Source organism: Miscanthus floridulus, chromosome 7 (assembly GCF_019320115.1).
Source record: "Miscanthus floridulus cultivar M001 chromosome 7, ASM1932011v1, whole genome shotgun sequence".
NCBI lineage: Eukaryota > Viridiplantae > Streptophyta > Magnoliopsida > Poales > Poaceae > Miscanthus > Miscanthus floridulus.
The window spans coordinates 67740552-67811930 of record NC_089586.1 but is presented as its reverse complement, the minus strand read 5'-3'; the positions used below and the strand labels follow the sequence as shown (position 1 = coordinate 67811930).

General features: G+C 44.3%; 4 protein-coding genes across 6 annotated transcripts; 1 reads left to right on the top strand and 3 right to left on the bottom strand.

Annotated features, from left to right (window-relative positions):
* The first annotated feature begins 46291 nt into the window (after positions 1-46291).
* On the top strand, positions 46292-53453 carry LOC136467057 (3-oxoacyl-[acyl-carrier-protein] reductase 4-like). Of its 2 annotated transcripts, XM_066465609.1 has the most exons (11): positions 46292-46555; positions 46948-47090; positions 47307-47360; positions 50794-50874; positions 50984-51029; positions 51111-51205; positions 51299-51331; positions 51439-51573; positions 51657-51750; positions 53027-53109; positions 53185-53453. In XM_066465609.1, exons 1-11 carry the CDS (start codon positions 46417-46419, stop codon positions 53215-53217), a joined length of 936 nt encoding a protein of 311 aa, XP_066321706.1. In that variant the 5' UTR covers positions 46292-46416; the 3' UTR covers positions 53218-53453. The 2 variants fall into 2 exon arrangements, 1 of the variants encoding a protein (XP_066321706.1); XR_010761530.1 differs by lacking the exon at positions 53185-53453 and having other exon boundaries at positions 51691-51750; positions 53027-53111.
* A 555-nt stretch (positions 53454-54008) lies between these two features.
* Positions 54009-55914, bottom strand: LOC136463362 (large ribosomal subunit protein uL29w-like). The gene is made up of 4 exons (XM_066462366.1): positions 55756-55914; positions 55528-55663; positions 55278-55431; positions 54009-54313 (listed from the first exon to the last, which is right to left on the bottom strand). The coding sequence occupies exons 1-4, from the start codon at positions 55757-55759 to the stop codon at positions 54239-54241; spliced, it is 369 nt and encodes a 122-aa protein (XP_066318463.1). The 5' UTR covers positions 55760-55914; the 3' UTR covers positions 54009-54238.
* Positions 55915-59740: 3826 nt separating this feature from the next.
* On the bottom strand, positions 59741-62978 carry LOC136463361 (PLASMODESMATA CALLOSE-BINDING PROTEIN 2-like). Of its 2 annotated transcripts, none has more exons than XM_066462365.1 (3): positions 62516-62978; positions 61115-61148; positions 59741-60099 (listed from the first exon to the last, which is right to left on the bottom strand). In XM_066462365.1, exons 1-3 carry the CDS (start codon positions 62854-62856, stop codon positions 60001-60003), a joined length of 474 nt encoding a protein of 157 aa, XP_066318462.1. In that variant the 5' UTR covers positions 62857-62978; the 3' UTR covers positions 59741-60000. The 2 variants fall into 2 exon arrangements, with proteins under 2 accessions (XP_066318462.1, XP_066318461.1); XM_066462364.1 differs by having other exon boundaries at positions 62520-62978.
* Positions 62979-65871: 2893 nt separating this feature from the next.
* On the bottom strand, positions 65872-66228 carry LOC136465608 (cytochrome P450 76T24-like). Its single transcript, XM_066464275.1, has one exon. It carries the CDS (start codon positions 66226-66228, stop codon positions 65872-65874), a length of 357 nt encoding a protein of 118 aa, XP_066320372.1.
* Between the last annotated feature and the right edge of the window lie 5151 nt (positions 66229-71379).

Genomic DNA, 71379 nt, shown 5'->3' with positions numbered 1-71379 from the left:
TAAAACACTTGCAACATATATCTGAAACATTTAAAACACTTAAAACATATGCTTGCAACACGCGCTTTCAAGTGCAACATCTACTTGTTATTTAGACGAAATGGAGGCTCTACGACATGTGGAGTTCATCAGAGGTAGTGCCCCGACGGTGCTTGTAGGCGGTAGTTGAGTGACGCAATAGGGAGGCAGTGGCCGAACGACTAGGACAAGGGAGCTAGATCTTCCAGGGAGCCACTCGTGCCAGCCCTGCCGTGCTGGTCCGTTCATGACCGGGATCATTGGTGCCGTTGTGCCGCCGTGTCTAGGACCGCTCGGGCCTCCGCGTCGTGGCCCGCTCGTGATGAGGCCACACTGACGCGCTACGCGTGCCACACCGGGATGCTCACTCGCACCACTAAGAGAGAGGGGGAGGGAGGAGAGCTGGAGGCACATGGGAGAGAGAAAAGTGGAGGCAGGGAGGAGCCGCCCGCATCGAGATGCTCGCCCGCACTAGAGAGAGACTAAGAGAGGGAGGGAGGAGCGCTGGAGGCACGTGAGAGAGAAAAGCGGAGCCAGGGAGGCAAGAGAGAGAGAGAGAGAGAGAGGTCGCTAATATTTTCCAAGTACGAACCAATAGACAAGCGAGCGACGCAAGGTGAATCGGGGTACGGAGAGACGGACACCCTGTAGGTGTCATTAAACACAAAGGTTTGTGAAATAAATGATGTTAGCTTTGTAATTTTACTATTCACTTCCTCCGTCTAAAAAAATACAATTATAGGATTTGGACAAGTTAAACTAGCAGGAAAAAGTCTACTTAACCCCCCACCTATTAACCATGGTCTACTTCACACCCCAAACTATGAAAATGTCTATTTTACCCCCTGAACTTTTTAAAACCATCTATTTTACCCCCTGGCGGTTTTTGACGGTGGTTTTGCTACAATAACGGTGGTTTTGCTATAGTGATGGTGGTTTTGTCTTTTTCTTTTTTATTTATTTCTGGTGAATCTTTAAAAAATCATAGTAAATCACAGAAAAATTATAAAATGGAAAATCTAATTTTGTTGGACTCCACATGAGTAGATCTACACAATAAACATATAATATGATATGCTTTAGTACAAAATTTTTGCTGTAGTTTTAGATTAATTGGAAAATCCATTTTTGTCTGTAATTAATTGGAACAATTCATAGCTGCAGCTTCTGTGGTCCAATTATAGTGAAATTTTTATGGTAGGCTAATTATTGTATGCTTGAACTATAGTAAAAATTTCGTACTTATTGGACCATGTATAACTTAGTTATAGATAAATTCCAATTAATTACGGACAAAATTAGATTTTCCAATTAATCTAAAGGTACAGTAAAACCTTTGTACTAAAGCATACCACATTATATGTTAACTATGTAGATCTACTCATGTGGAGTCCAACAAAATTGGATTTTCCATTTTATGATTTTTCTATGATTTACTATGATTTTTCAAAGATTCAGCGAAAATAAATAAAAAAAGAAAAAGGTGAAACCACAGGTAGCGTAGCAAACCACTGTTACTGTAGCAAAAGCACCGTCGAAAACCGTCCGGGGGAATAGACGGCTTTGAAAAGTTCAGGGGATAAAATAGATGATTTTATAGTTTGGAGGGTGAAGTAGACCATGATTGATAGGTGGGGGATAAGTAGACTTTTTCCTAAACTAGCATAACTTTGATCAAATTTATAGTGAATAATATTATCATTTATGTTTGTGACTAGGTTTACTAAAAAACATATTTCATAATAATTTAATGGTACTTATTTTGTATCATAAATATTAGTATTTTTATATAATTTTAGTCAAACTTTAGATCATTTGATTTTTTAAAAAATGATAATTGTATTCTTTTGTAGATAGAGGGAGTATTAACTACGTAGTTTTGTGTTTTGTTAACTAGATTTGTGTCCTTTTTATCAAAATATGTGTATTTTTGTAAAGTTTCACTAGTGTAACCAGATTTTTTACAATTACATAGTACAACGTAGATACTCACAACGCACACTCACCTCTATAAACGCACGCATGTAAGGCTACCTCTGTTAGCATCTTCAAAAACTGGGCTAGAAAATCATCGAAATTGACGAAGTCATCATAAGCATCTCGTTGTCGATAGGAAGATTGCCTACCACTAAAAACACAGCGCCGTTAAATTCTAAAATATTTACGTCCACGGAAAGTTGAACCAGGACATTATTGGCTACTGAGACTCTTGTTACGTGGCCATCCTGTTTTAGACTGGGGCGCTAAAGGCCCCTGGCCGGATGCATATCTGGCCTGTTTTGTCAAAAAAACACCCCAAGCATACATGCATTTCGATTTTTTTTGACAGGCATCATGCGGTAAATGATACATCTATTGTGCTTATACCAAAGGCAGGTCGATTAGTCTATATAATGTCATATATAAAAAGTCACCTCAAGTTCCTCGTTAATGAAAGGGTCCTCTTGGGTTGGTCTTTCTAACCTTGCAGATGTTGATGCTATATCAAAAATAGGTCCCCATTGGAATGGAGGATTAGTTCTTGCGACAACATTTGGTTTATAGGAATAAATTTGGTTTATAGGAATAGGTCACAGTAAAACTAAGGGTCCTTTCGAACGCAAGAATTTCATAAGAATCAGTATATTTTTCGTAGAAAAACACAAAAGCATAATAAAAATTTGTATTCCAAAGGGGGCCGAAAGGAAAATTTCTTTTCCCCCTGATTCCATAGGAAATCACATGAAAAAAATCCACTTATACCTCATGAATTTTTTGTGCACAAGGAACAAGGACAAGCAAGGGGTTAATAACTGTAGTTGGTGTCTAATTAAGAGATAGATACCCCGTTCGCTTGTCTTAAATTTGGCTTGTTCGGCTTGTTTTTTCAGCCAGAACAGTGTTTTTCTCTCACAACAATTCAGCCGGAACAGTATTTTTCAGCCAGTTTCAGCCAAAGTTCAGACCAGCGAACGGGGCCATATTGTATTATGGTGTCTAATCAAGAGGTATATCGTATCTTTACATATGAAACCTGCACCCAAAAGCTGGCCGACGAGCATGCCACATCGCCTGCTTTTCCTGGCCGTTCGATCGGGCACGCGGACAACCCAGATCGGGCGAGCCGCGATCTTTTTTAAAAAAACCCTCGAATTTAGTCGAATCAACCCACAGTCCAGGCCTCCTCTCATATTTTTTTTTTCAAAAAAGCCCTCGAACTTTACCAAAATTAGGCCCGTATATCGCCGGCCCCTCTCTATCCCGACGCAACCACGGAGACGGGCGTGACCGGGGTGCGGCGGCGTCGGCCACCCTCCTCCTCCAGCGCTGCTCTCCCTCGCCTGCCTCTCACCTCCATCTCACTCTCCCCTTCCTCTCTCTCTCTCTAGAGGCACCGCCCGCTCCATGATCCCTCACCGCAAGCGGCGCAGCCCCACGAGGTGATGGCTGATGGGCGCCGCGCCGGGGGAGCAGTTGCTCGTGGAGCTGCGCTCCGCCGAGGTCCCATCAAGCTTGCGCCGTCGGAGTCGCGTGCGCTTGGGGGACGACCGTGCATGCGCCGCCTGCGCCATGGCCGCCCACCGAGGGCCCACCGAGCTTGACCCTCGGCCATCGGCCGCTCCTCTCCATCCCCCTCCCCAACTTGACACAGCCCCTCGCCCCCTCCCATCGCTTCACGCTCGAGCTTGGCGTGGGAGGCTCCACGGCCTCCGCGACGGCATGTCCCTCCACGAAAATGAAACACCGTCTCCGCGCGCGGTCTCTTGCAGCCCCATGTGCCTGACAAGACTCCGCGTCACCCCTTTGCTCCAGCTGCAACCACTACCTCAATCAGCCCTCCGGCAAACTGCATCTCTGCGGCGGTTGTGGCTGCTCGTGGCTGCCTTGGAAGGGGATGTTAGGTGCCAGCTTGCAGATCCATGCGGAGGCAGGCATTCTCCGAGCAATCAGCCATGGCGCCCAGGCACTATCCGAGAAGCAGAGCTAAAGCGACCAGCCAAGCTCTCTGCGTGCTTTTTTATGAAATAGGTAAATGGTAGAAGTTAGATAATTTAATTATCCATGTAAGAACTCATCAAATCCAAACTCCTTTTGAAAAAAACTGAGATTCTACACATAGATAAAATGGTGTATTTAATTGTAATTTCTTAATATGAGCTCGCCACTATCTTTTCCTCCTATGTATATTGTTAACCTGTATCATCACTTTGAATACTACATCTCCAACTGCACAATTGCAAAAACAAATATTATATGATAATTATCTCTCAAGACTCATAAGGTATAGGCTTATATTTAGAATTGATACTGTTGCTTATATATTACAAAATCTATGACATCAAGTAATTTCTATTTTGCAACACATCTTAACGTGTTATTCATTCAGAGTATGCATAATTCATATCAGATTATCAGATTTAATGGAAGATAAATTCCTCAATCTTTAGAGATTATAAGACCAACAGGGTTACGATGCCATAGCATTGTACTTCCAGTAGTCTGAAATCAGAAGTTAAGATTTGTCCTTAGATGGAATACGCACATGTTAGGCATGCAGACTCACTAGGCATTACTTTGCCATTTGGTGCAGCAACCTGAACTCCAGGATTTTATGATACTTGGCAACCTGTTTTCAGAGAAAACATTACTGATATGACGCTGTTTCGCGCCATTCTCCCAGTTTGACGGAGTTGTGGAAATGCGGACCATGATGCTTCCTCGCCAACCAGTGAAACACGCTATTTAGAAGCATGAGCATTTTCTATATATCATATCTATTTGGCAATTCCACAAGCAAACACTATTGATTCTGTGTAGTGAACCCTTGTTTACAACAATTATGTGAAACTCATCAATGCTGGAAGGATACTAGATAATAGGAAAACTCTTTCTGAGTCTTTAGTCTTAATTAGAGAGATTGTCATGCCTAATGTGTTTTATCTCTGTGGGCTAAGCTTCACGGACAAACATTACTAGCTTTTGTATACTCAAAAGTCACCTTGGACTGAGATTCTGCCATCGCTGTCGAGGTGATCTATTTTGCAATACAAATTTGACCTTCTGCTCCTTTAGCAACACTACAGGCAAGAGAAACCTTCTCATAGCCTATGTTCTAAACTTCTAATAGATATTTCGTCTGCTACTGTTTTTTTAAATATCAAATGCATATTCTGAAATGAGATTTCCCCTTCAAGTTATATTAGTTCTTTGTGAATTGCTTAATATTTTATAGCCATCCAGAGTTTTTTGCATTAGTAATTTAGTTTTTTTAATATAGAATAGCATTTCTCAAATATTATTAGAGCATGACATTTGAATATCTTCTATCAAATTAGCAAAAATATCCTACTATACCTTCATTTAGGATTCTGGCATATCGAGATTAGTTGGGCCCATACCACTAGAAATTGGAAGGTTAAATCAGTTGCAAATGAGATCATTTAAGTGACTCTTATTCTTCTGATATGTGATGACATTATTTAAGTGGATACATCCTTTTAGAATTTTACGATTTGGTGGAAGTGACATTGTAAGCTCAGAAGGGCATTTCTAAATTTCATTTGATTAGTTATAGACTTTTATATCATTGTTGGTTTCAACCCCACTCCCTATGAGATAGATCTGATTAGATCTCTCCAATTAGATTAATTGAAGCTGTCAGATATGTAACACCCTAGGTGTTAGGCTTGCATAATTGCACTTGCATTTCATGGACATGAGCATCATTCATCCATTCATGAGCTTATATCACATGAAACATGTTTTCGAAACATTGCAACATATTGTATATTTCATGTGTATTGTTTTCATGGAATGAATAGTGGGCAACACCCAAGTGCAACATGTGTAACTCACTTAGTGAAACATAGTTAGTTGTACTATGCAATAGGATCATGAAACATGTGAAACATGACTAGGAAACAAATGCAACATTTCTTTGGTTTTTCATTGTTTCAGTACGTGCAATGCTTGATTCTGGTGTGACCAATGTGTGGTGTGGCTAATAATTTTCTTAAACAACTTAGTGATGTTTAGAATGTCTTTAGCAATAATGTTCATGTTGACCATCTTACCTAATTACACTTCTAAGTAATAGTTGGACTTGTGTTGACCCTAGAGCTCTTATCTTTGACTGTTTAAAAAGTACAACCTAGAGTGTTTGCATGTCTGAGCAACCTAAAGCAAAGTTATAGCAAATTTTATATGGAACAAACTTTGTTTAGAGGTCAAGTCATGAAAATGTGTGGAATAGTCTCAAACATGGCCCACAAGTCAGAATTGGGGCTGATTCTACACTTAGAAATTTTCTAAGTCTAAGGGCTGATTTCCAGTTTTGCAGGCTCGACTTTGGCTTGATTTTACTCTCTATCCATTGTGAATTAGACTTTGATCTCTAAAGGAGTTTTGTAGCTGGTACATAGTACTTCAACTTTCGTTTTGGAGGTTTGCGCTCATTACCAAAGGATTTGGAGAGCCATCGACTCCAAATCGTGCTGTCAGTCGTTGAGGTTCGACTGAATCGGAGCTACAGGGTTTTGGGTTCAGGTCAGTCATGGCCGACCAGTTCAGAATCCGTTGGCCGCATGGCGCCACTCGTCGCCGCTTGCCTAAGCGCGCTGGACACGCGCCGTGGATGCCCTGGCACGGCCAACCGCGTCTTGAAGCCGCTCCGCGCATGCCCGATCGAGTCGCCAGCCCCAGTTCGCTTTTCTCGCCTCCCACAGCGCAGCCCGAAGCCGTTCGCCATTGCCGCCGGAGCTTCGCCCTTGCCTAGCTCCCGTGTTTTGGCAAAAACGCGTTGCCCAGCTTACCCAAAGCCCCGCCGTGATCCCCTCTTCCTTTTCCACCGTGTTCGCGAGTTGATCGTGCATCGGTATGGGTCAATCGCCGATCTTTTCCCCACCACCGCCTTGTCGGACCTCGCCGGAGTAGCGCTTCTCGCAGCCAGTGCTCCTCGCGTCCTCCCATTCCCTCCTCTGGCTCGCTTTATGTCATAGGAGTACCACCGGAGCCCGTAGGATCACCATTAGGACCCTTGACGCCGTAGCATCGTCGGAGCCGGCCCTACCGCGGCCGTGCGCCGCCATTGCTCGTCGCCGGCCCTGTAGCCACGCCAAAAGCTTCAATCAAGGGCACGGCTAGTTGCGCATTGCTTTAGTGAGCACCGTAACGCCGTTGGTATCGCCGGAGAAGCCACCGACGGCGAGTCCCGCCGTCGTCTTCTTCCTTCCCCTGCTTCTCTCTCTGTCACGTGGGTCCGCCGTGTCAGCTGCCGTGGCTGAGGCGGGAGCCCAGCGTGGGCCGCTCCTTTGTCTGGGCCGCGCCAGCGTCGCTCGCGGGCCTCCGTGTCCTTCTGGCCGGTCCAACAGCAGTAGGCTGTCTTCTTATTTGTTTTGTTTTTATTATTTCACAGATTGGTATATAGTTTCAAAAATGTATATCTCCTAGTTGGTAGATCCAATTGCTATGGCTCCAATTTTGTTGTGTTCCTAGTAATGTCTAGTATTTAATAAAAATATTATATGAGCACATGTTTTAGAAATTCTGGATAAATTAAATAGGACTTTGAAATGTGTTTTTGGATACATGCAAACTTGTTTGAATTTTATCTTGAGTTTCTGTGGTCCAAAAATTATGAAAGTTTGTGGGTGAGCTCTTCTTGATGAGTAGAATCTCTGGTAAAAGTTTGAGGGCCAGTGCATGTATAGTTTTTAAGTTATAGAATTTCTTTTTATCAATAGATGGATCTTGTGTGAATTTTTATAATTTTTCTATAGATCCAGTATAGGTAAAATTTGGTGAGTAAGGTTCTTAGGTTAGAGTGATGCTAGGAAAAATGTGAAATCTGTTGCTTGACACTTTTCATTAGGGTTTCCTAATTATGCTAAAAATGGACATACCACTTGTTATTTTAGGAACAGCAAGTTCTGCTTGCTCAATGGCTTTGAAAATTTTATGGTAGTCTATGTGAAGCATGAGATAGCCACTGTAATTTTTGTAGATTTTTGTGAGCAGTTTTACTATATATTGCTTTAATCACCTAATTAATCAAATAAATTAAAAAAAAAGATATCAAATAATTTATTTAGAAGTTAGCACTATACCTTCTAGTGTTCCTCTGGTATGTGCAATAAGTTGGTAAGCTTGGTTTGGTCAAATTACGCTTTTGCATCGTCGTTAAATAAATAAGTTAGTAACCCTGCCGTTCTGGATAAATTCTAGGTTACTGGAATTCATTGTGGTTAACGTAAGTATCATGCTATGATGTTTACAATTGTTTTGTAGAGAATTTCATAAGCTTTCCAGAATGTCCTCATACAAGTCGTTTGGAATTGTAGAACTCTGGTAGTGATTGAATTAAGGGACTACTTGTATGCATACGAAGCTTTAAATGTTAAATTGTGTATACCTTTACTATTTCTAAGTGTATGGTAATGATTCTTAGGTGTTAGGCCTTTAACTGAAGATGAGCAGCTTTACCTTAGGTTATGCAAGTTAGGTAAGTTGATCTTGTTCTTCAAGTTAAGTTTAGATACTTGTTTTAAAGTGATTTGAATAGGGCTATTCTTAATCGGTAAACGAGTGTCCAGTGATGTTTCGTTAAACACTTACTGTGATTCATTCATCATGAGCATCATATCATTCCTTATGCATCCATGATATTTATCTTGTGCATCGGCATGCAATAGGTGTTCCGGAGGGAGTTACGCTTCTGGAATTTGAGCCAGTACTTCCGGAGGAGCAGCAGCAAGCTCAGGAGCTGGAGGTGCAAGCCCCCGAAGAAGGAGTCAGCGAAGAAGTTCTTGAGTGCCCCAATCACCAACCTTCATCTTTTCTAAAAGGCAAGCCCCGGAGCATTCTAAGACTCCTATGTTTTCAAAATGGTTACTTTGAGTATTTTTTTTATTGATGCATTAAGTGATAGGAATTGGATGCGAACCCTTGTTGCATATATATCTATTCCTTGACCAGTATACGTACCCTGAATCCTATTTAGGTCCAGAAGCGAATCAAAGCTTAGCCATGCTTAGACCGGTAAAAGTCAGGTGATTTCCTGTCACCTGCATATTAGAAAAATGTCTGGTCACGGTTGGCTATAATTGCTATCGTGGAGAATAACCATGTGTTAATAATGAATTGTGACCGGGCGGGAGGTCGATAGAGAAGCGACAAGGCAAGGAGGTCTTGGTTGTGGATCTATCCCCGTCTGTGTCGGTTAAGGACCGATTCGCTGTACGTCCTCATGTCATGTTGAACGCATGCCTATCACTTAGTTGGCCGGATAACTCGTTCCGACCGCGAAGCCGAGTAGCTCAACTCAGGCCGGAAGACCGAGAAGTGAAAGTGCGCACCCTGGCGGTAGTAAGGATGTGCGGGGAGCTATTGGCGTAAGTCCGAGGTGAGATTGACCACCTGGCAGAGTGGACTCCCTGAGGGTGCGGCGCTGCTCGGAGCCGCGATTCCTGAGATGTACCAAAGGTGACCTAAGGCTGCCTTCGCGAGGTATGTCTGGGTTTGTGTTAGGAATACCCCTCCAGCTGGATAGGAATCGATTCGAATCGCCGTCTCTCTCGGATAGTGAGAACTTGACTAAGCAGCGGCAACATAGATACACTTAATTGAACTTGATGGTTAAATTGATGATGATGATACCACATTATACCGGATATGGTTACTAATGTTTGGAGTTAATCAATTGCTTGCTCTAGTACAGGTGCTAATCTAGTTGATAGGTTAATATTGTTAAATTGCTGCTTACTCATAAATTAAATTATGCTCTCATATCACTAAAGCATTTTTGCAAAATGATTGTCAAGCTAGATCCACCGATAAAGCCTTGCATAATCCTTGGTGTCATTTCTTTCTGGTTTACGACGGGTAAGTCTAGCTGAGTACCTTCTCGTACTCAGGGTTTATTTCCCCCTTGTTGCAGATGACGTGCTATATAACGGCTACTGCAAGTATTGTCTCCACCCTGTGGGGGATGAAGACTAGATCATGGGCATGATCATCTATGTTATCTCATCTTACTGCTTTTGCTGGATATGACTATGGTACTGGCTTGTATTTGAACTAAGTGTGTGCGATGGTGTTAAACTACTTTGCTTCCGCTAATTGTGAACTCATTTTGTAATAACTATGTGTACTCTGATGTATGTGGTACTTATGAACTACTTGTGAAATGGATGTAACATGTGGCTTGTTATGTTGAATTACTGTGATCTTGGTTGTACGCAAGTTGGTTTGAAATCCTTCGTGGTTTCAGTTGACTACCGGGTTTATATGGGTTCAAGTATGACGGTTTGATCACTCCGGTGATTGCTTTTGTACTTGTGCTCTTATAAATTGGTCGGTTCTGTTACAGCTGGTATCGGAGCTAGATTCAACATTAAACATGTCATATGTGTATTTAAAACAAAAGCTTTTGTTTGCAAAAATCAGTTTTGACAAAATTATAGTTATCGTTATATAGGTGATCAAATCTGAAATTTTATCTAAGTGCCAGTTGTCATATCCTCTATGCCCAAATAAGGACTTTCAGGTGGCTTATTTAAGTAATAACTTTTGGGGGATAATTGCTTTCATTTTATTTCGTCGTCCATACGGCGTGCTATTGTATGGATGCCATCCGCTTGGATGGTAATGTATGGATCAATTGCCTCTACGCCCAGGTAAAGTGAGTTGTGAGAGCATGACCGTCCAACTGTCGGTCTAGGGGAGAGTTAGCTATGGTTACCGGAATGTTTATATGTTGCACACATGTACATATGAAGGTACTTAATTGTGGGTGTATCAATCGGGTAGCTTTGGATACCGAAGTATATATATCCGGGGATGTATATATGGAGAGTATCTTAGTTTACTGCTTTCATTGCATACTTATTTCTTTTGTTGGGATGGGCTGCAATGAAATTTTCTGCAGGTACACTAACAACGCAATGCGTAGCTCGACTAGATACGTATATGAGAGAACATATGTATGCCACCATCTATGTCGCTAGAATGTTAAATTTTCTTAAGATTCGTGAGGACGTATGGAACGTGCATGCATCATGTTTACTCATGCCATTACATTTTTGCATCACTCCCTCCCTTATCTAATTATTCCATTATAGTTTCTCATCCTATAAGGCAATCCTCTCGCACCCAAGTTGCCATGCTACTACTGATGGCCGCACTACCACTACCGCCCTGGAGCAGTCTCGTTATACTTAGATGAAATTTCTGAAACTTGAAGTTGGTCAAAAATTTGGCATTTGAGCGGCTGCATCGCATGAATGTGCGGAGTAAAGTTATGGCGATGTTATGAGGATGAATTATTGTGCCTCTATTTATTGTATGAAATTAATCTCTCCAATAAGTTCAGTTTGGCATAATTCTACAATCCATCTGCATTATATCTGACATCGTCCATCATTACTCACAAATGCGCTTCTGTAGATGTCGCGCAATCTACGTTCAGGCCATGGTGGGGGTAGTGGCGATGATGATCTTCCACCGCCACCTTCGCCCATGCCCTCTGATCTGTTGGCCATGCTCGTGGAAGGTCAGCGTGCGTTGGGTGATGCTATGCGTACCATGGCTCAGCATCAAGCCCAAGGCCGCAATCAACGTTAGGGGCCAGAGCCCAACCAGTTTAGTGATTTCAAGGAATTCCAAGATACCAAGCCACCCGTCTTCAAGGAAGCTGAAGAGCCGCTCCAAGCAGAAGAGTGGCTAAACACGCTTGAGCACAAGTTCCGTTTGCTCAGGGTGACAGAGCAGATGAAGGCGGAATATGCTTCGCATCAGCTACAAGGACCAGCAGGTATATGGTGGCGACATTATCGGTCCACACTACCAGAAAATGCCCAGATCACTTGGAATCGATTTCAGGAGGCTTTCAAGAGTCATTATATTCCTCCTGGGTTGATGGCCATCAAGCATAATGAGTTTATGAAGTTGGTGCAGGGCACCAAGACACTCACTGAATATCTTCATGCCTTCAACCATCTGGCAAGGTATGCTCTAGAATTCGTTGATTCAGAAGCTAAGAAAATCGCCAGCTTTAAGAGAGGGCTTAGTCCCAAACTGATGAAGTCCATGGGGAACAACAAAAGTGTCACTTTCAATGAGTTCGTAAGTGATGCTCTTACTCAAGAGAATAACGATAATGTCTATGCTGCTTCCAAAAGTTGCAAGAGGGTCTTTGAGGCAGGTGTCTCTCAGGCTAGAGCTCTAGTAGCGAAGACTCAGTTTCGCCCACCCACTACAGTCGTTCGGTACTGGCCGCCACAAAAGAAGAATCAGGCAAAGACTGGGTTCAAGAAGGCATTCACTGTACCTCTTCCAAAGGGTACCACAGGACCTAGAAATTCTTTTGTTCCGCCAGCTAATAGGCCCTGCTGGAATTGTGGCAGGACAGGTCATTGGTCCAAGAATTGTCCGTATCCTCAGAAGAACAATCAGAAGCAAGGGAATTCTGGTGCTCGTCAAGGGCATGTTAACTACACCAACGTGACCGAGATACCCTCAGGAGAGGTAGTCACCGCGGGTAAGTTTCTTGTGAATCACCATCCGGCAGTTGTACTATTTGATTCTGGTGCTTCGCATTCATTTATGAGTCCAGCCTTTGCATCAAAATACAATCAGAAGGTAATTACAGTATCCACGGGTAGTTATTGCATTAGTGCAGTCGGAAGTAATATTTCGACCAATCAAATAGTGCTGGGGGTAAGGATTGAAATAGAGGGCCGAGTGTTTATGGCCGATGTGGTAGTCCTACCGGGATTAGGGATAGATGTAATCTTGGGAATGAAGTGGATGAGCGGTCATGGAGTGCTCATTGATACTTCTGCTAGGGTCATTATGTTGAGGGATCCTATCAGCAATGAAGCCTTCCTTGTGCCACTTCCCAGAGAGCTAGAACTCCACAACACTGCTAATGCTATCCAGACCCCGAGAATCGAGGAAGTCCCAGTAGTGTGTGAATTTCCAGATGTATTTCCTGATGATCTACCTGGTTTACCGCCGGATCGAGATATTGAATTCAAGATCGAGTTAGTACCGGGCACTGCACCTATTTCTAGAAGGCCTTATAGGATGCCACCCAATGAGTTAGCAGAGCTTAAAGTACAGTTACAAGATCTGTTAGAGAAAGGTCTTATCCGACCTAGTGCTTCTCCCTGGAGTTGTCCTGCTATATTTGTGAAGAAGAAGGACAAGTCATTGCGCATGTGCGTGGATTATCGCCCACTCAATGCGGTGACCATCAAGAACAAGTACCCATTGCCCCGCATTGATATTTTGTTTGATCAGTTGGCTAAGGCAAAGGTATTCTCTAAAATTGATCTGAGATCTGGTTATCATCAGATAAAGATTAGATCGGAGGATGTGCCTAAGACCGCTTTCTCCACCAGATACGGGTTGTATGAGTATCTGGTTATGTCTTTCGGCCTGACCAATGCTCCGGCATACTTCGTATATCTGATGAATTCGGTGTTCATGGAAGAACTGGACAAATTTGTAGTTGTCTTCATTGATGACATCTTAATCTTTTCTGTAAATGCTGAAGAACATGCCGAGCATCTGAGAGTTGTTTTATCCAGGCTACGGGAACATAAGCTTTATGCCAAGTTCAGTAAATGTGAGTTTTGGCTTAAGAAAGTACCTTTCTTGGGTCATGTGTTGTCCGAGGAAGGGATTTCGGTTGATCCGTCTAAGGTGCAAGAAGTCATGAATTGGAAAGCACCAACTTCAGTACATGAGATCAGAAGTTTCCTTGGTTTGGCTGGGTATTATCGTCGATTCATCCCAGATTTCTCTAAGGTAGCCAAGCCCATGACCAGGTTGCTCCAAAAAGATGTGAAGTTTGTTTGGACTCCAGAGTGTGAGACTGCTTTTTGCACTTTGAGGACCTTGTTGACATCAGCTCCTGTGTTGGCACAACCTGACATCGAGAAACCTTTTGATGTGTTTTGTGATGCATCAGGTACCGGTTTAGGATGTGTCCTTATGCAGGAAGGTCGAGTTATCGCCTATGCCTCACGTCAGCTAAGGAAGCATGAAGCTAATTATCCAACTCATGATCTTGAGTTAGCTGCGGTTGTGCATGCTTTGAAGATTTGGAGGCATTACTTGCTCGGTAATGTGTGTCATATTTATACCAATCATAAAAGTCTCAAGTATATATTCACTCAACCAGAATTGAACATGAGACAAAGAAGATGGCTAGAGTTAATTAAAGATTATAACTTAGAAGTTCACTATCATCCGGGTAAAGCAAATGTTGTTGCCGATGCTTTGAGTAGGAAATCTCACTGTAATTCTCTCTTGGAGGCAGATTATCATTTGGCGCATCTGTTACATCCTACTGTGTTGCACAGTATTACCCTTAGTTGCTCTCTAGAAAGTAAGATCATCGAGCTTTAGAAAACCGATGTGGGTGTGTTCCACATCAAAAGAAAGATGGAGGAACAAGAGACAAAACACTTTCGTATTGATGAGAAGGGTGTTCTATGGTTTAAGGATAGACTGGTAGTGCCGAAGGACAAAGAGCTTAGAAACCAAATTTTAGGAGAAGCTCACTCATCCAAGTTATCTATCCACCCGGGAAGTAGTAAAATGTATCAAGATTTGAAATCTCGCTTTTGGTGGACTAAAATGAAGAAAGAAATCGCAGCTTATGTTGCAAGGTGCGACAATTGTTGTAGAGTCAAAGCAATTCACATGAAGCCTGCTGGACTTCTCCAACCATTGTCTATACCAGGATGGAAGTGGGAAGAGATTAGTATGGATTTTATTGTGGGACTTCCCCCTACCCAAAAGAATTTTAATTCCATATGGGTGATTGTGGATCGTTTAACAAAGTCTGCTCATTTCATACCAGTTAGGGTTGACTATCGGCCAAGTGACTATGCTGAGCTATATTTTAACCAGATAGTACGTCTTCATGGTGTTCCTAGGACCATTGTATCTGACAGAGGACCTCAGTTCACCGCTCGTTTTTGGGAACAACTGCATAAGATGATAGGGACCAACTTAGTTAGAAGTTCTGCTTATCATCCCCAAACCTCCGGACAGACGGAGCGGGTAAATCAAATATTGGAAGACATGTTAAGAGCTTGTGTCATATCATCCAAAGGCTCATGGGATAAGTGGTTACCCTTGGCTGAATTTTCCTATAATAATAGTTATCAAGAAAGCATCAAGATGGCCCCTTTCGAGGCGTTGTATGGTCGCAAGTGTAGAACTCCTTTGAACTGGGTTGAATCTGGAGAAAGGAGATACTACGGCATTGATTTTGTCGAAGAAGCTGAACAACAAGTTCGCACTATCCAAAAACATATGAAAGCCGCTCAAGCTAGGCAGAAAAGCTATGCAGATAAAAGAAGGAAGCCCATTGAGTTTGAAGTGGGTGATCAAGTTTATCTGAAGGTATCCCCGATGAAAGGGGTGCAGCGATTCGGAGTAAAGAGAAAGCTTGCACCTAGGTATGTAGGTCCATATCCGATCATAGAGAAGAGTGGGAATGTAGCTTACAAGATAGAGTTACCTTACGAGATGAGGGCTATATTCAATGTTTTTCATGTATCTCAATTGAAGAAATGTCTCCGTGTTCCCGAGGAAAGAGTTTCACTTCGAGATGTCAAGTTGAAATCAGATTTATCCTATGAAGAAAGACCAGTGCGGGTTATCAACACAAGAGAAAGAGTAACCCGGAATCGTGTGGTCAGGTTCCACAAGGTTATGTGGAGTAACCAGGGTAGTGAGAGCGATGCAACGTGGGAGAGGGAAGATTATTTGAAGGATGTATACCCTACCTTTTATTCAAAATGGTACGCTTTTCAAATCTCGGGGCGAGATTTTTTATAAGGGGGGAGGGCTGTAACACCCTAGGTGTTAGGCTTGCATAATTGCACTTGCATTTCATGGACATGAGCATCATTCATCCATTCATGAGCTTATATCACATGAAACATGTTTTCGAAACATTGCAACATATTGTATATTTCATGTGTATTGTTTTCATGGAATGAATAGTGGGCAACACCCAAGTGCAACGTGTGTAACTCACTTAGTGAAACATAGTTAGTTGTACTATGCAATAGGATCATGAAACATGTGAAACATGACTAGGAAACAAATGCAACATTTCTTTGGTTTTTCATTGTTTCAGTACGTGCAATGCTTGATTCTGGTGTGACCAATGTGTGGTGTGGCTAATAATTTTCTTAAACAACTTAGTGATGTTTAGAATGTCTTTAGCAACAATGTTCATGTTGACCATCTTACCTAATTACACTTCTAAGTAATAGTTGGACTTGTGTTGACCCTAGAGCTCTTATCTTTGACTGTTTAAAAAGTACAACCTAGAGTGTTTGCATGTCTGAGCAACCTAAAGCAAAGTTGTAGCAAATTTTATATGGAACAAACTTTGTTTAGAGGTCAAGTCATGAAAATGTGTGGAACAGTCTCAAACATGGCCCACAAGTCAGAATTGGGGCTGATTCTACACTTAGAAATTTTCTAAGTCTAAGGGCTGATTTCTAGTTTTGCAGGCTCGACTTTGGCTTGATTTTACTCTCTATCCATTGTGAATTAGACTTTGATCTCTAAAGGAGTTTTGTAGCTGGTACATAGTACTTCAACTTTCGTTTTGGAGGTTTGCGCTCATTACCAAAGGATTCGGAGAGCCATCGACTCCAAATCGTGCTGTCAGTCGTTGAGGTTCGACTGAATCGGAGCTACAGGGTTTTGGGTTCAGGTCAGTCATGGCCGACCAGTTCAGAATCCGTTGGCCGCGTGGCGCCACTCGTCGCTGCTCGCCTGAGCGCGCTGGACACGCGCCGTGGATGCCCTGGCACGGCCAACCGCGTCTTGAAGCCGCTCCGCGCATGCCCGACCGAGTCGCCAGCCCCAGTTCGCTTTTCTCGCCTCCCACAGCGCAGCCCGAAGCCGTTCGCCATTGCCGCCGGAGCTTCGCCCTCGCCTAGCTCCCGTGTTTTGGCAAAAACGCGTTGCCCAGCTTACCCAAAGCCCCGCCGTGATCCCCTCTTCCTTTTCCACCGTGTTCGCGAGTTGATCGTGCATCGGTATGGGTCAATCGCCGATCTTTTCCCCACCACCGCCTTGTCGGACCTCGCCGGAGTAGCGCTTCTCGCAGCCAGTGCTCCTCGCGTCCTCCCATTCCCTCCTCTGGCTCGCTTTAGGTCATAGGAGTACCATCGGAGCCCGTAGGATCACCATTAGGACCCTTGACGCCGTAGCATCGTCGGAGCCGGCCCTGCCGCGGCCGTGCGCCACCATTGCTCGTCACCGGCCCTATAGCCGCACCAAAAGCTTCAATCAAGGGCACGGCTAGTTGCGCATTGCTTTAGTGAGCACCGTAACGCCGTTGGTATCGCCGGAGAAGCCACCGACGGCGAGTCCCGCCGTCGTCTTCTTCCTTCCCCTGCTTCTCTCTCTGTCGCGTGGGTCCGCCGTGTCAGCTGCCGTGGCTGAGGCGGGAGCCCAGCGTGGGCCGCTCCTTTGTCTGGGCCACGCCAGCGTCGCTCGCGGGCCTCCGTGTCCTTCTGGCCGGTCCAACAGCAGTAGGCTGTCTTCTTATTTGTTTTGTTTTTATTATTTCACAGATTGGTATATAGTTTCAAAAATGTATATCTCCTAGTTGGTAGATCCAATTGCTATGGCTCCAATTTTGTTGTGTTCCTAGTAATGTCTAGTATTTAATAAAAATATTATATGAGCACATGTTTTAGAAATTCTAGATAAATTAAATAGGACTTTGAAATGTGTTTTTGGATACATGCAAACTTGTTTGAATTTTATCTTGAGTTTCTGTGGTCCAAAAATTATGAAAGTTTGTGGGTGAGCTCTTCTTGATGAGTAGAATCTCTGGTAAAAGTTTGAGGGCCAGTGCATGTATAGTTTTTAAGTTATAGAATTCCTTTTTATCAATAGATGGATCTTGTGTGAATTTTTATAATTTTTCTATAGATCCAGTATAGGTAAAATTTGGTGAGTAAGGTTCTTAGGTTAGAGTGATGCTAGGAAAAATGTGAAATCTGTTGCTTGACACTTTTCATTAGGGTTTCCTAATTATGCTAAAAATGGACATACCACTTGTTATTTTAGGAACAGCAAGTTCTGCTTGCTCAATGGCTTTGAAAATTTTATGGTAGTCTATGTGAAGCATGAGATAGCCATTGTAATTTTTGTAGATTTTTGTGAGCAGTTTTACTATATATTGCTTTAATCACCTAATTAATCAAATAAATTAAAAAAAAAGATATCAAATAATTTATTTAGAAGTTAGCACTATACCTTCTAGTGTTCCTCTGGTATGTGCAATAAGTTGGTAAGCTTGGTTTGGTCAAATTACGCTTTTGCATTGTCGTTAAATAAATAAGTTAGTAACCCTGCCGTTCTGGATAAATTCTAGGTTACTGGAATTCATTGTGGTTAACGTAAGTATCATGCTATGATGTTTACAATTGTTTTGTAGAGAATTTCATAAGCTTTCCAGAATGTCCTCATACAAGTCGTTTGGAATTGTAGAACTCTGGTAGTGATTGAATTAAGGGACTACTTGTATGCATACGAAGCTTTAAATGTTAAATTATGTATACCTTTACTATTTCTAAGTGTATGGTAATGATTCTTAGGTGTTAGGCCTTTAACTGAAGATGAGCAGCTTTACCTTAGGTTATGCAAGTTAGGTAAGTTGATCTTGTTCTTCAAGTTAAGTTTAGATACTTGTTTTAAAGTGATTTGAATAGGGCTATTCTTAATCGGTAAACGAGTGTCCAGTGATGTTTCGTTAAACACTTACTGTGATTCATTCATCATGAGCATCATATCATTCCTTATGCATCCATGATATTTATCTTGTGCATCGGTATGCAATAGGTGTTCCGGAGGGAGTTACGCTTCTGGAATTCGAGCCAGTACTTCCGAAGGAGCAGCAGCAAGCTCAGGAGCTGGAGGTGCAAGCCCCCGAAGAAGGAGTCAGCGAAGAAGTTCTTGAGTGCCCCGATCACCAACCTTCATCTTTTCTAAAAGGCAAGCCCCGGAGCATTCTAAGACTCCTATGTTTTCAAAATGGTTACTTTGAGTATTTTTTTTTATTGATGCATTAAGTGATAGGAATTGGATGCGAACCCTTGTTGCATATATATCTATTCCTTGACCAGTATACGTACCCTGAATCCTATTTAGGTCCAGAAGCGAATCAAAGCTTAGCCATGCTTAGACCGGTAAAAGTCAGGTGATTTCCTGTCACCTGCATATTAGAAAAATGTCTGGTCACGGTTGGCTATAATTGCTATCGTGGAGAATAACCATGTGTTAATAATGAATTGTGACCGGGCGGGAGGTCGATAGAGAAGCGACAAGGCAAGGAGGTCTTGGTTGTGGATCTATCCCCGTCTGTGTCGGTTAAGGACCGATTCGCTGTACGTCCTCATGTCATGTTGAACGCATGCCTATCACTTAGTTGGCCGGATAACTCGTTCCGACCGCGAAGCCGAGTAGCTCAACTCAGGCCGGAAGACCGAGAAGTGAAAGTGCGCACCCTGGCGGTAGTAAGGATGTGCGGGGAGCTATTGGCGTAAGTCCGAGGTGAGATTGACCACCTGGCAGAGTGGACTCCCTGAGGGTGCGGCGCTGCTCGGAGCCGTGATTCCTGAGATGTACCAAAGGTGACCTAAGGCTGCCTTCGCGAGGTATGTCTGGGTTTGTGTTAGGAATACCCCTCTAGCTGGATAGGAATCGATTCGAATCGCCGTCTCTCCCGGATAGTGAGAACTTGACTGAGCAGCGGCAACGTAGATACACTTAATTGAACTTGATGGTTAAATTGATGATGATGATACCACATTATACCGGATATGGTTACTAATGTTTGGAGTTAATCAATTGCTTGCTCTAGTACAGGTGCTAATCTAGTTGATAGGTTAATATTGTTAAATTGCTGCTTACTCATAAATTAAATTATGCTCTCATATCACTAAAGCGTTTTTGCAAAATGATTGTCAAGCTAGATCCACCGATAAAGCCTTGCATAATCCTTGGTGTCATTTCTTTCTGGTTTACGACGGGTAAGTCTAGCTGAGTACCTTCTCGTACTCAGGGTTTATTTCCCCCTTGTTGCAGATGACGTGCTATATAACGGCTACTGCAAGTATTGTCTCCACCCTGCGGGGGATGAAGACTAGATCATGGGCATGATCATCTATGTTATCTCATCTTACTGCTTTTGCTGGATATGACTATGGTACTGGCTTGTATTTGAACTAAGTGTGTGCGATGGTGTTAAACTACTTTGCTTCCGCTAATTGTGAACTCATTTTGTAATAACTATGTGTACTCTGATGTATGTGGTACTTATGAACTACTTGTGAAATGGATGTAACATGTGGCTTGTTATGTTGAATTACTGTGATCTTGGTTGTACGCAAGTTGGTTTGAAATCCTTCGTGGTTTCAGTTGACTACCGGGTTTATATGGGTTCAAGTATGACGGTTTGATCACTCCGGTGATTGCTTTTGTACTTGTGCTCTTATAAATTGGTCGGTTCTGTTACAAGATAATTCTTCACAGTTCACTGTACAAATAGACTAAACCTAAAAGGCCAACATGGAAATAAGTTTTCAATTTTACAGCTTTTGTCCTTGCCCACAGAATAGTATAGAGCTTAATGACTATTTCTTGATCTTTTTTTTCTTTTTCAGGAACTTATCTAGGAATACATTGAGCGAGTTCATTCCGCATTTTTTTTAACTCGAGCTGTTCAAGAAAATCCATGTAATTGTTATGACAAGCTATGACTCATAAAAATAAGTGATACTATCTCTGATTCACTTGCAATTTTAATGAGTCATCGTGAGTGATCTTTTCCTATTTTATTCAAAATTATATGTGTCTCATTCATTCGATTCGATGGATACAAAGATATTCATCCATAAGCTGCTCTAATTTATCTCATCATTCTCCAATAAGTAGCAATGCTACTTTCCTATTCCTTAGATTCCAACTAAATTTGATTTTGGTAATGTAGCTTTGTTGGGAACCTTGGTTATCTGGTATGCACTTGTGCTGTCAAACATTTCTTCCATCTAAACCACTGAACTCTTTTATCTGTTGTTGCTTTAACTATATACATTGAAGAGTTGCAATGCATTTCCTTTGGAAATTCATAAGCTGCAATACTCTACAGCTTTCGTTCAGTGTCAAGGCCAATTTGGCATTCTTTTATGTCAGATATATCAGTCAAACTCTAAGCTTCTGTTTCAACTTTGCCATGCCATAATCTCAAATTATGAACTTGCATGTGTGTAATCTAACATGATATAAGACCTGGAACATCTTAGGATCAACAGGCATACAAGATGTATCAGAAAGTATGTGAAGATGAAGAATCCAGGTTTCAAAATCATCTATGTTGAGCCTCCAAAAAACTCACAACCAGGCAACTGCAGCAAAAGAAGTAACTGGAACTAGAGAAGACTATTTCTCCTTTATCAATCTATTGCCTACATAACAATGCTACTTTATTACAATCAGGATCTAAATTAGACACTTTAAAAGTACATTAACTAAGAGCATAAGAACAAAGATATACAGGTGCTGTTGTAAAAAAAAGATATACAGGTGCATTTGGAAAAAAAAAACTAAGAGCAGAACATGATATACAGGTTTCAGTGTCCAAACAAGCCAATAAAAGGGTGGCGCGGCGTTCGTGTCTTTCTAGTTATGACAGGATACCTAGGTGGATAAAGAAGTAACATGAATTTGTTCTTAAGACTCCTTTAAAATTCCTTACTTTTTCTTGTACCGAGCCAAACTCATAATCCTACATAATTCCTATGTTTTTTATTCCTTAGGATGGCATATATATTTCTACATTATTCTTATATTTTCTTATTTTTGTGTTTTCCCATTCCTGCATTCTAAAAGGGGCACCAAAACCTTTTCATCTTGACTGGTAAAGCTGCTTTTCGATCAAAGCTGTTCGGTTGATGATTTTTGTGGCTGATAAGCCGGTTGATGTTGAGTTGTTATGAGAGAAATATTGTACCATGACTGATAAGCCGTGCTGATAAGTTCAACACGAGTGAGCATCCAAGTAGAGATAGTAGGAAGATAATATGGAGTAATGTTTGAAGTGACAAATTCCACCCACGGTCAAGATCTTTGCAGATTTCGCTAGCAAATGAATTAGCACAACTAGGCAACTAGCTAGACATAAAAAATGCCTACGCGTAATCTATCTTAAGGTAATTATATCAATGTCTAGTTAATAAAGTTCTCTTTTACTAAAGCAACATATGACAGTTTATATTAGTAACTATGCCTAATATTAAAGAGAATTTTTTTTTCGATTCTCACTCTCTTTCCATCCATCCGGTTTGTCATCTCACTCTTAAGATTTTTTTTGTTAGTGTCACATCACTCGTATCATGGTCTGACCGTCCGAGCTCATGCACATCGTTTTCCATTTTTGTTAAACTCCCAATAGATGCACATAAAACTCACTCATTTAATTAAGTTGAGTCCGCCTTTTGTCGATCTCCCACGTGAGATTAATTATTTAATGCATTAGCATTTATTATGAGCCTTGAAATTTATTTGATTTATAAGACTAAACCTAATTAAATTCAACAAAGATAGCTAGCTCATTAATTTTGATACAAGCATCACTGTGGGGGTATTAACCCCTATACCCTTACGGCTAGGTTTGGGCCAGCCCGGATCAGGGGGTCCGGTCCACTAGAAGATGACGCGCGGCCCAGCCAACTTGTTCGGAATCCCGCGCAGTGAATCAAGATAGATTTGGAGATCAAGCAAGATCCTGGTCGGTTAGAATAGGAATCCTTATCCAGCCACCTATGGCAATTGTAACTGGCTAGGATTAGTTTCCAGATCTGTAACCCTGCCCCCCGAACTATATAAGGCGGGCAGGGGACCTCTCTAAAAACATCTCTCATTGACATACAATAATACAATCAGACGCAGGACGTAGGTATTACGTCTTTGCGGCGGCCGAACCTGGATAAAACCTTGTGTCTGTCTTGCGTTACCATCTTGTTTGTTGCTTGCGCATCTGTCTGCCGATAATCTACTACCTTGGGCATACCCCTAGGTAGACTGCCGACCATATTTCGTCGACAGTGACGCGCCAGGTAGGGGGTATGCGTACTGCTCTCCAGGCGAATAAGATGGTTATCATCCCCGGTTCCATGGCTACGCCGAACGTTCTCACGTTCACCATCGGCCAGATCACCTAGACCACCGGCTTCGATGACTTCATCGCCATGACCTCGGAGGAGGTGTGGGTTCAATCCGCGCCGACCACTACTTCACCTGCATCGGCTACGGCTCTGACCATGGTGGATCTGGCTCCGACCACGGTGGATCTGGCTCTGACCACGGTGGATCTGGCTCCGACCACGCCAGTGTCGTCTTCAGCCACGCCGACAACCCGTCGTCCGCTTCCTCGCTACAAAAGGAGGCAGATCGACAACACCGACTTGCTTGACTCCATCGATCGGGTCGGCACCAAACTCGCCGAAACCCTGGCTCTGGTAAGTTTGATTCAAAGTCAACCTAATGAGCAGGTAACTACGACCCACAATAGATCTACCCGACCAGCTCAGGCCAGTCGTCCTACATGACTCGGTACGGATTTCGTGGTCACATCTACTCCTGAAGGGCGCTCCATCCGTCGTTGGCCAGCCCTTGCGATGGGTCTCCGGCTCTCCGAGTATGAAGCCCCGACGGAGAACCACCAGGTCCAGCCCTATGGCCTGCTCAACTTTGTCAACATGGTCCAAATTGAGGATTATCAAGAAGGATCGGTCCACACAGTTCAAGAGGGTGGCTCAAGCTCCTCGTCCGGTATCGCATCTAATGCCTCCGTCCACACCGAGCTCCAGCATCATGACGATGAAGGCGTTAAGTACGATCTGGGTACCCCAGACCATGACCTGGGGTTCCCACAATTCCCGTCCTCCCCACCAAGGTAAGGAGACTTGATCAATGTCGTCAGTAATGATGAACCGCCGGCGGTTGGCGAAACAGAACAAGAAAGGATAGCGCGCGAAGCACGCAATATCGACCGGTTTAATCGCCGACAAATTGAAGCTAAGGCAGAAGAGGAGGCCCGACGTATAAGGGTCCAGCCATGTGACCTTAACAATGCTTTTGATAGGGTGGGGGACAAGCAGGTCTTAGGACTCCAAGCACCAACGTAGCTGTTGCTATGGCGACAATGCAACGACTACCCAATACCCTAGAAACACAGGCAGTTCGTGATGATATACAAGCTTACCTGACGGCTGCTATGGCCCAGACCGCAGAGATTGTAAATCAAGCCTGGACTCCATCCGTCTCAGTCGAATCAAGCCACAGCCGCCAATACTCAAGTCGCTCATAGCCACCCAACCAACGTGGCTCGCGCAACAACGACCCATCACACAACCGTCAAGGCGGAAATGGTGGCCATGATGGTGGTCGGGATGTCAACCACCGTCGAGAGGACAACCGCCGCGACGTTCGGGACGACAACCGCCGAGACAACCATGATAATTGCCATGATAACCATGGTCACAGGGTTAATCAGGATGGCAACCGAGATCGCCGTGATGGCAATAACGATCTCTGCCATTACCTCGGAGAACGTGATTTGTGCGATCGCATCAACCAAAGAGCCAACGATCGTGCATCCCATGAAAGCTATCGCCGTATGGAATATGATACTGCTCACGGCCCTTCGGGTTTTAAAGCAGTTTACTCCGCACCTTCGCCAAGTCATATGGCCCAAGAACTTCAAGCTCAAAAAACTTCAGAAGTATGACGGCAAGGAGAACCCTGAATTATGGGTCATGCTCTATGAAACTGCGTGCAGATCAGCCATGGCTAACGAGCACGTCATGTCTAACTACTTTTCAGTCACTGTTGGCCATGCAGGTCACCAATGGCTAGTCAGCTTGCCGGTGAACTACTTTGATTCTTGGCAAGAGCTCAAGCAAGCCTTCATCGACAACTTCATTGCTACTTGCGAGCAACCCGGCAACAAATATGATCTGCAGTAGATTCGAGATCAGAAAGATGAGCCACTGTGTGAGTACGTCCGGCGTTTCTCAGAGATGCGCATCAAGGTCCCGTCAATCTCTGACAACAAGGCAATCGAGGCTTTCATCACTGGCCTCCGCTTCCACAACGCCCTAAGCGACAAGCTCCTCCGCAAGTGACCTAAATCAGTCACAGCGCTCCTGGCCACTGCTAAGAAATATGCGGACGCCGATGACGCCAAAAAGATAATTATCGAAGAAGCAGCAAGGGTTCCACGCTCCGACCACCCCCAACACCGCGACGACTACCGCAACAACCATGGTCAGAATAACAATTTTGACCACCGCAACCAGCGCAACGACTCCCACGACCAACGTAATCAGCGGCGTAACCACCATGACAATTACAGGGGCAAGCGTGCTCGAGAAGATGACGGCGAGGTCAACACCATTAAAAAAGGTGGCAGACATCGTAACTACGAAGAAGACTACGCCAAAGCATTGAAAGGGCCCTACCAGCTCCATCCCAAGTCAAACCATACCATGGAGAATTGCCGCGTTCTCAAGTCTATCTACACGTGTCAATAGGCTCCAGATACATCCGATAAGCCTAACGACGTAGAGGAACAACGCAACGAGGACAACGATGATGAAGATGCAGATCCCCGTCACAAGTACATCAAGCCAACCGATCACGTCCACACCATCATTGGAGGCAAAGTGTCCATCGGGACCAAACGAGAACGCAAGCTTCTCGCCTGCGCCTGCTTGAATGTGGACACCGACAACCTCGTCGCTGATTCGTGGCTCCCTCCTTGGTCTCACCATGAGATCTCCTTCAGCAAAAAGGACCAATGGGCAGCAATACCTGAGCCAGGACGTTTTCCCCTGGTCCTCGATCCTTGTATCAACAAGGTTCAGTTCGACAGAGTGCTGATTGACGGCGGCAGTTCTATCGATATACTATTCAAGAATAGTCTACCAGCCCTGAAGATAACTCAATCGGATCTCAAACCATATGAGGCATAGTTCTATGGTGTTCTCCCCGGTTAGAGCTCTATGCCTCTTGAGCAGATCACGCTACCTGTGCAGTTTGGTACTCCGGACTACTTCCGCACCGACTACGTCAACTTCATGGTCGCTGACTTCGACAGCACCTACCATGCTATCCTTGGTCGACCATTGCTCACCAAGTTCATGGCCATACCTCACTATAGGTATTTGGTGCTCAAGATGCCTACCGAGAAAGGAGTTCTAACTCTCCGGGGCAACGTATACGTAGCTTACACCCACGAATACAATAGCTTCAAAATAGTAGAGGCTCATGACCTCTCTATTCGCATGGCTGAGACCATGCTCAACGCCAAGAAGACCTCAGCCGACCATCTAGAGATCCCAGAGCTTGAGGCTCCACGCAAGAACATCAAGTCCAAGGAGCATAAGGTAATCCAGCTGGTCGACGGTGATCCCAGCAAAATGGCCCTTATCAGGGCCAACCTAGATCCTAAATAGGAAGACGCGCTCGTCAGGTTCTTGAGGAGCAACATGGATGTGTTCGCATGGAAACCTGCCGACATGCCTGGTGTACCTCGGAACTTGATTGAGCACTCCTTGAATGTCAACGGCAAGGCCAAACCTATCAAGCAGAAGCTACGACGGTTCGCTCATGACAAGAAGGAGGCGATTAGGGTAGAAGTTACACGGCTTTTGGCAGCCAGATTTATCAAAGAAGTGTATCATCCGGAGTGATTAGCCAACCCGATTTTTGTACGCAAAAAGAATAATGAATGGAGAATGTGCATTGATTACACTGATCTCAACAAACACTACCCTAAAGACCCTTTGGCTTACCTCGCATAGATGAGGTCGTAGATTCAACCGCCGGTTGCGAGCTGCTTTCCTTTCTCGATTGCTACTCTGGTTATCACCAGATCGCTCTAAAAAAGGATGACTAGATCAAGACATCTTTTATCATGCCTTTCGACGCCTACTGCTACACGACCATATCGTTTGGGCTCAAGAACGCCGGGGCTACCTATCAGCGCGCCATACAGGCCTACCTCAAAGACGAGATAAAAGATGACCTCATCGAGGCTTATGTCAATGATGTAGTTGTCAAGACCAAGGAAGCACATACCCTTGTTGACGACCTGGCACGCACCTTTGCAGCCCTTAATACATTCCAATGGAAGTTAAACCTAAAGAAGTGCATCTTTGGTGTTCCTTCTGGTATATTGATTGGCAATGTCGTCAGTCATGATGGCATATGCCCTAACCCGGAGAAAGTCAAAGCTGTCTTAGACATGAAGCCGCCCAAAAAGGTGAAGGACGTCTAGAAGCTTACCGGATGCATGGCTGCCCTTAGTCGTTTCATATCAAGATTAGGAGAGAAATAACTACTATTTTTCAAGCTGCTCAAAGCATCTGAGAGTTTTGAGTGGTCAGAGGAAGCAGATGCTGCCTTCACACAGCTAAAACAATACCTTACATCACCTCTGATCCTCACTGCTCCCAGAGAAGATGAAACTCTCCTACTTTACATTGCAGCAACTAATTGGGTGGTCTCCACTGCCATGGTGGTCGAGCGCGATGAGCCTGGCCATGCCTACAAGGTACAACGACCAATCTATTTCATTAGTGAGGTACTCAATGAATCCAAGACCAGGTACCTATAGATTCAGAAACTAATCTACGCCATACTAATAACATCCCAAAAGTTGAAACATTACTTCGACGGATATTGTGTGGTGGTCATGACCGAGTACCCTCTAGGAGACATCATTCGCAACAAGGATGCAAACAGGCGCATCATCAAATGGGCAATGGAGCTATGCCCTTTCTCCTTGGAATTTGCAAGCCGTACTACAATCAAGTCTCAGGCACTCGTCGATTTCATCGTCGAGTGGACAGACTTAAGCACACCTGCCTCTCAGGGGCCCAATGAGTATTGGAAGATGTACTTTGACGACTCTCTCAACATCGATGGTGTAGGAGCAGGAGTCCTTTTCGTGTCACCATCCAAGGAGTAGCTCCAGTACGTCCTCAGGATTTATTTCTCAGCATCAAATAACGCCGCCGAGTACAAAGCATGCCTACATGGTTTGCGCATTGCGGTTGAGCTTGGTGTCAAATATCTCTATGTTTATGGAGACTTGGCTCTGGTCATCAACCAACTCAACAAGGACTGGGACATGACCAGTGAAAAGATGGATGCATACTGTAAATTGATCAGAAAGTTGGAAGGCAAGTTCTACGGCATCGAGTACGCACACGTGGTTCGAGACAAAAATCAAGCAGCAGATGCGTAGTCAAAGTTAGGATCATCCTAAGCCAAAGTCCCACATGGTGTATTCGTTCAAGATCTGCTCATGCCTTCCATCGAAGAGGAAGACCCCACGGTCGACAAGCTTCCAGGCCAGCTATTGGTGGCTACAGTTCCGGCGTCAAGCACCACCGAGCCACCTTCGACCACCAATGAGCCCGACTAGAGAGTACCTTTCATCAAGTACTTGATAGATGGTAGCGGTTACACTGATCGGATAGAAAATGAACGTCTGATGCGTCGTAGTAAGCAATACCTGCTCGTCGATGGCAAATTATGGTGCAAGAACGCAAAGGAGGAAATCTTGATGAAGTGTATAACCCAGGAGGATGGCAAACATCTCCTAGACCAAATCCACTCTGGCTCTTGCGGCAACCATGCGGCCTCGAGAACGCTAGTTGGCAAGGCTTTCTGAGTAGGGTTCTATTAGCCGTCAGCTGTAGCCAATGTAGAGAAGCTAGTACGCCATTGTGAGGGTTGTCAGTTCTTCGCCAAGAGAATCCACATACCAGCACATGAGATCTAGATAATACCAGCCTCTTGGCCCTTCGTATGCTGGGGACTGGATATGATTGTGCCCTTCAAACCGGCTCCTGGGAAATTCACATGTGTCTTTGTGCTGATTGACAAATTTTCTAAGTGGATAGAGTACATGCCTCTAGTACAGGCATCTTTGGAAAAGGCTGTCACATTCATCGATTAGGTCATCCACCGCTTTGGCATACCCAACAACATCATCACTGATTTGGGTACTCAGTTCACCGGGAACACTTTTTGGGACTTCTGCGATGAAAGGAGCATAGTAGTAAAATATGTCTCGATTGCACACCCTAGAGCTAATGGACAGGTCGAGTGGGCAAATGGTATGATCTTGGATGCACTTAAGAAGAGGATGTATAGAGAAAATAACAAGGCTCTCAGAAGATGGCTCAAAGAGTTACCAGCCGTGGTCTGGGGCCTCAAAACCTAGCCTAGTCGCAATACCGGCGTATCACCATACTTTATGGTTTATGGCGCTGAGATAGTGCTCCCAGTAGATATAACCTTCAATTCAGCATGGGTAGAGAACTTCGACGAAGACAAGGCCAATGAAGCGCGGGAGCTAGAAGTGAATAGTGCAGAAGAGAAGCGGCTCAATTCTTGCGTACGTACAGCCAAATACCTTGTTATTTTACACAGGTACTACAACAAGAACATTAAGGAGCGGTTCTTTGTGGTCAGGGACCTAGTCCTGAAGTAGAAGACGAATAAGGCTGGTGTCCACAAACTCGCAACTCCATGGGAAGGGCCCTTCATGGTCAAGGAAGTTATGCGACCTACGTCTTACAGGTTAGCTCACCTGGATGGTACAGATGTACCCAATTCATGGCACATCGACAAGCTTAGGCGTTTCTATGCTTAACTGCTAAGATATGTACTCCTCTTGTACTTTCGATTTAATTCAATAAAGCTACTATGGTTTCTTCGACCACTCTAATGTGTCACTTTGAAGTCCATTACTATTTTAACTTAACTAGTCCAAACCGACCACCATTCCTTCCTGGGTTTTTAGAGCAGGCCCTATCTCCGGTTCCTCCCAACGCATGCATGGGATCTGCTCTCTACGCTGTGGGTGATCGGTAGGTCCCCTCTAGTTTGATTTGTCTGCGTCTACGTGTGCACCGGCTATGATCCTCACACTCCGACCACAAGACAAACTAGGGCCATACAAACCTATCAGGATGACGTGTCGACTAAACTGGTACAACTAAATAGAACGCTAACATGTTCTCACTTAGTTACACCAACGCGAGATTCAAGCTTAAATATGTTTTCCACAAAACAAACAAGCTTATGATGATATACAGTTATGTTATTACAAGCTTGCCTGAAAAGGTCTAAGTTTACAATAACACAACTACATCTTCTTCTACAGCTATAGCCTATACTATTGGCTAGTCAGGTTACGCGGCACCTGCTGCTCGCTGGGCCTGACAACGTGCTCGAGTCCCGGGGACTCTTGTACTGGTCGAGCTGAAGAAGATGGCCCCGCCGATGCCTGGCTAGTCGAGACCGTAGGCTTTGCCGGTTGGCTCAAAACTAATGGCGTTTCTAGCTGACTTGTTGATGGCGAACCATGTACAAGTGTTGTCCCGCCTCCACATAGGTTAATGTCGCTGATTATTTTTGCCGACAAGTCCATCTGGGTCATTCGAAGCTCCTCAGCCTTGTCTAGATCTACCTTCTTTGGGTATCCAGCCTCTAGGCGCTTGAGATCGATCAAGGGATAGTGAGCACGTACCATGCTTAGCACATGTGCTCCTGTGTACTCACCTGCCTCCTTCACGAACTCTTGGAACCATCCCCATGCCTTTCGGCATCTATCGACCAGTCCGAGCTGCGGCGTCCTTGGCACTTCATCTATAAGCGCTGGGTCGATAAGGTTGAGGATTGGCAAAATGCCCGTTGCCACATCCTGGCACCGGTTTTTCCATGTGTCCCGATCCTCAGTGATCTCTTGGCATCGCGCCTTCCAGCCGTCACGATCTTTCATCATGGCTTCCAGATGCTTCTTGGCATTGACTTTTAAAACTGCAAACCACACAAGACATTAAAATGTCATACCACGACAAGACAAGGTGGGAAACAAAAGTGAGCAAAGGGGTCTAGAATGCTTACTTTTCAGTTCCTCTTTCATCTTGGTCGTGTGGTCCCGGAGTTGTGACTGGTCGTGCGCCAGTTTCCTGTTATTCTCTTTTAGGCGATCACACTCTATGACCGCACGACTATTCTCCTCTCGGAGATAGACTACTTCGTCTTCTAAGCCTACACTACGGCTGTTACTACCAACAACGTAACAACACTTGTCATGCAATCGTTGTGATAAAGTAACTACTTACTTGTTTTTTCCTACTCTTTGTTACTGAGCTGGATGACCAGGTTCTGGTTCTGCACCTCTTGCTCCGTCCTCTCATGGTTGGTGGCTTCAAGTTGGTGGCGCAAGCGTTCCACTTCAGCTGCCAGTTCTTTATTGCTTGTTGTGATCCCCTCAATCTGGTCGAAGCATTTCTTGTGGTACCTTGCGGTCTTCATTAAGTCCTGCATGCAAAAAGCTAAGTAAGATAGTATGACTAGATGGCAAGATTAGGTGGTCAAGCAAAGCATACCTGGACTTCCATCACCAATCGTTTCGCCGCCCGTTCAACTTTTATGGTCTCTTCGACCTCTAGGATTTCCTCATGAACAACCCATTGGTCGTTCTGCCAGCGCGACACATATACATGTTGTCGTCTGTCCTATGGACGGCCCAAGATGTCTTCTACTTTGTCCTCTTTGGCCTCTTCTTTGGGTAAAGGTGCTGGTCCAGAGTTGGTAGCTTCTGCGATCACTATAGCCTTCCCACGGGCTACAGCATCGATAAACGCGCTCTGTGCTCTCGCCTCCATCCGCTACTCCTCGGTCTGACCCGTTACCCTGGGTGCTAAAGTGTCGCCCTCAGCAGGGTTAGTGCTCAGAGCACTTGCGCTCGGCTCGGCTCTTCTCTTGACCCCCTGCTCGGGGACTGTTGTCTGACCGCCTATGGTCTGAGGCTCCAGTGGACCTTCTACTATGTTTTCCTCCATGGTCGGTTGCTGCGCAGTCTTCTCTGCAACTGTTGCCAGAGCCACGCTGCTCTCGGCTAGTTGATCCAGATTTTCGGTGGACGCCGACCTAGTACATCCAAGATAAGTTCAGAAGTTAATAAAAATTGCAAGCTTACATCAAAGTTACAAATACTTACATGTTGGAAGCATGTAATGATGTGGCAAAGGCACGTCTCTTTGGCCATGCTTGCTCCACGTGTTGTGTGGATGACACCTGGTCTCCTTCTACATCCAGCACTAGCGCCGGGGCTTGGTGCTCGACCCCTTCACCGCTTGTCCTCCACGCTGCAGTGGTCGGCGGCGCAGGTCCCACTAGCACGGAGGAGCCACCTTGCTCCATCGACCCTAGTTGCCTCCTCTTTCGAGGGACGAGTCGAAAGATGTCTGCATCCTCTGTTTCATCATCTGACAATGTAAAGATCGCCTGACGACGCTTGTTGGCCGCCGGCCGCTTACCAGCAGCTCTGGCCGCTGCCTCCTCCCCAACTCTGAGCATGGCCCAGTCGACGTCTTCGATCCCGGCGCTGGTCTAGGCGGTTGGGTCGGCAACTTGCGGCCAATCTACACTAGGTGGTGGAGACACAAACACTGTTGCTCTATCCTGACCATTAATCTAGGAAACACAAAGGGGATAACATAGTAAGTTTTTGTTACAACATAAAACTATGGGTATAAGGCAGGATGATTTACCTTTGGGGGAGGTCGAGCGAGCTTGAAAGCGTGCTCGATGTCGCTCAATCTGCCATAATTTGGATCAGCTAAATTAAATAGCTCTCCAATTCTGGCTCTGACTTCAATCTTGTCAAGCGCCTCTTGCCTTATCCTCGTTGAGTTTGCGCTACCTTGGTACTCGTAGCTAGGGTGTACCCTCCTCTGGCAGGGCTAGATCCTTCGGCTGATGAAGTTCCCGACCACGCTCGGACCATCTAGTTTCTTCCATAGGATCATCCTAAGAAGTTCTGGGATATGTTCTAGGTGCTTGGGCTTCTCTGACCAGCTAGTCCTCTTCTCCGGAATGAACCCCACGTCATATAGTGTGATCGTGTTTGGCTCTTTATGGATGTAGAACCACTTCTTGTACCAGTCATCAAGCGACGTGTTCTAAGGGTAGTGCAGGTACTGGGCCTTCATCCCGTCATGAAGGTTGAGGTACACACCTCTGGTTATCTTCGAGCCACCGCTTCCTTTCTTCCGCAGATAGAAAAGATGGCGAAAGAAGCCAAAATGGGGCTGGAAGCTGCCATATGCTTCGCAAAGATAAATGAAGGTGGAGACAAGAAGAATCAAGTTGGGATGCAGATTGCAAATCCCAATCTCGTAATACAGACAGAGCCCCTGAAGGAAAGGGTGCACTGGAACCCCAAAACCCTGCTTGAAGAAATCTTTGAAAACCACAATCTCACCTGGTTGTGGATTGGGGTACCCTACGCCCTTCGGCGCATGCCATCCCGCGAGTTCCTTATTGTGGAGTACTCCCATGATGACGAGGTCTTCGATGGTCTGCTCGTTGCTTCTTGACTTCCACCACTCCTTCGCCATGACTCTGGCTTTCTTCTGGGCATCACTTTTTGCCATGAATCTGGCCTTGTTGATGAAAACGGACACGGTGGAGGAGTGGTTGGTATTGATTTTGGAGGTATTAGGGTTGGCAAGAGGAAAAACAAGGCTGCGGCGGCGAATGGTAATAGGGCTCGGTAAAAAGTAACTCACCAATTCTATACTATATTTAACCAAGAGTTCCGCCGTTTTGTCTGCCTGAGATTCTTGGGAGACATGCGCACGCGCCATAGACGGTTGTTTTCACAACCTCGAGATCTATGCCAATATATGTGCCTCTTCATTATCAGTGTATGCGCCTCTTCGTTACCAGTGTGAGAGGGCCCACACTGACGCACCTCCTTACAGGTGCTAAGTGACTGTTTGCTTGAAAGGACAAGAAGGCAGTATGATGTGCTATACCCGTCTACTTTTTTGACTAGATGTGTCAGATTGGACTTGACAGAGTAAGAAGATAAATAAATATACCAAATAATAGTACAAGTGGCATTTGGTTCTTCGCCGCACGTCTCGTGCTCAGGGATGGTCCAGACCACTATCGTGCTTGGGGACTGCCCAGACCACTACTGTGCTCGGGGACTGCTCCGACCACTACCGTGCTCGGGGACTGCTCTGACCACTACCGTGCTCGGGGACTGCTCCGACCACTACCGTGCTCAGAGACTGCTCCGACCACTGCCATGCTCGGGGACTATTCCGACCACTGCTCGGAGACAACTCTCCTTGGCTACATGTGATTCGTACTCACATATAGTCGGGAGGCATTTATTTGTACCTTGCTACAAGGCTTATACTTCGCCTTCTAGCAAGCTCGGGGACTACATCGGTACGATGCACCTGCCGGTGCATCTCGTATTGCTTGTACGACGATTGGATTCTTAACTTTAGTGGAAATTATTTTTAGACCCTAGCACCATGTGCCTACGTCACCTACTACCAGGCTCGGGGACTAAGTAGGCACACTTCACCTTGCGGTGAATGTGTTTATTTAATTGACCCCTACGCTTTGACTGATTGCCAGAATTACTACTATCCAAGGGTCACTTACATTTCTTTTCAGAAATACAAGTGGGCACACTTGATAAGGAAAGAAATCTTTTTCTTTTTCTTTAAGAGCACCATGCATTCTTCGGACAACCAGAATCTTCGATTATAATCGTGGTCTACTGCTCTCTGCTCTGACTAGAATGCTGGCACATTTGATTGGTCAATGTTTCAATCAGTTGGAGATGACATGAAGGCGGATCGCATTAGTCGAAGGAGATCGAACGGCGCGTCGCAACATAATACATGGTGCTCAAGGACTAGCTGTGGGGGTATTAAACCCTATACCCTTACGGCTAGGCTTGGGCTGACCCGGATCAGGAGGTCTGGTCCACTAGAAGATGATGCGCGGCCCAGCCAACCTGTTCGAAATCCTACGCAGTGAATCAAGACCGATTTGTAGATCAAGCAAGATCCTAGTTGGTTAGAATAGGAATCCTTATTCGGCCACCTATGGCAATTATAACTGGCTAGGATTAGTTTCTAGATCTGTAACCCTGCCCCTTGGACTATATAAGGCGGGCAGGGGACCCCTCTAAAAAAACATCTCTCATTGACATACAGCAATACAATCAGACGCAGGACGTAGGTATTACGCCTTTGCGGTGGCTGAACCTGGATAAAACCTTATGTCTGTCTTGCGTTATCATCTTGTTTGTTGCTTACGCATCTGTCTATCGATAATCTACTACCTTGGGCATTCCCCTAGGTAGACTACCAACCATATTTCGTCGACAATCACTCAATAAATTATAGGATTAAGTCCACTTTTGGTTCTTCAACTATTGTGTTGGTCTAATTTTAAACCTTAACTACAAAACCGTCTAGTACCGGTACCCTAACTGTCAAAACCGTTCACTTTTAGCACCTAGACACGGGTGAGGCTATTTTGTCCAACGTGGAGCGGTTTTCATACGCAACCTCCATCTCAATGATAGGTGGGGCCCACACGTCATCGACTCAACCCCTCTCTCCATCCTCATGTCCCTGCATGTCCTCCACATCGGGTCCCGCCACAGCATCTCGTCCATGAGCAGCGCCGCTGTGTTCGCCTTCTTGGCCGCCGTCCACCACAGCGTCTCATACTCGGCCACGATGTCCACCGCTATGGCCCCTGTGGGCACCCACGATGGCTCGTGCCCATCCTTTCACTCCACCAGGTACTCCGTGGCGACAGCGGCGGTGGACGAGCCATCCTCCATGAACACTGGGCTACTGATGGTGTAGCTAGAGATGATGTGGTCCACCTCACCGTACGCCTCCTTGTCATCGCCTCCCTTGCATGCTGGCTCCTTCGGCTTCTAGTCCTGGAACAACACGACGGCGATGAGCCGGCGCGCGCAAAGGTGGAGGAGAGATGGGGGAGCAAGCAATGGCAATGGCGCTTAATGGGAATAGGGATCCTGATCTTCTATCTGGTATAGGTAACTATCGTTGTGGTGGAGAATGACACACCGATCCGGCTTCAGATCGAAAGATCGAACCCTGCAATCTTAGCACCACAACTCCTCTAGTTATCAACCGAGATACGTATCTGGTTGACCTCGCCAAGAAGGCTAATCCTTGCTTGCGCAACAAAGAACACAAGCAAGAACAAGAAAGAAAGCAACCAAATTGCAGATGAATGATTAATATCAAAAAGTTGGGGTTTCACAAACCAATAAATGGCAAAACTGTTCTTGACAGATTAATCTAAGCAAAATCCAAAACCTAATAACAGTGGCAGCGTATGATTATAAAGGTCTTAGGGTCATCGCCTACCCTGGACATGCCCCCTAATGGGTCCAAACACGATACACGGTCCAACGGACCAAAAGACGGTGTCGCGGCACCCTGGTAGATTCTGAACATTGACTTGTTTCGACGATTTCTATTGATTCTGAAGGCTTTTTGATGTAAGACCACTTGGATTGGCTTCCTTATCAAATTAGCTTTCCAACCATATATGGATCGTCGAAAATAGAGTCCGGATGCATCCTAGGTGACCAGTTTAAGTCATACTGGTCCTGGAGGCCGAGGTAGACTCAAAATCATGTTGGACCGAGCCTCCAGTTTCTTTTGAACGTCCTTGCTAGTCATCAACGCCTCCACCTCTTCCTCTAAGTCCCTCATGACCCTCTCTAATGTTCCTAAGCAAGATAACATCATTAGGTAGTAGTTATTCTTAAGAGTATGAAAATAATCGCTTAAGAACGAGCTCACCTCTAAATTCAGTTGACGTATTCGAGCTCAGGTCATTAGACCTTGTATGACGGTTGGAGGATCAGCGGGTACATCTAAAGGAGTGATGTCCTCATCATCCTCCCCCTCTTGAAACTGAGTCGTCCTTGACTCAAGCTCATCTTCTTCTCCCAAATAAGGCTTCAAATCTATAATGTTATAGTTGGGACTAACCCCGAACTCGAGTGGCAACTCAAGTTTGTAGGCATTATCATTTATTTTCTCAATTATCTTATAAGGACCAACTGCTCTTGGGACTAATTTAGACTTACGCAGCTCAGGAAATCTATCTTTTTTCAATTGTAACCAAACCAAATCACCTGGTTAAAGTTTAATTTCTTTTCTACCTTTACTACCAGCAATTCTATACTTTTTATTCATTCTTTCAATATTTGTTTTAGTTGTTTCGTGTAACTTACGAATGAATTCAGCATGCTCTCTAGCATCACTATGTGTTCTCTCAGTGGTAGGTAAAGGCAAAAGATCAATGGGAGTGCGAGGGTTAAAATCGTACACTACTAGAAAAGGACTTACCTTGGTGGTGGAATGTTCTGCACTGTTATATACAAACTCCACATGCGGCAAACACTCTTCCCACTTCTTCAAATTGTGCTTCAAAATTGCTCTCAACATGGTGGACAATGTTCAATTCACTACCTCAGTTTGCCCATCAGTTTGGGAATAACATGTTGTGGAAAACAGCAGCTTGGTCCCCAATTTATTCCACAAAGTGCGCTAAAATAACTCAAGAATTTTGCATCATGATCTGAAACAATAGTAGAAGGCATACCATGCAAACGAACGATTTCTTAAAAGAAAATGTCAGCAATATGAACAACATCATCGCTCTTATGATAAGGAATAAAATATGCCATCTTAGAAAAACGATCAACCACCACAAAAATACTATCCCTCCCCCTCTTAGTCCTTTGCAAACCCAACATAAAATCCATAGATATATCAGCTCAAGGAGTAGAAAGAACAGGAAGAGGCATATACAAACCATATGGGTTCAACCGCGACTTAGCTTTTTGACATGTGGTGCATCGAGCCACGTACCATTCTACATCTCGCCTCATCCTAGGCCAAAAGAAATGTGTGGACAACACCTTCTATGTCTTCTTGGCTCCACAATGTCCCATCAATTCGCATCCATGTGCCTCCTACAACAACAAAAGATGAACAGAGCCAACTGGAATGCATAGGTAGTTAGCTCTAAACAAAAACATATCATTGATCATAAACTTATTACATGTACGTCCTTCTCTACAATTTAGCAACATGTCCTTAAAATCAAGATGAAGCACATATTGTTCTTTTACTGATTCAAGCCCAAAAATCCGATAATCAAGTTGGGATAGCAATGTATATCGTCTAGACAAAGCATCAGCAATCACATTATCTTTCCCTTTCTTGTGTTTGATAATATAAGGAAAAGATTCAATAAATTCAACCCATTTAGCATGTCTACGATTTAGATTATGTTGAGAGCAAAGATACTTAAGTGATTCATGATCAGAATGAATAACAAATTCATTAGGCCACAAATAATGACGCCATGTCTCTAAAGAATAGACAAGTGCATACAATTCCTTATCATACGTGGAATAATTAAGAATAGGATCATGTAATTTTTTACTAAAGTAAGCAATGGGTTTACCATCTTGCATCAAAACACCCCCAATGTCAACTCCACTAGCATCACATTCTAGCTCAAAAGTCTTACCAAAGTTTAGAAGTTGCAGCAATGGTGCGTGTATGAGTTTGTCCTTTAAAGTGACAAAGGACTCCTCATGTGCCTTTCCCCAAAGAAACACCACCCCTTTCTTCATCAACTCATACAATGGGGCAACAATGGTGCTGAAATCTTTGATGAAGCGACGGTAGAATCCTGCAAGACCAAGAAAACTCCTCACCTGTATGATAGTTTGAGGAACCGACCAGCTCTTTATGGCTTCAATTTTCATCTCGTTCACCTCAATTCCCTGTGGAGTTACAACATAGCCAAGAAAAGAAACTCGATCCATGCAAAAGATACACTTCTCAATGTTACCAAATAAACGTGCATCACGTAAAAGCATTAAAAACAGCACGTAAGTGATCCATATGTTCATCAAAAGACTTGTTGTAAATCAATATATCATCAAAGTAAACTACCACAAAACGATCAATAAAAGCTCTTAAAACCTCATTCATTAAGCGCATATAAGTGCTAGGTGCATTTGTCAAACCAAAAGATATTACTAACAACTCATACAACCCGAATTTGGTTTTAAACGTAGTTTTCCATTCATCTCCAAGTTTCATTCTAATTTGATGGTAGCCACTTAGCAAGTTAATCTTGGTCAAAATTATAGAACCACACAACTTATCAAGCATATCGTCTAGCCTAGGAATAGGATGACAATACCGAATAGTAATATTATTGATGGCTCTACAATCAACACACATACGCTAAGTTTCATCTTTCTTAGGAACCAAAAGTACAGGAACGGCACAAGGACTAAGGCTTTCACATACATACCTGTGGTCCAAGAGGTCTTGGACTTGCCGCTGAATTTCCTTAGTCTCCTCGAGATTGGTTCGATAGGCAGCGCGATTGGGCAAGGTTGCTCCCAAAATCAAATCGATTTGATGCTCTATCCCTCTCATAGGTGACAGCCCTAGGGGTATCTTAGTTGGAAAATGTCCTCATACTCCTACAAAAGGTTAGTGATAGTAGAAGGCACTGAGCTAACAATATCATCAAGCGAAAACATAGCTTGTTTGCATACCAAAGCATTGCAAATATCATCATCAGAAATTTCAGCAAAGTCATATTTTGTTGCAAGCGTAACACCACCCTTCAATTTAATCCTCTTAGTCTTAGAAATAGATGTAGACTTATCCTTTTTAGGTGGGAGAATAGAATTAGCAACTTACTGATTTTTAGATTGAACATCATTCAAACTAGCAGCACGTTCTCTATCAGCTTGTACAATTTGAGCAGGGGTCAAAGGTACTAAAGTAATTTTCTTTCCTTTATGCTCAAATGTGTATTTATTACTTCTACCATGGTGTGTAGCATCATTATCATGTTCTCAAGGATGACCCAATAAGAGTGAACAGGCTTGCATAGGTACCATATCACAATCAACAGAATCAACATAAGAACCAATAAAAAATAAAACTCTGCAAGTTTGTGTTACCTTTGCTTTTCTAGAATCATTTAGCCACTGAATATGGTATGGACGTGGGTGTGGGTGTGTGGTCAAGCCAAGCTTCTTGACCAAATCAGAGCTCACCAAATTATTGCAGCTACCTCCATCAATAATGACACGTGCTCGACGGTTGCTGATGACGAAGAAAATCTGGAACAAGTTATGGCGTTGTAGCTTCTCAGGTTGCTGGACTTGTGAGCTGAGCACCTGATATACAATGATGCTCCTATAGGCCGACATGGCCTCGTGACCAAGGACTTCGCCGTCCTCCTCATCTGCATCTTGGTCTTCTTCATCCTTAATGTCAGAGGTGCTGATGTAACCATCTTCTGTAGCAATATATGCCTACTGACTTGGGCAGTCCTTCTACACATGGCCAATGCCATGGCAGCGGTGGCACTGAATGCCCAAAGTGCGTCCCATCGATACAACAGATGAGGCACTCTTGGTAGGCACCTGCAAAGAATTTTTATCTGAATCTGAAGGTCGTGCGGGAGGTGCCTTAGGTGTAGCGGTAACTCTAGAGGCTATTGGTTGCTTGCTCGCTGGTGGAGGCACCTAAAAAGTGGTTGGCTTGGCCAACCCCGAAGATGGTACCGAGCATGGCGTGTATGTGGTGCTGACCTTGCTCTTGCTCTGCTGTTCATGCCCCTGCAATTCCTTTTCTATAAGCATAGCAAACTGAAACAACTGGTTGACAGTGTTAAATTCTTTATAATCAACAATGTCCTGAATCTCGCACCTCAAACTCGAATAAAAATGACAAATGGAATCTTTGTTTCCCTCGACAATAGTACAACACATCAATCCCTTTTGGAGCTCACCATAGTAATCATGTACAGATTTATCTCCTTGTTCTAAATGCATCAATTTCTTACACAAGTCTCTATGATAAGAAGGAGATACAAAACGATCATGCATAGCTACCTTAAGTTCTTCCCACGAACCAGGTAAAGCATCCTGTGCAGCTAGCTCATTCCACCAAATAATGACAAAATCCTTAAACTCACTAGTAGCTTATCGAACTCTATGATGCTCAGGCACAAGGTGGGCGCTAAACTTTTATTCTATTGTCATCTCCCAATCAAGATATCCCTCAGCATCATAATGACCCAAAAAAGATGGTATTATGAACTTAATCTTAGCATAAGGATCATCGGGCACACGATAATTATTACCTTGATGGTGGTGGACACCACCCATACCTGTCGTGTTACGGCGAAGACGTCGTCATAATCTTTGTCAGAAGGCTGCTCAATCTATGTTCCCACTGGCATCATGCACCGTGTCTTCTAGCAAGAGACCATCGGTGTTGCTGCTGGAGACATCATTATTGCCCACCATAAAGGTTTTCAACTCAGTAACCTTGTCAGTTAGTGTGAAAATTTATTTGTCCAATCTCTCCATGCTGTCACCAATGTTTAGTTCAATGAGTGCGTCAGTGACGGCCTTCCTGACGGCCTCATTCATCCTTTTTTAGGCATCATCTACAATAGCTTGCAGTTGCTCTTGGCTGACATACTCGTTGAAACCCTTAGGATTGTTATCTCTAGTTTGATCATCTCATCTTATTGTAAACATAAAAACAGGAACAAACGGTGAAAGTTATCCCTACCAAATGACTATGTGGTTGCAGTTGTAGTAGTGTCACTTTTTCATAGCAAGTGAAAGCGTCTTACCAAGCTCTTACAAACTTCTTACCAATACAAGCAGTGGACGGTACAATCGACAGCTGCTTCGTGATACCTGTGAGGCAGTGGTACCGAGATTGTAAGGCCCTTTTCCTGTAGTGATCTGAAGAGTTTGTGGAGCTTGGAAGGCACATAAAGAATAATATGTATATCTAGCACACAAGTTAGTAACAGAAAGTAATGTTAAATTATAGTTCAAAGTACTTGTTCTCGTTGCGGGTCTAAAGTATTCCAAGTACCAGGTGTGTAACAAGCAAGTATATTGGATAGCAAGGTGATAAAGGTATGAAAAACAAGTATGGCGGATAGCAAGAGCAACAAAAACAAGGAAACATACATCACATGCTAACACAGCTCACTTTGGCCTTCTCTATGTGCTCCTCTCGATATTGTTCCTCTTTTGCCCCTCTCTTTTTTCTATTTTTTAGGTTGTCGTTGTTTTTTTTGGAAAATTTCAACTTTTTCTTTTTATTATTTTGATATTTTTTATTCACTTAGGAGCACAAAAGAAGTAACCACAGAAAATATAAGCCTAAATAAGTGAAAGGTGTGGCCTATGGAAATTTTAGAAGACATGCTCAAAAATGACAAAAAGCTTGTGACCACGAAAAGAGGGTCTTCTGACCAGTTTTTGACCATAGAAACTCGGGAATGGACGGGTCTGAATTTTTTTCTGATCGATTTTGATATATGGAACATCAAAATCTGAGTTCGTATATGAAAACTAGACTAGTTTTAAGAATTGGCTCCGAATTAGAGGACAAAACGGGAACAATGTGCGCAAAATTGGTCATGACAGCAAGGATTTGATGGAAACGATGGGAGAAAATACACGAACTGGACTCTAACATGACCTAACCAGCAACAAGACCTCGACTAAGACACAAACTCAAAATGATGGACTCTGAAACCGAAATATGCAAAGGCTATGGCGCGAAAGGTTCTAGGACAGGAAAAAAAACATAACAATGGACTATGGGACGAATGCGAAACACTCAAAACAAGGGGATAAATGTGAACCTAATGGTATACCTTAGCTCTAATTACCACTTAATGGGAACAGGGATCCTGATCTTCCGTCAGGTACAGGTAACTATCGTTATGGCGGAGAATGACACACCGATCCGGCTTCAAATCGAAAGATCAAACCCTGCAATCTTAGCACCACAACTCCTCTGATTATCAACCGAGACATGTATCCGGTTGACCTCACTAAGAAGGTTAATCCTTGCCTGCACAATGAAAAACACAAGCAAGAACAAGAAAGAAAACAACCAAATTATAGATGAATGATTAATATCACGAAGTTGGGGTCACACAAACCGATGAACGGCGAAACTGTTCTTGATAGATTAATCTAAGCAAAACCCAAAACCTAATGATGGTGGTAGCATATGATTATAAAGGTCTTAGGGTCATCTTCTGCCCTGGACACACCCCCTAATGGGCCCAAACATGATATACGGTCCAACGGACTAAAAGACGGTGTCGCAGCACCCTGATAGATTCTAGATGCTGACTTGTTTTGACGATTCCTGTTGATTCTAAAGGCCTTTTGACGTGAGACTACTTGGGTTGGCTTCCTTATCAAATTAGCTTTCCAACCATATGTTGATCGTCAAAAACAAAGTCCGGATGCGTCCTGGGTGACTAGTTTAAGGCAGACTAGTCCTAGAGGCCGAGGCAGACTCGAAATCATGTTGGACCGGGCCTCCGGTTTCTGTTGAACGTCCTTGCTGGTCATCAATGCCTACACCTCTTCCTCTAAGTCCCTCAAGACCCTCTCTAATGTTCCTAAGCAATATAGCATCATTAGTTAGTAGTCTATTCTCAGAAGTATAAAAAGGATCGCTTAAGAACGAGCTCACCTCTAAATTGAGTTGACGCATTCGAGCTCGGGTCATTGGACCTTGCATGATGGTTGGAGGATCAGCGAGTACATCCAAAGGAGTGATGTCCTCATCATCACTTACTGTGGGTGCTGATGTGTTTACTATGCGGAGGCCGCTGGTCGCCAGTGAGGCGATGGGCCAATGACGAGCGCGGCTAGGCGGAAACATGGCCTGTGTGGGCGTGGAGGCACAACCATCGTGGCTGTGAAGGCACGACAGTGGCGACTCGCGTGACGGTGGCGCGGCCTGCTGCCTGGGCAACGGTAGCGGTGTCCTGCTCGTTTCCTGCGTGGCAGCGATGAACGCGGAAGGGTCATCGGAACCCCACTGCCATTTGTTGCTGCTGCTTTTGTTCACGGTGTAGTTTGATGGCTTGTCTGGCTTGGTGCGGAAGCTGCTTCGCGGTGTAGCTTGGTGTTTGACTTGATGCCCATGTGGTGGAGGATGGGGGAAGAAAGCATGAGCAGAAGATCCATGCGCAGGCAGCCATGGCGGCGGCAACTAGGAGGCCGTCGCACTCTGCCGCGCCCGTGCTGAGCTGCTCATCGTGGTCGTCCGCCACCACTACGCGCTCGCCGATGCGCACGTGGCGCTCGCGGACTCCATCGAGTCGGTCATCGCGCCGCTGCACCGCCTCCTCCCCTTGCAGGTGGACGAGTCACCGAGGCTCACGCTGCCCTTCGCGCGCAAGGGCGGTGGTGGCGCGGCTACGAACCGGCTGCCGCGCTCCTTCGACTCGTCGTCGTTGGCGTCGGGATCCGAGCCAGCGTTGCCGGTCGACTCGTCTCCGCACCGCGTCCCCGAGCAGCTGCAGCACCTGCATTACGTCGCGTACATGCTCACGGACTGCTCCTCGAGCCAGACGTGCCCACGTCCATGCCGAGCAGGGCGACGATGCTTGAGCAGGCTGCGGCGGTGTGCGAGCAGGGCGGTGGCGCTCGAGCAGCATGACGCGCATGAAACACGAACACCAAGTGCCTCTAGATGCAAACACTCAAGCAATGCACTTGGATTCTCTCCCAATCTCACAAAGATGATGAGTCAATGATGAAGATAAGTGGAAGGGCTTTGACTAAGCTCACAAGGTTGTTATGTCAATGCAAATGGCCAAGAGAGTGAGCTTGAGCCGACCATAAGGCTTAAATAGAAGCCCCCTACAAAATAGAGTCATTGTACCTTTTCACTGGGCATAACATGGGGTGACCAAACGCTAGACCTCAGCGTTCGGTCACGCGATGAGTGCCACATGTCCCCTCTCTTCAAATGTTGATCGTTCGATCTCAACGATCAAGTGACGACCGAACGCACCAGCTCAAAGTGACCGGACGCTGAACCCAGCGTCCAGTCATTTCTAGTAAGCATTTAGAGATAACTTTTCATGATCGGACGCTCGACTGGACTCACCCAATGTCTAGTTACTTGGCGTTTCCCCTGTGCATGATTATGTCAGTGTGATCGGACGCAGTCAGCCAGCGTCCGGTCGTTTTAGCGCCAGCGTCCGGTCGACGATCGACGCTGCGCTTCTTCTGCTGCTACTGACCGGACGCGCCGATCCTTTAGAGACCAGCGTCCGGTCACTTACAGTGACCACGTTCACCTGAGTTTAGGACGCCGGTGAAGTTTCTAACCCTTGCTCAAATGTGCCAACCACCAAATGTATCACCTTGTACACATGTGTTAGCATATTTTCACAAATATTTTCAAATGTGTTAGCACTCCACTAGATCCTAAATACATATGTAATGAGTTAGAGCATCTAGTGGCATTTTGATAACCGTATTTCGATACGAGTTTCACCCCTCTTAATAGTACAACTATCGAACTTAAATGTGATCACACTCTCTAAGTGTCTTGATCACCAAAACAAAATAGCTCCTACCATTTATATCTTTGCCTTGAGCCTTTTGTTTTTCTCTTTCTTCTTTTCAAGTCCAAGCACTTTATCATCACCATGGCATCACCATCATTATGTCATGATCTTTATTTGCTTCACCACTTAGAATATGCTACCTATCTCATGATCACTTGATAAACAATGTTAGTACTTAGGGTTTCATCAATTCACCAAAACCAAACTAGAGCTTTCAGCGTGACGCGCGAGCTGGGCGGTGGCGCAAGCAGTACCGCTAGCCGGTTGCCGGCGAGCCAAGGCCATGAGGATGGAGAGGGAGGGATTAAGTCGATGACGCGTGGACCCCACATGTCACTGAGATAGACGTTGTGTGTCAAAACTGCTCAACGTCGGTCAAAACAGCCTTGTCTTCGACCAGGTACTAAAAGTGAACGGTTTTGACAGTTGTGGTACCGGTCCTAGATGGTTTTATAGTTGAGGATTAAAATTAGACCGACCCAACAGTTAAGAGGCAAAAGTGGACTTTGTATGTTCGTCGGTCCTTAAGGGTGGGTCCCGTATTCTCCAAATTTAAAGTTTACATTTGTTGTGGCCAGCACGCGCGCTGAAGATGTCCACGATAGCAAATGGAATACTGGCCGTCCAAGTCATGATGGGTGGTTCTCGTTGCGTTGACCGACGGGCGTAGGCGTCATCTGGTCAGAGCCCTGCGCTCAGAACGTTGTCGTCTCGCCATTGGTCAGCCCGTGGCCAGTGGCCCGCGCGCATGGGCGCCCCCGAAGGACTAGTGTCTATCCATCATCGTGGCCTTCCGCCAGAAGCCACCCATCGGCATCGGAGCTGCCAAAGCAAGCAAACCGCAGGCAGGTACACCAAACGTGCCAAACCCTCCAACGCCATCCTCTACAGACGGCTCTCTCGCTGGCTCCCCGACTCCTCCCCGTCGCCGCCCTCCGATCCGTCATGGCCGCTGCCACCGCCGCCGCCGCGCTCGCCTACCCGGCGGCCATCCGCGCATCGCCGGTGCGCCGCGGCCTCGTCAGCTTCGCCCCTGCGCTCCGCTCCGGCCCCGACCGCAGCTCCCGCGCCGTCGCCCTCCCCGGTACGGCGTGCGGACCTCACCTCTGGAGTGTTAGCAGTAGTTTGCTTTGATTTCGTGGGTTTTTAGGCTCCGCATCGCTGGGAAGCTGCTGGCGATTACTATTGAAAGGATTCCTCGGTATTTCAAGTTTCACCTAGGCACTTGAACAGTGGGTTCCTGCTCTTTCGAATGCGTGCTTCCTCGGCGTTCGTATATCATCACTTTGTAACAACTTTGAGTGTAGATTTGGTATTACTTGTGTGAACAAGGCATATATGATGATGCCCTTGCCTGGTCGTTCATATTTCATAGGGAAACACGTTTGAACATGACATCATTTCAATTCCTTTTGTCAACAACTAAATTAATTAATATTTTTTTCTGTTTTACTAAGTAATAAATTGTATTTACAGGTGTAAGAACTCATGTTGCGGGTGTTGATGAAGCCATTGTACAAGGTGAGACAAAGTTGGAAGGTCCTGTGGTTGTTGTTACTGGTGCTTCTAGGGGTATTGGGAAAGCCACTGCATTGGCTCTTGGGAAAGCAGGCTGCAAGGTTAGCAATTTAAGTAATCTGCTTATAGGCATATAGAAGTTTTATCGAATGTGTATGGTGCTTCTCTTCAACTCTGCACAAGTAAGCTGCAAGCTCAAGCCCACAATGGTCATTGCTAGAGCAAGCTGTTAGATTATCAGTTTAAATAGATCATTATGCATAATGGATAAATGGTTTTATCTTCAGAATTTTATGAAAGCTGTGATTAAACTGCAGGTCTTGGTGAATTATGCCCGATCTTCAAAGGAGGCTGAAGAAGTCTCAGAGGAGGTAAGCTTGAATTGTGGCAAGTGGCCTCTTAATAAATACTTTGGTTTCCTCTCCTTTCTTCTTCTTGTTCGCTCCCCAAGCAATGCCTGAAAGACAGAGTTAAGCAGAGAAAACAGACTTAAAATGCAATGACAGGATGCGATGTTTAAATTAAATTTTGCCAGGCTTCCATCTACATTGAATATATATTGTGACTGATAAATTAATTTCTCATTAAGTTTTTTTCCAATCCACTCAAAGTTTTTGGACTTCTATTGAAATATTTACTGCTTCTTCCGGAAGTATCCTTTATGTTTCTCTTAGAGCAAATCATTCAAAAATTTCCATTAGGAAATAAATATATATGATATAGGATTGTTGATTATACTAGTGTGCAAACTTTAATATGGCAAAATAACCAATAGAGACCTCATTGCTTATTTTCTTTTCTCTTTTTGCATGGTAGGTTATCCGTAAATACATGTGTAGACGAGTTTGCTTGATGATAAATTATTACCCACGACTCAGAAAAAGACCCCACCAATATAGCGGTTGCATTCCACTAAACATTGTTGATCCTACTGTCATTCTAAAAGTTATCCTTAGTTGGTCTTCCATGTCCAACACATTTAAGATGACAATGTCATGTCAGTAATTGTATTTTATCAGGGCAACTGTTATCCAATCTTTATGTCTCAGCATTCTCTCAACTATAAATAACATTCCACCTCTAACGTCAAGATACATACATACTGATGCATGTAGTTTATGAGTTTTTGTCAATTACCAAAATGGAAAGTTTTACCGCCTGTGACCGAAAGTTTGAAGGGCGGGCCTGGTGCAAGCGGTAGAGTCTTACCGCCTGTGACTGGAAGGTCCCGGGTTCGAGTCGCGGTCTCCTCGCATTGCACAAGCGAGGGTAAGGCTTGCCACTGACACCCTTCCTCAGACTCCGCACAGAGCGGGAGCTCTCTGCACTAGGTACGCCCTTTTACCAAAATGGAAAGTTTCATTGGTGTGGGTCATGTTTCAATATGTACTTATATAATCAATGTTTCCCTTGGCCGTCAGCTAGCCCTGCCTAATCTCCAAATCAGTTTCTAGTTGCTGGTCTGGCATTAGGACTAGTGCCAGGTCCTAGGGGAACAATAAGGACTATGAATGAAACTTTTTTTTAGATGTCACAATTTAAATATAGCCTGATATTCTTTGGTCGTTGACAAGAAAAATATATATAGCGGGCTTTCCCTTATCCGTTCGCTTAGGTATCTGACTGTGTAGCGTAGTTCGCCGATTCCCGGGGCGCATACCTATACGTCAATAGCAAGGGAAGATGGAACTAGACTAATGTCATTTGATACGTCCTTTCAGGATAAATCAAATTGGTCAGTCAAACTCCATCAACCGCGAAAGCCGTTGCTTGTTTGGAAGCGCTCGTGCGACAATAGGCTATTGCTCGCTACAGATCAGCGGTGTATATACCTCTATTTCCCCATCACACTGTAAAAATAGGATAGGTTCGATCTATGGTCGTTGGGGGCCTCCCCCATCCATCACTGAATTCGATCATTCCTTGGATTCTTCCTCACTATCTCTCAAACTTAAAAAACTCCCCATCCCTTCGTTGTGCCCGCTCCTTTCTGTGGGTCAAGGAGTGGTGCGAAAGAGAATCAAAAAGTTCAATTGGTCTTTTGCAAATGGTTTGATGAAAAGGTTCTCATTCCCATGAATCTTGATCTGCCTCCTGGCATTGATAGCGATTGATCGAATTCAGAGTATGCGCGCTACAAAAGGCAGCTAGCCAATGAAAGTAAGTGGAAAGAATATAGTACTTTTGTACTGACCCCTCCGGGGCCCCCGGTTGTTTTGGCGCGCCCTATTCTTCGGCGATTGAGAATCTAATTTAAGAAAAGAAACTTGCTTGTGGGACTCCGAGCGATACCCTCAGAAACTCTCCTTTCCTGATCCTTTGCTTTACATCACCTTTACCAAAGTGGTGTGCTTAACAGCATCCTGTTCTTTATACTAATCTTAACATAGTCTTTGTACGTAAATAAGCAAAAATCCTCTACCAGTGAAATCTGAGAAGTCTGGCACTACCTGGCAGCAGGGAAAGAGAGTATAGACATCAACTCATCGATGAAGCAGTTTCTGTTACGAGAGTAGAGAAGGATAAGATTCTCTCTGTCTATACCAGAGACGGGAACAAGCCTAAGGGCCCTTATTTCTTGAAAGCAGAAGGACAAAAAGAAAGAACCAGACGAAGCAATGGTTTATCCAAACTTTAACAAATAATGCAATATATTTCGTAATCTGTTTGTGAGAAAGCGTGAAAAGAGCCAATGTGAATTTAGGTTCAAACTAATTGAGTAGGGGGTTTGGGGGGTGATAAGGCGAATGAGCTGTACGTTAAATATCTCTTCTTTTCGAAGACCAACCCTTACTTTCCAATCTTGAAATGAAAATCAAAGAATTTCATGTGTGCGCGCGTGAGAGCCTTTTGTTTCAACTTTATTGCATGTGAGTGGAGACATCCATATTGAGGAGAAAGCTCACTCTGGCTACTGAACTTGTAAATACAGTCGCGAAGCAGCTCTTCTATTAAATTAAATGAAATTAAGTAAATAAGGAAATCCCCTTTCGAAAGTGAGGCAGCTGCTAGTTAAAAAATGAAATTGGCTGATATCATGACAATATTAGGTAGTATAGATATCATTATGGGGGAAGTTGATCGTTGAAATGATAATAGATAGGGTAGAGGTAGAAACTATCAATTCTTTTTCGAAATCGGAATTATTAAAAGAAATCTACGGACTTATATGGATTCTACCCATTTTGGCCCTCCTACTGGGAATCACAATAGAAGTACTCGTAATTGTGTGGTTAGAAAGAGAAATATCCGCATCGATACAACAACGTATTGGTCCTGAATATGCTGGCCTGGGACTGCTTCAAGCTATAGCAGATGGAACTAAACTACTTTTAAAAGAGGATATCCTCCCATCCCGAGGAGAGATTCCTTTATTTAGCATTGGTCCCTCTATAGCAGTCATATCCATTTTATTAAGTTTTTTAGTTATCCCTTTGGGATATCATTTTGTTTTAGCTGATCTTAGTATTGGTGTTTTTTGTGGATTGCGATTTCAAGTATTGCTCCTATTGGTCTTCTCATGGCAGGATATAGCTCAAATAATAAATATTCTTTTTCAGGCGGTCTACGAGCGGCTGCTCAATCTATTAGTTATGAAATACCATTAACTTAAAACACACAGGAGATCTGCGTACCATCATATATTCATAAACTATAGATTGACATCTGTTGGTGTTTCAGGGGATTCTACTATTTGAATGGAGAACTCATTTCATGTTTTTTTTTTGGAGCAAATTTTTTTCAGTCTATTTTTGCACCAAACTATATCAAACTTAAACACATACTAATATTTCTATATTACAGATTGAAGCATCCGGAGGCCAGGCTATCACCTTTGGAGGAGATGTTTCCAAAGAGGCTGATGTTGAATCTATGATAAAAACGGTAGGTAAGTTGGGAGTGAATTTTTGAGTTACCAATTTGTTATTTCTTACATCAATTGTTCTCCTTTTCGATTCTGACAAATATACATGTGCAAATCGTGCACTTTCAGGCTGTTGATACATGGGGAACGATTGATGTACTAGTAAATAATGCAGGTACTGCCAAATCTATTTTTCGCTTTGCAACTACTCCCATTTGTTTCACTTCCAACAATTGGAACAAAAAACTGATAATAGGAATCACACGGGACACACTGTTGATGAGAATGAAGAAATCGCAGTGGCAAGATGTGATTGATTTGAATCTTACAGGCGTTTTCCTTTGCACGCAGGTATCCCCCCTCCCCCACCCCCCACCCCCCCTTCTCCCCCCATTTTGCTGCAACAGTTATTGTTTCCATCTCACATCAACATATACTTTGCAGGCTGCAACAAAAGTAATGATGAAGAAGAAAAAGGTTGGCAATGTTTTTCATTGTCAGACTGATGTTTTGTTTCTGTTTTTTGTTATTATGCATATATCTCACTTTGTATACCAGACTCTTATTTTCATACTGCAATGCAGGGAAGAATTATCAACATAGCATCGGTTGTTGGTCTAACTGGTAATGCTGGACAAGCTAATTACGCTGCTGCCAAGGCTGGGGTTATTGGGTTCACAAAAACAGTTGCTAGGGAGTATGCCAGCAGAAATATTAATGTGAGCACACCTTTTGATTCATCATCTCAAAGCTTTTATCCAGTTTTGCAGTTAGCGAACTATTTCTGAACTTCTCTATTTAGGCAAACGTGATTGCTCCTGGCTTTATTGCATCAGATATGACTGCTGAACTTGGTGAAGAGCTAGAGAAGAAAATTCTGTCAGCTATTCCCTTAGGTATAGTATTACTTACACGTTTGCATCCTCAGCTGTAACCAAATATTCCTTAGTGCCTACTCAATGTGGTTTTCTTCATTCATTAATCTGTTCATTCCTTACTGCTTTTCGCTCCTTTTGGGCAATGTGCTGGTCTGTATTTTTTTTAATTGTTTCTTGTTATTACTAGTCAGTGCATGTGTGAAGTTCATGTTAACTGCCTTTGATTTGGTTTATGAAAATGTAGGGACATAGGCTGTGTCAGCCAAATTCGTGTTTTTGTATTAATATTTCATAGTACAGATGATGACAATATAATTAATTAATACTAAATACTTTCAGTGTGGTTATTAGCTATTGACTGTGTGCATTCTTCATACATTGTACCATATTCAAGCATTAAGGATAGGAAACACACACACACACAAAAAAAAAAAACTCTTTCGAAATATTGAACCTAGATCTCAAAGAATCCATTGTTGTTACTGGTAGGTGGAAGGTCCAAGTGTTCATGTCATACTGGGGTTTTTAAAACTTTTTAATTGGTTCGAGGTCCAAGTGTACATGTCAGTGATACTGGACTTTCTAAAACATTTTGAATAGGTAGGCCCTTTTGGGATCAACGTGAATGCTGACTGGCTTGTTTTAGCCCTTAGATAAGCTAGGTTTCAAGCTGAGACTTCAGTTGAAGTTGGAGAGGGGAACAGACCTGTCCAAGTGTATCTATGAATGAATTTTATTTACCAGTGAGTTTAGAATATTAGCATGTTGAAAGTCACTTTGATGATTTATTTACTATGTAGTTCACCAGCAACAGCAGATAAGTGACATGTATATAGAGAAAGCAGCAACAAGCCCAAAAAAAACATGTATCAACAACAGCAGATAAGCTTACTAAATGTAGTTTGTTCTCTTTGAAAAGTAATTGAAACACCCCATTCTTTGGGCTGGTGTGTATACACCGGATGGTTATTAAACACAGCTACAGATTCAAATATTGTGTGTCATGAACTCATGATGGAACTGAAGATTTCTGTCGCTGGATTCACTATATCACCTTCCAGTTATTTTAGAGTACATGCTGATTCTGAAAACAAGGTGACTGATTGGATTGACTCACTATATAGCATGTTCCCGTGTAGTGCTCACCTTTGGCAAGCTTAGTAGTGCTCTGATCTATGAGTAAACATGATTACATGAGTGTTGGATAATGCAGTTTTGTGAATATAGGAAAAAATAGAGATGTTATCTCAATGCATCACTCTCCTGGAACTAATCGGTGTATACAAATTCCTAGGGCGATATGGTCGGCCAGAAGATGTAGCAGGTCTGGTGGAATTCCTAGCCCTCAGCCCTGCTGCAAGCTACATCACAGGACAGGTAGATGGTGTGCGATATCTTTTCTTGGTTCTTTAAACTTCTGAAGCGTTCTCACCGAGCTCCTTTGCCATGCAGGTCCTCACCATCGATGGAGGAATGGTAATGTAAGGCTTCAAATTTGTGCCTCTGCCTCTATCATGTGTCGCGGAAAAAAAAAATGTAATTCAGTTTTGAGGGCCATTTTTTAAGGGGTGATATCTTTTTGTGCACAGCGATTTGTGGTGTCTAGTTCGATTCAAAGGGAGTTGTAAGAGATACTAGAAATTTACAGACGTATATTTAGCTTTCTTTCTGAGCGATTGGCAAATTGATTCCAGGTTCCAGCTCCAGCCATGTTTTGGTCATTTGCATCTCTTATTGGCACGCTCTTTCCATAACTTTTCTGTCCCCTGCTCTTAGGAGACCTCGGCTTGGTTAAATCTTCTGTTTCTACATTTTTAATTTCGACGTGTGTTTATAGTTTTATGAAAACTAAAAGCCTGACGAGATTCACACTTCACCTGTGCAAGAATTGGGTTGGTTCTGAACAAAGTACGCACGAAGTAAGATGGCTTCCAGATGAAATAAAGGTGTTTTTTTAGCAGGCTCATCGATATTAACCATGCAAGATACTAGTTTCTGTTTCCATTTAGTGCCACAGCACTTACAATGCATCAAACATGAGGCCCACGCAGGATGTGCGTAAGATTGTATATACTAGGTTCGAACAGAATTTGAAGCAAGCAACAAACCCAATGCTCACGGAGCAAAGTCTGCTCATCATCCACAATTTGAAGCAAGCAACAAACCCAGTGCTCACGGAGCAAAGTCTGCTCCTCATCCACACATCCAGAGATATGACTGCTTTCGCAAAAAATATTACAGCATGAGTGCAATTGGGTCAAACGGTCACACAGATATAATGAACGTTAAACATTTAGTGATAAGATTGTAGACGAAGAGAAGTTGCCACCAAATATGAACGCCAATACGAATTGCCATTCAAACCAATCTAGGCATTTGTGGTAACTGAGGAAATACATCGTACTTTCGACCCACAGCAAATGTCCATACAAATCAAAACTTAAAACACTTCTTAGGGAGAGAAACAGCCGATGATATGCTAGGCACAGCATCTTACAGTTCTGACCTAGGCCTTGATAGCATACTTCCTCATGGGGAAGTACTTCTCACGCTTCTTTTCCCTCTCTGTCTTCAGAGAAAGCTGCAGGACAAACAGAAAAAAATGTCAGGCCATATATGATTAAAAAATCAACACAAAAGATCAAACACTCAGAGAAATATGTCATGCAATTTCAGCTACAAAGAACAGCTGGTGATGGATAACAGACTATCAATCAATCAATTGAAATTCCAGTATCACATTTTAAACACGTTATTGTTTCAATTCTCACTTGCCCACGTGTCAAACATTCAGAAACTGATTAGATATCACCATTTTGTGCTGTCATAGCAATTGAATGATAACACAACTGACTAGTGCTTGCAGACACCTGATAACCCTAAAACCTAACCTGGGTTGCAAAATATTAGTGCTCTTTCAGACTTGAGCTCCACATGGAGAGGGTTATCAGGTATCTGCAAATGCTTAATATCATATATGAACATATTGAATAAAAACCTTCATCAACCACAAACACTTCACCCTGATTTTGCACAACAAAGAGCACTAACACTATTCAGTTCATATATTCAGTCAACAAACATAACTCACTTTCTAAAGTTGCATTCATACACATAATCTATTGGCTCATGGAGCTTAGAGGAATTTCAAAAGAAATCATCGGTTACTCAATTAATGATTCATCCAACAACGAACATAACATAACTTATATACCACTTATTGAAACGAGCCAATCAAATCAATCCAACAGATTATCAGGATATTTATTCCTATCAATTAGAAAGGATATAAAAATGCTCTTGGAGTTGCACATCATGGAAGAAACATAACATAACTTAGATACCACTTATTGTAAACAAGACAATCAAAGTGCCATTGGAATAATATATACTCAAGGTTCAATCGCCATTCACTAACCATGATGTTAGTATCAAATGAAAGTTGTAACAGAAGATCTTGAAGTGTTTCAATTAAAACGCCATCTAACATTATTGAAAAGCAAAGGCTAGGAGCGGCCGTGGTCATAGGAGTATGGCGTGTATACCTGGTGCTTGGTCAGGCGGCGGCGGATGGCACGGGTCTTCTTGGGGCGGAGGTCGAGGGGGAGCAGCTTCTTCTTGTACGCCTCCCGCAGCGCCGACTTCTGCTTCTGCGAGATCACCGTGAGCACGCGCGCGATCGAGGTGCGCACCACCTTGCTGAGGAACCACAGGGGACGGGTATAATTCGACTCGATTCAGTCCAGTTCACGAGCAGAGAATATCAGGAGAAAATAGAGATTGCAGGGTACGCACATCTTGGAGAGCTTGTTGGGTGCGCCGCCGGTAACCTTGGCTACGCGGAGGAGGGAGAGCTCAGACTTGAGCTCCTTGAGCTGCGCCTGCAGGTCCGTCTTGCTCTTCCCCCGGAGCTCGTGCACCTTGATACGGGCTGCCAGTCATCGCCACACAACAAAAGGGGTGTCAGATCGGCGCGAAGATAAGGAGGATAACTCCAACGATGGAATCCTGGTGGTGGCTTACCCATGGCGACGGTGGCAGTTGCGGCGGCTGCGGCGGCGGGGTGGGGAGGAGCGGTGCGCGAGGGGAAGAGGAGGGGTGGCGGCGGCGGAGGATTTATATAAGAGGGGGGAGCGTGTGGCGGAGACAAAACCCTAGGCTGAATAGCGTGGGCTGACTGGGCCTAATTGTACTGAAGGGGATGTGACTGGGCTATAGCGTCGAAAGTCGGTTTGGATGTAAATAGTGGACGGTTGGTATTGAATTGGGTACCCATGCTAAATTAGACTGGTATTAAAAATGGACTGCGATACCAAATAAGATGTTTGATATAGATGAAATTGCTATTTGGAATCACGGACATGGCAAATACTAAATGTGTCGGTGCAGAAAGTGACCAACCAGTGAATATTTGTAGTTTTGCTGTACGTTGTGATCGGATGAGGCCTAACACTCAATGACACAAGATTTATACTGGTTCGGGCAACGTGTCCTACGTCCACAGTCGGGGTCGATCGGTGACTTTATTCCTGAGCCCAGGTGCTCGAAGTCTGCAGTGGGGTTACAAACGAGAAGGGAAAAGATGGGGTGTACAATAGGTCCGGTCGGCTCCGGTCAGAAGGGCCGAGAGTGACAGGAACTTCGCTATGAGCTAAGTGTTCAAGCGGGTGCTTGAGGTCCGAACCTGTCGGTTCTGTGGTTGTGAGCTATCGATCTAAGGGACTCTAATCAACTGGGACCGGTCTACTTGTTGGAGGAAGCGCACCCCCTTTTATAGATGAAGGGGATGACTTTACAAGTGAGATGGTGAGGGTACGTATGCTGTCGAGCCTTGTTGCCCATGCCTACCGAGCCTTGTTGCCCACACCGGCGGGTACAAAGATAGTGGTAGGTGGCTAAAACACTATTGATGTTACTGTAGAATGTTAGATGCATGTGGGAGGTCGTGCTGCCTTCTCCAGGGAAGGTGGATGTCGGTACCTGCAAGTATTGTTTGATGCCTAGAGGCATGTGAGGAGTCTCGCTATATTCACCTGGTACGGTAAATCCTGGCGTCCATACCGCTATCGATGCCCAGAGGCACGTGGAGGGCCTTACCGATGGGAGTTTTAGCGGCCCCTACAGTACTGTAGAGGGAGATGTCGGCGCCTACAATACTGTTTGTGTGAGGTGGCTGCAGAGTACTGTTCCGTGTAGGGTATGGTCCCTAGTACAGTGGTTTTGACTTGTGAGCCTTGCCTTGCCTTTCTCCACACGTCTTTTGGTTCCTACCGAGCGGGCATCCCCGGTCGGATGGCTCCAGTCGGCTCTGAGTGCGCCGGTCGGAGAAGAGCGGTGAGCAGGGTTCCTACGAGCCCCGGTCGGAGGGACGCGGGGTCGGAGTCGGAAGTAGCGCTTTGGGCCAAGCCTTCCGATCGGAGAGGCCGTCCGGAGGCGGCTGAAGCCCGAATTGAGCGCTCCGGTCGGATAGGTGGGCCGAAGTAGCTGACGAGCGGGCGTTGCTCTTCTTGGGCCTAGCCTTCCGGTCGGTTGCTGGACTGCCCCTTTGCCCTGATGTTTTTAGACTCTTGGGACGAGCCTTGGCGCAAAAGCCGGTCCTCGAGGGACCCCGGGTTTATGAACCCGACAAAATGAATGTTTGGATGTACATCTTGTCGAATTGAATTGACTCATCTTCTTCCCCACCCATAATGCTCCTTCCTGCACACAACTCCCATGGCTCGGGCTCCGGCTTGGACACGGCCCCGCTGCCCTAGTGGTGTGGAGGAGACTGGGCTCCTGGGATGGCGATAGAGAGGAAGAAGGGGGTCCCGAAGCTGCCGAAGCTGGGGAAGAAGGCAAGATCCCACACTTGCCGGACCTAGGGAAGAAGGAGAGGGAGGCGTCAGGGCGGCGACCTTGATTGCCGAAGCTAGGGAAGAAGGAGAGGGAGGCGTCAGGGCAGCGACCTTGACTGCCAGAGCTGGGGAAGGAGAGATCCCACACCTGTCAGACATGGGGAAGGAGGGAGGCGTCGGGGCGGCGACCTTGACTGCCGGAGCTAGGGAAGAAGGCGAGATCCACAAGTGCCGGACCTAGGAAAGGAGAGGGAGGCGTCGGGGTGGGGAGAGGGCGGTGACCGACGGGGGAGTCGGGGCAGGAAGAGCGCGTCCGGCGAGGGAGTCGGGGCGGGGAGAGAGGCGTCCGAGGAGTCATCACGTCGGGTCGGGGGAGAGAGGGCGGCGTCGCGTCGAGTCGAGGAATAGAGGGCGAACAATTTTAGCCGATACAGAGGCTTACCCATTTGTATTGGGAGAGGTCACTCGTTGTTCTAGTCCAATACCAAGGTATTGGTGTGTAATTCTAAATCTCAATTGCATGGACATCCAAACACAAGAATTCAGGAAACACACCTCCAATTCCAATTCCCAGCCTCCAATGTCTACATCCAAATGGGATATAAGAGTTTACTTTTACCCTTTTATATTATTTTTATTTCGTTAACGAACAATTTTGATTTTTTGAGACCGTGTTCAATATTCTTCTTCATTTTAAATTTGCACAAGGTTGTATCTTGTACGATGCTCTCTCCTCTTGAATAATAGACGGGTATATGATGTGTCCATGAGTTGATGCAGCAGCAGTAATCAAATTTTATTGTTTTATATACAGTCTCCTTTTATGTCCGTGTCAGATTTTTTGAACTGTCCTCCCTTATCAACTTTTTAATGCTAGAGTAGACTTGTTATCTTATAAGTGAAATTTCAGACAAAATTGAACTATGCATCTAAACATTGGAGATTTTGAAAACATTCCACCGGGTCAAACCTCAGTTAGCTATTTCAGCAACGGATGTCTCATTAATAGGTGAGACAAAACCCACAGGTCGTGGTAAAAGAGTAAAGTAGAGTTTGACTCGTGTAATGTTTGCAATTTTTTTCTTAAAGGAGACTTGAGTGGATTTTAATAACGACAGAAAATTAAATGGAAAAGAAAATTAAATTATAACTTCACTAATAGCTACTCTCACCAAAGCTTGAAAATACCAAATTTTGAATGAAAGCAATTATAAACCGCAAATCAATATAATTAGGTATGTTTGGATTCACTAGTACAAATGGCTAACAAAATAAACTTGCTAACCACTAGCAGGGTCTGCTAACAGTTATTTTGCTCTTACAATACATTTACATCTACAACCCAATTAGTAGCAGGCGAACTCAAGCAGTCCCATACACCATGCTTACCTAGCTAATAGTTAGCAGCTATTTGCTAGGTAACAATTGCACTAATGATCCAAACAAGATCTTAACCAATACTTCCACCTAACCCTGTGTGTAACCGTGTCCTATTAATCCTTTCTCCAAAATCAATATACAAAATAATACTCTTCATCCAAATTGTAAATTATTTTAGGTTTTTCCTTAACCAAACTTCCCTAGCTTTGACAAAATTTATCAAACAAGATTTATTAGACACAGCAAATTTTTTTTTTGATAATGCATTTATTTGATATTGTAGATGTTAATATATTTTTCTATAAAATTTGGTCAAGGCTAAAACGTTTGATTTAGAACAAAACCAAAACATTTTATAATTTAAAACAAAGGGATAGCTGCAAAAGAAAACCAATTGCCCAAATGTCCAGTGAGCTCAATCCTAACAAAGTGTCCCCGAAACTTCAGAACAAAAACCAAGCTCAAATCAACCAAAGGAAATTATGATCATCAACAAAACAGAATCAGATCCCCAAGAAAAAAAAGCAGCATAATGATTTTTAGACCAAAAAAAGAAGCATAATGAGTTGAGAGAATCCAACTGACGGGCACTCTTGCCTTTCACTTGAACGGCAGGTTACAACGGCTACCACCAACCAACCAATTCCCTAGAACAAAACTGTGGTGGTGTCTCTTCCATCACGTGCAACAATGCTGCATCCCAATGCTCTACTGAACCTAACTAGATCAGGGGCGGATCCAACGGTGGGGCGGGGGCGGGGGGGGGGGGGGGGGGGGGGGGGGGGCTCGAGCCCCCTACCTATGGAGCAGTGGAACCCCTGTGGAACCTACATGAATTTTTAGGCAAAGTTTTATAGTGTAGGGGGGCTAAGACTTAAGATCGAGTAGCAGTGTTGTTTAGCCCCCCTGAAATATTTCCTGGATCCGCCGCTGAACTAGATCATCCATGCATCACCACAACTGCAAGAACATATACATGAAACAGGACAGAGCAAGAGATGAGAGGGATGTAGTCGCCAGATGTTCAGCATTGGAGTCGGTCGAATCGACGTCAGGTGGGCTCAATCCTCCAGTGCTCCCAGTTCCTTTTGGCGACGTGGGAGTCCCTGGCATGGATGTTGAACCAGCTGATCCTGTTTGCCCGGCAGTGCTGCAAACAAGAATTACCATGATCAATATGACCCTGTTTCAGAAACGAGGGTATAAGTTCTGTACATAAATAAAGCATACTAAACTGTAAAAGCTACACAAACTATTTATGTGGGGTCATCAGATTAATAAAACTAAAGTACGGACACAGCCAGCAATCGAATCTTCATCGAAAGGCTTCATTTATTTTTTAAAATCTGTTTTTGTAACATCACTGGTAATGCAGTATATTTTGTAGACCAATAGTGCAGCAGTTACATTCCCAATGTGTTCCCTTATCTAAAAAACATTCCCAATGTGTAACATTCGTGCTACCAAACTAGCTGTTCGAGCAATGTGGTCTCAACTAAAACTAAATATATAGCCATGAAAACATGACACATCTCTGTAGTATCTTATTTTCTTATCCTCTTCTGTATAAAAAGATCTCTTAGTGCCATCCAGCAAACCATTTTTTTTAGCATGGTGGAGTTTACATTAAGCAAGAGATGTAGGAAATCAGCTCTGGTTGAACAAAGATCCTGTGAACTCATGGTGTTTAGTGTACCCTAACAAATTCTCCCTATGTAAGACACTCACGTTCTGTACGCATCATATCCAAAGTCATAAAACTCACAATATTTGGGAGTTCCATAAGGAGCAATAGAGTTTACAGTTTATGACCATTTCTTCCATCAAGATGCACGTTGTATTCATTACTAGAAGTAGTGCTATGCTTGCTAAAAACCTATTTCTTAAAGTTGAGCAAACATTTCCAGCTATAATGCAGCTTGAAGAGTTGGTGCAAAATATGAAAGGCTCAGCAGAGCTAACTTTCACAAATGAGTGATGGTGGCATGCTGCTACTTATCTTTTTTTTGTAATGTATCTGATAAATGTCTATATATCTTAGGTATATTGAATTTCGACAACAAAATAAATTACGAAATGAATTGATGAAGCTATATATAATTAGAAGTTCCACACTGCCTGAGTCATTTCTGCACTACTTCAAATGGAGGCTAGTAAAATTTTACCTTGGAGATGAAGGGTAGGTGCATGATCCATAACCTGAAATGCAAAATACATATTTTTGATGAATAAGTAGATTCCACACATACTTGTAAGATTTTTGAAAAGATAAATGCCTGTTTCACTGAAAAAAGGTAGAGGAGGGGACCGGAGGGGGCAAAGACGGTTTGAACCTTGCAACACAAATACCACACATTTAAGAAACTTTAATCTAATACTACAAAAGAGAATATGAAAACTAACAGAGCCAAAACTGACATGTAAGTATGTAATCACATTAGAATAAAGGCAATACACACCTATGAGACGTGTGCAAGTGCAAACTCGTTTTTTTTTATGTAGAATCATTCTAACTTAGTTCATCTGAAGGCCATATTCCCATTTGAATGTTTGGTATATTTGTATAGTTCAGCGGAACATATCATCGCTACGCCTTTTCAGTGAAAGTTCTCTTCAAGAAGCACATTAATCACAATGACGACTAAATATAAATATACATTCATGTAGTTTATATATATATATATATATAATATAATCAGAGTATGTATTAGAAATTGTTGCACTTTAAGTCCTCTGCAACTTCTCTTACTCCGGAGTCCGGACAAACATACATACCACAATAAGAGGCAAAGGCTCATGAACCCACATGATATTATCTACAATTTAATCCTTGGACAATTGGAACATAACTGTGAGAGCCAAACTGAGAATTAACATAATTTATTTATCATGAATTACACTTGCCTCATGTTGCGTGTGTACAGCAAGTCAGCAACCACATTTGCATCAAGTTGTGCTAGATGTATTTATCATGAATCACAAGATGTATTGTATCAACCCAAATATATGTCACAGTAAAATACGCAACAAAATGCACTCCCTGTTTAGCATCAAGTTGTACTTTTTTTTGGGTTTAGAGCAATGTTTTTACAAGCTACAGCAATCGCGCACCATGGACTATAGGACAAAGAAGAAAAACATGCCCATAGGTTATCGGCAATGTTGATGCCGTCATTTTCTCCCGATTACTGAAGCAGTAAAATTTTCAATTTTTCATTACCACCACCTAATGACTTTTCTCCTATGATATCAGTATGTACTAGTATTATTCTCATATGAAGCTAAACAATGGCAAAAGTAACGAAGAAAAAATAACCAGATGATGAAGAAAATTAAATAAATAAATGATGCGAGAAACAAACGATATATAACCCAAAGGTCCCGAAAAAGAAAAGCGACCAGTTTAGCAGAGTATGGTTGCGCAAAGCAAAAGAGACAGAGGACGTACTCCAAGACCGAACAGAAAAGCAAAAGCAAAAGGGATGCCGGAGACGGCTTGATGCGCAGATACAGACGGCACAGTGAAGAACATGGAACAAGCTAGGCGGAAAGTTGGTTAAGCGTACTGACTGGGGTCGGTGAGAGAGACGGTGGCGGTGCCGGCGAAGTCGCATGCCCCCGGCGCGGCGCGGGAGCGCTGGAAGATGGAGTTGAAGGCGTAGGAGGCGTGCGCGGCGAGGGTGTTGGGCAGGTAGCAGAGGCCGCTGGACTGGATGGGCGCGCAGTCCGCACCGCCCGCGGGGCCGCACGCGTAGTCCAGCGCCGACTGCAGCGCCTTGTCCGACGCCCCGCTCCGCGCGATGCACCACGCCGCGCCCGCCGGCCGCGCCACCAGGAGCACCAGCGCCGCCAACGTCACGGCAACGTCGAGCCACAGCGCCGCGGGGAGGCGCCCGCGCCGCCGCATGTGGTGGGGTCGACGGAGCAAGTAACGGCGGTCGAGGAGAAAGAGCGAGAGAGAGGGGAAAGGTGGTGGGAAGGGAATGTGGAGCGAGAGGGCGATGTCGCGATGGTGGGTGTGGGGATATGTGAAAGAGGGAGACGAGGAGACGGTCGGGGGCGCCGGGCGGGAGGCCGGGGAGGAGGATCTCCTTCTCGCGCTCCTTCCTCCCACAAAGCTGCTTTCTTTTCTCCTTTCTTTGCTTGGACGGGTGGTTGTTTGTATTGGGCTGGGCTTATTAGCTATTTGTTGGGCATGGCCATTCTAGTATGTGTATGTGGATGCAGATTCCATTTTTGCATCCTTTCCTTGAGTGCCTAGGTTTGTTTCAGCCCAAAACACAAAGAAAAGTCCCTGTCCGGGAAAACGTAATAAGCAAGACTCCAAAGATACCTTTACCATTCCGGTAGAACTAACGTCCGTCCGCCCGGACGCCTCTATTGCTGGGCCAAAAACTGTTCATCTACTTATTCATATTCACTCGTTCCTCTTCCTGTCGCTCTTATTAGCTCGTCTGTCGCTTCCGAGCACACGGTCGCTAGCCCTCTGAGGCGCACTGCTCGGCCGTTAGCCTTGCCAAGCACGGCGCGCGGCCGCCTCCGAGTCACGACGCTCGGCTGCCGGCCCTGCCATGCGCGGCGCGTTGCTGCCCTCCACAAAGTCGCGCGGCCGCGGCCTCCTCGCCACTCGTGCAGCCGGTGCCTTCCTTCCACGACGTGCAGCCACTACCGCTGGCTCGCCGCCTACAAGCGCCGCTGGGCCGCTGCCTCTGGTGAACAGCACGCACCGACGAGCCTCCATTCTGCCATGCAGGAAGGAGATGTTGCGTTGAAAGCGCATATTGCAATAGCATGTTTGAATTGTTTCAGTTATATTGCAAGTGTTTCATATAGATGTTGCAAAAAATAGATCGTGGTGTTGCACATGTTGCAATGATTGTACATGTATGTTGCAAGCATCCGGTCCAAATGTTTCATCTGCTTTTTCAGACGTACGTTGCAAGTGTGCTTATTTTGATGTGTATGTTCGAAATATTTCAGCTGTTTTAGTCTTATGTTGCAATAAGTGTCTTTATGTTGTAAGCTGCAAGTGTTTTATCTGGATGTTGTATATGTTTCACACACATGTTGCAAGTGTATGTTCTAAATGTTTCATCTGCTTCAGACGTATGTTGCATTCAAGTGTTTCATGTTGCAAGTGTTTCGTGTTTCAGAGGTATGTTCAGAGAGTCATCGGGGCATGGCCTAGGCGCTAGGTGAAGGGGCGCGGCGAGCCCGGGGCCGTCGGATGGGGCGCGTGACGCGCTTGGGATCCTGCGAACGGGGCGTGATCGTCCTCATCCTGGCTCTCGAGTCCTGCCCGCGCGGAACGAGAGGAGGGGGTCAGGGGGAAGGAGCAGTGGGCGCGGGGTGGGGCGGGACAGACCGGGGTGGTATGCGTTCGTAGCGGGATGAGGCAGATGGAAAAGGACTGTAGCGATACGGTGGGAGTGCGGCACGTTTCTGCTGGGCCATTCGGTACTGTCCGATGGAATCCTATTCCCAGCGAACGTTCGGGCGCCGGCAATTCCCTTACCATTCTTTCCAAAATGTAGCTTGGTGAAGGTGGTTTTGATCTGAAGCATGGCATTTCGAAGTTATCAACCCATGCAGATCCAATCTTCTTCTACGGAGAGGCAAGAGTGGCACAACCCTATACCGAGCGTTTGTTACATACATAGTGAGCTGTCGAGGGTGTTAGTGTTAGGGGTGGGTGTTGAATGTAATACCTTGGCCAATTATGAACCTATAGTAGTTGACCTCTGTGTCCCATATGTGGTTGTAGTTAGTGCTTGGAAGCTTAGGAGGTTAAGAGTCAGCTTTTAATCCTTGTCACTACCTTTTTATATGAAACGAGGATGAAAACGTAAGAGAAATGTTATGTGTGTATGGGCTTTTCCAAGTACCATAAGTAGATTTTGGACGCATGAGGTTACAGTTGAGGAGAGAAAATAAGAAGGTAGAAAAAGAAAGCCAGTTGCACCGACCCAATGGCGAGTGTCCTGGTGGTCAATCCTAGGTAGCATCACTACATTGTCGTAGTTTTACTGGTGCTTTCATGCGCTTCTTCTCTATTTTAGCAATACTTTTATATTATCAACTAGTACAAGTAAAATATTATTTTTATGATTTATTAATTATCTTTGTGTCATAACATATCAACTTTTTCTCCTTGTCTAACTATAGAAATAATTATAAATTGTAAATTATTAATTGTCTTGTGCCAACACAAATTAGATTTTGTCATGTTTATGATTTTGTCTAACAAGTTTTTATTTTTAATTCTCGAAACCGTAAATTGCAGATTGTGCCTAAAATATTATAACAAACTAAAATTAAAATTTTAATATAAAATATAGCAATAACCGTCGTCCGAAAGAAAAGTAAAATTCATGCACCTGAATTTTAGCAAGTCCTGTTTTTGCGTCATTTATTTCGTAGCTTTATTACAACATGAACATATAGCAACCCCATTTATGAGAGGCAAATTACTTTTCTTAATGAATTTTAGCGAGTCCCATTCTTGCGTCGTTTATTTCATAGCTTTCTTACAACATGAACATATAGCAACCCCATTTAGGCCCTGTTTGGTTCTAAATAAGTCACCTACTTATAAGTTAAAAAGTGAAAAAATGACTTATTTTGTCAAACACCACCGACTTATAAGTCACCCCTGCTTATAAGTTTTAAGTTGGTTCACCCCTACTTAAAACTTATAAGTCACCCTTTTTCACGTGGGACCCACATCTTTAATGAGATTATAAGTCATCTACGACTAAATAGACATGACTTATAAGTCACTGGTTTTCAGTCACCTGACTTAATAAGTCACCTGACTTATAGAAACCAAACATAGCCTTAATTATGAGAGACAAAGTAGTTGTCTCAATGCAAAAAGTTCTCTTGTACCACAGTCCTGGTGGATCCAGCCTGTTGCACTCCATCATGCATTTAGCATACGCTTCTTGGCGATGGCTTTCAGTGGAGTAGCCATAGATATCACAATTCCAAACTTCTCTGTCATATCGATACCATTTTGCCTGGCCTCTTCAGGAAGCGTCCAGTCGAAGTGGTGCAGCAGCGACGCGAGGATCAAATGGACAGTTCTATACGCTAGCGGCAAGCCGAGGCATATGCGGCGCCCGCCACCAAACGGGATCAGCTTACAGTCCTTGCTGGAGAAATCAGCGCTGATATTGTTTCCGTCGACCATGAACCTCTCAGGCATGAATTTATGTGGATCAGGCCATACGTCAGCGTTCCTGTGAACTGCCCAAATGTTGAGTATAATGGTGGCCATACGTCACGCCTGTCATGACCCACGTTCTTCCCATACCCTTTTCTGTGCTCTTGTCGGACCCTTGCCCTGTCATCGTACTAGTCAGTAATGGCATCGCACGTCGCTCGCCTCGAACGTGCGGAATTTGGTCGATTCATCATAGTGATCCCACATGGAACCTGGTGAACTTTGCTAGGACCACTGAACGCTCTGCCTTTATAAGCAGAGCCTGACTTAGCCCTTGGTACCACCACTCGGTGCACTTTAGCTCGCTTGGCTTTTCCTTTGAGCCAGCTTTTCGCTTAGTCTTCCTCACCACCACCGCCAGAAATGGCAGGAACCTGGGTTAGTACCTACTTCCTGAACATTGAGGGTTTTCCTAGAATCTTGCATGCCACCCTACAAAAGCTCGAAGTTAATGATCATCCCGAGTATGAGGGCCATGAGTATGAGGAGCATGGCACCGAGTGGTGTGAGGTTACCATCTACATCGGGAAGAGTGAAGAGTTCCCCGACCTCACTGAAGCCTGGAGTGTGACCGCAACCTGGGTTTCGCTTCATCGACACCTACCAGGTTGTGGCCCACAAAGCCTTGCGGTACCTTTACCTAGATCTATGAAGAGCCCATTGCCCGTACCCCCATGAGGTTCTTTCCTCTCTTGGACAAGAATCGGTGGGCATGGAAGGCTCACATGGAGGCTTTGCAAGGGCGAGATGCACAAGAGGACAATCCAACCATGGTGCACTTGACCACGTACCTGCTTGCTTTGGATGAGCAGTATGACCGGTAAGCCTTGGAGCTGAGGGTGTGCTTTCGGCACGTCGAGGAAGCCGAGATCTTCAATCAGATGCTCCAGGTGCAGCTCGCCGAAGCGCATGCCAGTGCTGCAGCTGCTGAGAGTTGGGAGACTGCCATGTCGGAAGCTCTGAAGGAGGCTGAAGATCGGCATGTCCATCAGCTACGGGTGGCCTATCTTGTCCCCAGGGCCAAGCGGAGGACACTGGCTGCTGAAAGGCAGGATGCCTTGATCTTGTAAGGGATCCCTATCCAACCGCCTAAAAGAAGGAGAATTGGTGTTGCAGCACCGCCAGCACCTCCACTGTCGGAAGTGTCAGAAGAAGAGCCCTTGATTCCTCTCATTCAGCCATTGCCACGAGAAGATGTAGATTAGTTGCCTTAGGATGCTGTACCCATAGTAGTAGTGCTTTTCATCACTGTCCTCCGGTATTGTATTCTTACCGTTGTTGTTGGTCCATAGTTGTTGAGATCATCTGCCAGTAGGGAAGGTGAATGTTGTATCGTGCATGGGGGCCTAAATGCCTGTATGATGTACCCATATAAGACCGTTGGAACATGTATTTTATTTAGTTCGCTGTGTTTATTGCGTCCATCTACTTTAAGTCTTGTTAGACGTCCTCCAAGTTTTCAAGGGCGATATTAGCGGGTTACAAGAGAAATTGACATTCAGATGCCAACAGATCAGCTGTGATTGGATATTATTGGTCACTGTATCGACTAATTGTGGATGTCCCAGCAGAACACTTGAATCGCTTTAAAACAAATCCGTCATTGGATTTGAATTCCTTGTCCCTTGTTGTGAAGGGAACCCTTGTTGTTTGAATTTTCCCTTGCAATACTCTCCTTATTCTGTGGTCTATGACCCCACCGCCCTCATGGCGTGTAAGTTGGTAATAGTTGCCTGGTTAAAAGCTTATGGTGCCACGATGAAACCGAGGGCCCCTTGTGGAACAGCTGCCACATGGTGACTGCTGCTTCGGCACGCGCTGGTATCGAGGTTGTTGACCAAGAACCTTTACCAAGTTACACTGCCATACCGCTTTTGGCTACAAAATAATTTTTCCTTGGAATATTCAGGGTGTTCAAATAGAAATCCACAACGGGTTGATGCAGAAGTGCTCTCTCAAGGTAAACAAGAGGTGGTTTTAGAGGAAGAAAGTGTAACATGGTCTTAGTCTACATGAAAGACGGATGTGGACAAGGAAGGAAAAGGAAAAGAAGAGTAGTAGGAAAAAGGTTAGTCGTGGATAGTCGGGAGTAATTGTAAAAGTCTGAGTGGATGTCATGTCCCAAGCTCTATGTTTAGTTGACCGCGCTACGCATGCTGAGTGCATTTCGCTGTGTGCCCTATGAACATCGTCGGTGTCAGGTCCATTATCGCCCCATTTTCGCATGGCCGCGGCATCATGCCGTGCTCGCCGTCTTTGTGCACTGTGCGTTTCTCCTTTTCCCAGCATCCAGTCAGCTCTCGACTCTCATGCCTCGTCCCTCATACCGGACCCCCCCATTTCCTTCTTTTTGTGGACACGACCGCCCGCACGCCTGCCTCGTCGAGCGGACCCCCCTCTCATCTCCTTTATTTCCCCCTTTGCCACTCGCGCAGGAATGCGCACCATGTCTTCAACCTTATCTCCACAGCATGAACCATCTGTGTATCCCATCCACGCTGCCTCCACTTCTGGTGTGTTGCGCCTCACCTCCGTTCATCGCTATAAAATACCCTTGGTCCTTGTTCTTCTTCATCCCATTTCCTCGCATTCTGAGCAGAGCTATGAAATCCAGTCGACATTGTGAAGCTAGGTTCATCAGTCAGAGGTGATGGTGTAATCTGAGAAGAAGGAAGAATTTGATCCATCGAAGAAGTTCAAGTTCCCTTTGGTTAGTTTGATCTTAGGGTTCCTGATGTTTGACTTCTCAGTCGACTGTTTCCGATCTGTTGGTGCTACGCCATGTTTTGGATAATCATTATCTTGTTATTTCTTCATTGCCCTCGTCTATCTTGACTTCTGATTAAGTCTCAGTGGTATTAGGATTGCTCTAAACCATATATTCCTAGATCTCCCGTGTGGTTTAGTATTCGAAGTCGTGTAACCTTTCGTGTAATCCCTGATCTACGGAATGTAATCGCGTTTCCCCTCTTCTAGTTCTTGTTTCGAATCTCAAGACAAGATTCTTTCTATGGGGGGTTGGTTGTAACACCCCTGGTGTTACGAGCTTGTTTAGCACCGCGATTTAGGCCTAAGTAAAATTTTCGAAGCGAGTTTCTCTGATTTTTTTGATTTAAAATGCACTCCTTGTGTAACTATGGCGCTAGTGCTGCTGTAAACGTCCCTATCTGTCATAGAACCGACCTAATTTATAAGAGTACAAGTACAATGGCAGCCCGCAAGCGGTCAGCACTGTCATACTTGAACCCATATAAACCCGGTAGTCCGTCGAGTACCACGACGGGTCTCGATAAACGATTTACAATAACCAAGATCGTACATGATTCAACATACATGTTCACATATTACATAAAGTTCACAGATACATTTCCATCATTAGAGTATGAAACAAAGTTATTACAAACCGAGTTTGATAGATAAAAGTGGAAGCAAATTAAGTTTGATAGTAAAGTTTCCAACATGGTTTAATATAGTGCCGAAATACGATCACAGTCCACAAAAGCATGTAGAGGATTAATAAAGAAGCCTGCCCAAGGCTTACTCCTCATCCACAGCGGGATAGAAGCAACTCTTGCAATAACCATGATAAACAGTGCCATCTGCAACAATGGGAAATAAAACCCTGAGTACGAGAAGGTACTCAGCTAGACTTACCCATCATAAACTAGAAATAAAATGACTCCAAGGATCATGCAAGGCTATATAAGTGGAGATAGCTTGACAACATTTTGCATAAAAGCGATTAACTCAGTTATACAATTATGATTCTGTTATCAAGTTAATTATAACTATCCATCTCTAAATTAGCAACTAACCTATGCCAAACATGTGGTATATCATTTTAACAGCATACTAATAGTAACCATAGCAGGTATTGTAATTCCATATCTCATTCGAACCATCATATTCCATAATACAATTACTACGATGTTGGGGCTAGCCAAGTTTCTCACTATCCAGGAGAGACGGCGATTCGAATCGATTTCAACCAGCTGGGAATTTATTCCTAGCACAAACCCTGACAGACCAGATCATTAGTCGCCTTAGGTCACCTTTGGTACAACTCAGGTACACAATTCGTGGGTTCGTACTGCGCCGCACAATTGGGGACACCAAATGCTAGGATGTTCAGAACTACCCTGCCCTTGGGCTCAGTTTGGCTCCCTGTAAGGAGCGCACAATAGAATGGGGCCCGGCCTGAGTTGAGCTACTCGGCTTCGCAGTCGAAATGAGTTATCCGGCCAGCTAAGTGATAGGCATGCGTTCAATCTTATCAGAAGTGCCAACAACGGTATGGTCCTTAACCGGCATAGACGAAATCACATGAGTCAACATACGCATAGACTCCACCCGGCCTCAATTTACATCACCCCATGGTTATGTTCCACGATAGCAAATATAGCCAACCGTGCTCCGGTATCTACCTATATCTCGCAGGTGACAGGCAAATCACCCGACTTCTACCGGTCTAAGCATGGCTAAGCATATATTCGATCCTGGACCTACACAGGGTTACGGTGTATATATCTGGACAAGGAATTTATATGCATCAAGTGGTTCCATTCAATTCTTATAACCTAATGCATCAATCATAAGGACTTAAGTAATCATTTGTAAAATACTGGGAGACTTAAAATGCTCCGGGGCTTGCCTTTCAGAAAGGACGTGGGGCGGTGATCAGGGCACTCCGGAAGCTCTTCTGGGTTCTGCTCCTCGCCTTCAGGAGCTGCAGCTTGAGGATTCTCCTGCTGGTCCCCTTCCTCTACTTCGTCGAACTCCAGCAACGTTATTTCTTCCTCCGATCCTAGATGCATGAATATGGCATAAGGTATTGCGAATGCGTATATGTTGACAAGTATAGTTGCATGATCAGTGATGAATGCATTCTTGTAAGTATTCTTAACAGCATGTTGTTTAAGGAATAACAAGTGTATCACGTGTTTACTGAGTATGTGCATATCTCTTCTTGATTATTCAATTAACTACTTCAACAATGCATCTACTATATCACCAAACAGCAGCTACTCATTCTACTCATAACTGAAGTTCTACTTATCCAAATGCTGTGATCTTGGACTTTCTAGAAAGCTTATAAAATTGTCTACAACTCTTATTTAATCACCAAAAGCTAATTCACAATTTATCTTAACCAAAACAGACAAGCAACCCAGTGCTGTCCAGAAATTCCAGAGAATAAGCAATTCG

Coding starts and splice junctions, on each gene's coding strand:
- LOC136467057 (XM_066465609.1), top strand. CDS start 46,417: ATGGCCGCTGCCACCGCCGCCGCCGCGCTCGCCTACCCGGCGGCCATC. Junction 51,751..53,026: donor TCTGTCAGCTATTCCCTTAG/GTATAGTATTAC, acceptor ACAAATTCCTAG/GGCGATATGGTCGGCCAGAA. Junction 53,110..53,184: donor CAAGCTACATCACAGGACAG/GTAGATGGTGTG, acceptor TTTGCCATGCAG/GTCCTCACCATCGATGGAGG.
- LOC136463362 (XM_066462366.1), bottom strand. Junction 55,432..55,527: donor CCCAACAAGCTCTCCAAGAT/GTGCGTACCCTG, acceptor GTGGTTCCTCAG/CAAGGTGGTGCGCACCTCGA. Junction 54,314..55,277: donor GCCGCCTGACCAAGCACCAG/GTATACACGCCA, acceptor TTTGTCCTGCAG/CTTTCTCTGAAGACAGAGAG.
- LOC136463361 (XM_066462364.1), bottom strand. CDS start 62,856: ATGCGGCGGCGCGGGCGCCTCCCCGCGGCGCTGTGGCTCGACGTTGCC. Junction 61,149..62,519: donor CGTCTCTCTCACCGACCCCA/GTCAGTACGCTT, acceptor TTTGCATTTCAG/GTTATGGATCATGCACCTAC. Junction 60,100..61,114: donor ACCTACCCTTCATCTCCAAG/GTAAAATTTTAC, acceptor TCTTGTTTGCAG/CACTGCCGGGCAAACAGGAT.
- LOC136465608 (XM_066464275.1), bottom strand. CDS start 66,228: ATGGCCACCATTATACTCAACATTTGGGCAGTTCACAGGAACGCTGAC.